We start from the raw sequence: 71,564 nt of genomic DNA, 5'->3' as shown, positions 1-71,564 counted from the left end.
TTGTCATCATGATTCAGCACAGTAGAAGGTAGGCACTCTTCAAATTCAGAGGAAACTATTTGGTGCGGGGTGCAGTGGAGAATAACTTACAGAACAGAGTTGTTTTATTGGTCGTAACTGGTTCATTGGCACAGGATGGCTTACTGGAAATTTACCTGGTTGTGTTCTGCTATTCTAATGCTGGGGTCACTTCATCCTCAGTGGAAGAGGAAAGCAGAAACCACAACACACCTAGGTATTAGCATCAATCTAATAATGTTGCATTCGCTGGCTTTCTGCTTTGTGTTCTTAGCCTGCATTGTTTTTTTGTTGTTATTCTTTTTGGTCAACAATGGGTTGTTTTAAATGTGCTTTATAGAAAAGTTTGACTTAGCATGCACACAGGTAGTGTAGCATCTGGCAGGGACCATGGACAAACCCAGGACCTCATGCTGCTCAAGCAATGACACTAACACTGTGCCAGCAGGGATGTCCTGTTTGGCAATGTTGCTAGCGGGCCTTCCAGATTGCTACAGTAGTCACTGACCTTGAAAATAACCACAACAAAAATGGATGCAAAAAGCATAGCAGACGTTTACAATGTAGTCAATCAAGTACAGTGTTATCTAACTACAACAAAACAACTTACATTCTTCACTAAAGTACATCCGCTCAGTACATGAAGCCTTGGGCCATGTCCACACTAATCCGGGTAAATTTGAAAACAGCATTTTCATGTCGTTTGCGTTTCCGTCCACACTAGCATTTCCAGGCCATTTTCTAAAAGTTTCCCATCCACACTGATACGCAAAAAAAAACGGTGAAATCTTGCCTATTGGGCATGTGCAAGCCTCTGACCCATGACCTTTATGTCGTTACCACCATGGTTACCACTGTTTACGGAGGTGTTGTCAGGGCTGCAGCAACAGAGTGCCTTAAGCGCCAACAAGATGTCCAAATCACGACAAAAGACGGACAAAAGCAAGCCAGACTTCTTTGTCTGGACAGACGACGAAGTTGAGCTGCTTTAGAAAGTAACGAACGACTACAAGACCGCCAAAGCCATGTAGAATATAGACTTTTTGACTACCTGAGTGAGAAATTTATCCACTTTGGAAAGTGTTTTCAGAAAGCTCAGTTTTCGGTGGTCGAAAACGCCATCTTAGTGTGGATGGAAGGCCAAAACAGAGAAATAAAGATGCGTTTTCAAATTTACCCGGATTAGTGTGGACAGGCCTTGTGGAATGGAGGTGTGAAATGAAACAGGCAAAGTCAGTGAAATTGTACAGCGAGTGCTTATGCAATTAGAACTCTGGCTGTCCAAGCATAGGCTCAACTAAAATAGCATCATGATTGCCACTTCCCCTATGCTTTTCACTTGGTCTATATTGACTTATCCTGCTCACATTGCATTTCTTTTTGTTCATCCTCTTGATCTTTATTTGTTTAGTTCAGGGTGAAATGTTTTTATACGCCGCTTGTTTTATCCTACCTGCACAATCTATTTTTCTGGCTTCTTTGTACAAGTGGAAACAACAGAAGATCTCTAACAGAAGATCTGTCTGTTGGTGAGACCCAATTGAGGAGTGCATTCTCAGTATTCTTGACAGGCTCAAATGAGAAAGAAAAGCTTGCCATGGGGTAAGAACACAAAGGAGGGATAATTCAGAGTTCTTAGGCATTGGCATGTGCAATCAGATATGTAGAGGTACAACTGTGTCTGTTCGTCTTGTTAGTTAGCATGAATGAGAGACAGTATGAGTAAGGCATCACCCATGGAAGGACAACATGGTTTCTGACCCCCTCTCCTACTCCACTGATGCTCTGCCTCTCACAGCTCCCCCCATCTCCATCTCCCTGGAACAACTAACTCAGGAGTGTCAAAGGTGCCTGAGGTGCTTGCCCCATTCACCAGGTTGTACAGCAATTCTCCTGTAGGGGAAATATGTGTCCTGCAATGTGGTCCTGCCCTGTGAGCATGTGTGCTGTCAATGGCGAGTGCCAATTGGAAGCAGAGATGGCGTGATTTGTAGGAACACCTCCAATGGACATATGTAGGGATACTCATTAGCATGCTGTTCCCCACAACTATAACGCTTCCTGGTGGTGTGTGACCTCCAGTTGGAAATGCCGCGACACAGGCCATGTTGCACATCTTGGACAGCCTCTTCACCCGTTGGGGCATGCTGCTCGCCTTTACCCCAAGACACTGAGCCACAGATAACCTCAGCTCAGTGTTCCTCCCTTCTCAGGAATGGAAATGAAGCGTATTCACACAGCCTACCATCAACCCCAGGCCAAAAATGGGGTGGAGAAGGTGAAGAACCAGACCTTAAAGGGCAGCACCAATGTACATTTCACCCATGGACGCACTTCTCAGATAGCGGTCAAACAGCGCTTAAACCAATCCCAATGCACTACATGGTCAGTCGTCCTAGAAGTACACAGACCTCTGGACTCAGGGACGAGGTTCAGCAGCAGCCCCAGCAGACATTAGTCTGACTAGAGCAGCAGTGTGTAGCCACCAAGAGCAGATTAAGCGCCACTTTGACAGGAAGCATACTGTCAAGAAGACCATTTTACGGGTGTCACAGTGGGTTCGTGCCCTTAGGCCGCAGGGGTGCAACAAAATGGTATCATTCTGATGTCAGCCTCTCCAGACAGCTTGTCAATTGGGGCCTGACACAATATGCTTAGTGACAGGTCCCACTGGCGCGCTATTTGACTCCGGAGGGTGCCTTCCCCTTTTGCACTAGCCTTACCGCCTCCAGCACCCATCATACCGAAGACCATCAGCGGCTCTGCGGGCCCGGAGTGCTGCTAGTTTGTACGGCACACCAAGCTCCAGAGCTGCCACAGCCTCGGGGTCCTGCTGCTGAGCCTCTGCCCGGTCCCCACCGTCCTCAGTTACCACCAGGTTCGCTTCCTCCTTCTCCTGAGCTTACAGCAGGGCAGTCCAGCCTGCAGGCCAGTGACGACATGGGCTCGGCCAGGTTATTTAGAAGACTAGACTAGACTCACATTTCATGGCTTTACCAGCTTGTGTTCCAGATGAGAAAGGTCCTAGTTCTTGGGTTTTTTGGAGGAGGGAGAATGCTTTGTACGGTGTCATGGAGAACAAACGTAGCCAGTTTTAACTACATTTAGTTACTTTGTGACAGCTTAGCTAATTTTCCTTCTTTCCAAGTATGAAAACATGTTCAGCCGGGTCTACAATCATTCACCCCCGTCATGCTCATGCTGAGCCCATTAACACTCTTTCACCCTCAGGTTAGTTTATCGCCCCAGCCAAACACTACGCTATGTCCTTGCCAGACATCCTGTGGCTAAAACATTTAGAGAATTTGTTTAGTGGGAGAACTTTATCCCAATAGCCCAATATAAACAGCTACCCACAATAGACTCTGATGCATTCACACACAGATGGCAATGTGGTAATTTAGTTACATAATTCCTGATTAAAAGAAGAGTGCCATAGATGGATGACCTGTTCAGATAAGTAACCCAATGTTTACAAAAGAAGCATCAATCGTAGACTGTGGCTTTAAATGTCAAAACTTTAGCTGTACACTTTTAAGGAGTTAACATGTTACTTAATATCACTTCCACTTGGTTTTCCTATTGTGGTCCTTCTGGAAACTTGGTTAGGTTTAAAGTGATGTTTTTCTCCATTTATGGCTATAGTCATGTTTTCAGCTGATGAATAGATGGGGGATGTATCTGAATCACACACTTCATTGATCCACTGACATGTCCACTTCGTGACTCATCAAGTACAAGTGAAAGAGATGTTGAATCTGTTATCATTGCACAATCTGTTTCATGCCTTAGAAAAATGTTATAGGATGCATCATCAAACCAAGTGCAATTATCTATATCGATTAAATTCTAAAAGAATTTACAAAATAGTAACAGGCAAAAGTTTAATGTATACTGATGATACTTCCATATTTTGTAATTCTATCTATCTATCTATCTATCTATCTATCTATCTATCTATCTATAGAATAAAAAAGTCTATCAGGACGTGAATGGCTCAGTTCAGTTAGTTCAGTTAATGGATGATGTAACTAAAACACTGAGAAGTATAGCAGGCTGCTAAATCATGATCTTTCTGCTCTCCTGAGCATCTGAATATTCTTTTTGTTGGAGAAAGCCTTGGCTAAACATACCATTCATGGAAAATTTAGTGGTGCCCAGTTGCTATCCAAAAATATTCAGCAAGTGGCTAATTTTGGAGGATTCAATGGTCTGGACAATTGTCAGCCATCTGTTTTGACCCCAAGCAGAGCTGTATATTCCCCCAAGTTCAGACCATACTGACTGACTGTTAGACCTTCTGGCCCCACACACACACACACACACACGCACACACACACACGCACACACACACAAAATGTTTTTTCCTCTTCCTGTCCTCTATCGTGCCACCATCAATTTATTATTTTTCAAGCTATTTTCAAACACGCTATTAAACATAATAAATGCATCTTGCATCTTTAATGACCAATTTGTTTCAAAATTCTCCTCCTACTTATTAATCTGAGTAAACATTGCTCAGTTTTCACAGATAAACAATGTTTAAACTGTTTTAATCAACTATGCTGATCCACTATTCACCATTATTGCATCTAGGTTAAAATCTAGTTAGATCATTTCTCTGACGTCCTCAGCTTTAAAAGGGAATATACAGAAGTCATGTTTATTATATGCAGTCTTGTTAATCTCCTAGAATCCAAAAATGAAAACATGAAAGTATAATATTTTAAGACTGCTCTCCAGCATAACTCTAAGGTTTTTATTGTACCATTGAGCACCTTGCTTCTTCTGCTGCTGACTGAATAGCTTTTAACATTTGCTGTTGAGAAGATGGTATCAGATCTAACACTAGACCTGTTTCCCTCGGTGATTTACCTTGCCTTGTCTGGACTTGTTAAGCCACTTTTCGTCAATTTCACAGCAGGGCCATTGGGATACATTATCATTTGACACCATTCTCCATCCCCCGAGATACTCTTCTCAATAATTTCTTCGGGTTTATGGGGTCTAATGGTTATTATTGTGAATTTTCTTGGCAAAAAACCTGTCGGCTGATCAAAACAGACCACGTATCTTTGATTTGAGATATCACCCACTGTTGCTTGCAAGAATCCTGCCTTAAACAGCCATGAAAACATTCCTGTGTATGTCTTTTCCACTCAGTGTATAGAAAAGCAACAAAAGAGGATCTCTAGCTTGTGAGCAAGTACAAATCAATAGTTAATTTACCAAATGAATGTGATAATTGTCATTGCTATAATTTAAATTGATGGCAGAATTCTTGCTGTCCTATTTGCTCAAGGTCTGTTTTGGAAAATGTTTTGTGGATGCATACCAGTAATGCTATTTTAATATGTTGAAAGGTCACAACGCTGTAACAACCAGCACAGAGCATTAAGCCGCTGATGAAACTGAATTAATGTGCCATCTAGATCATAATGATCATAACGATAGCTCCAAGACAGCAGTGCAGTTGTTGCACCGGGACCCAGAGCTCCAAAAGGCCCATTGGCCTTTCAAGGAATCTGTGGTGGGCCCTTTAATCCTGCAGATGGGCCTCCAACTGGTCAGAACAGCCACTGAGACAGGTATAATACACTTTATAAAACGGGTAGCTCAAATCAAGCAATCTGATTGGTTCATAGCCGTGGTATATTAACCATATACCATGACGTCTAATTCCTTTGCGCAATTCAGTATCACTCCGCGTCTGAGAAAAAAAACGTTAGCCTAACAAACTACGATAGTTAGCTAGCTAACAAACATAGTTATCTAGCTAACGAAATGGAAACATTTAAGGTTAACTTCGACCTCCGGGGTGGCCTAACTATGGAAGAGTGGATTGAGCAGTGCCTATCTCCAGAAAAAAAATCCACCTGCTAAACGACATGCAGAGCTACGTAAAGAGGATAGTTTCTGAATTGTGGTGATTCAGAAACTATCGGATGCGGGTCTTGACACGAGAGAGATTATGGCCGTAAGTGGCCACAAGTGCGAAACCTCTCTCCAGAGCTATTGGCAACCGAAACTCGGGGACCGGAGAAAGTGGAGCAACATCCTCGCCACGCCAAGCAACACACCTCCACCTAACAAAAAATGCAAGCCTGGTACAAGCAGTTTTCAAAGTCATCCTACTGACGCTGGACAGTTTTTCAGTGGTTGCACAATAAATGGCAACATACAAATTAATGTAAATAAATAGCCAAATAATGAAATCAATATAACACTAGCCTGTGATGAAAAAAGAAATATGCTAGCTGCTAGTGTGTACGTTGCATAGCGACCGCCTCGCACTATGTGCAGGCAGCCAGGAGGGCCTATTTTATTTTGAACATTATTATTTATTAATAAAAACTATTTAAATTGTAGTGTGTCTATTACTTTCATATTGCCATACTTGGTAACCGTTTTATAAAAGCAATAGCTCACTTCAGGCCGTGGTATATGGTTATTATATCACAGCTAAGGGGTTCCGCTTCGCGTCGGGCCGAACAACGCCCCTTAGCTGTGATATAATAACCATATACCACGGCCTGTCGTGAGCTATTGCTTAAATGAATCACCCACACTAACCACACAGATCTACAGGCTCTGTATCCTTTATTCTTCATATTGCTGTTGTCCTGTGACAACCATGTAACTCCAATTTTGCCGATTTTCATATTTTCACCTCAGTCGACGGATTACATGCTCCTCAGAGGGTTGAGAAAATTGTTGTCACTGCCAACCAATATAACTTGTTTGCTTGATATAGAGATCAGAGGACTGCTGTCTGTTTGTGGTGTGCCAGGTGGAGCAGCGGTAGTGACATTTTTGCAATTGTCTGCTCTGTGGTAGATATGCCTGCTCTTTTGTTCTCGATGAAGACGGTGGTCATGTACGTGTGTGTGGGGAAGGGCCCGACAAGGAAAACAATGTGCAGAAAAACTCTCTGAAACTCTCTGTTCACCCCACAGTGGCCTGTCTGTTGCTGCCTTTTCCATTGGCTGAACAACTCTTGCAAGACAAAAGTAGTTCTCATCTTGACCCACAAGACCAGCTCCGGATGACTATGATGAACCTGAGGCTCAGTCTACTTCAGGACTACCTCGCTGAAAGATTTAGTGTCTCCCAGAGTATCGCTGATAGTGTGTTGAACCACTGGATCGACCTCATGGAAGAACAAATGAGGGAATGCATTTCTTGGCTTTCCAGAAGGACTACACTAGATTTGGACACATTACAAGACAATAACACATACAGAACTGACACACTAGGTACACAACTGAAAGTAACCGGACTTCACATGTAGTGCAAGACAAAACATATTGTATGAATGTAAACTAAACATAAAGAAAATTATTCCAGTGTTGCAGCATTAACATAGTGACAACTAGGTAAATGAATGGCAAAAGATGGATAAATGATGGACTAGCTTATGTCAGTGTTCATGGGCTGGTTAGCAGTCAGTCTGTCAGTTCAGGCTGCTGTGTGTCTATGTACAGTATGTACGTATGTGTGTGTGTGTGTGTGTGTGTGTGTGCATTTGAGAGCATGCCTGGGGATGTGTGGTGGTATGGTTGTGGACAGCTGGATAAAGAGAGTGAAAAAACCTTTGTGCTGGTGGGCGGTGCAGCACTGATGCACGGGGACCGTTTTCCAGAGGGCAATATGTCAAACAGGTAGTTGTCTGGGTGGGCAGGGTCAGCAGCAATCTTCTTTTGCCCTTTTTGCTTTCCCTGGCTTTAATAGAGGCCAACATATACTCTCCGCCGCTCAAAGAATGCGCTACAGTTCCGCTTTGGAGGGGAAGGAGACGAAACCGTAACCGACTGTGTGACGGATGAGAGTGTTAAGCTCGAGATTGCCGTTAGCGCGCCAAGACGCCGGTCTGGCCGCCTCGCTGCATTAGATGAGTTCATCATTGTCTTTGATTAGGCCCTCTAAGGTGGTGTCATTTGCAGCTGGATCGTGCAGTCATTGGTGTGCAGGGAGTAGACAGGAGGGGAGTGTACGCCCTGAGACACCCAGACAGCAGGGGGCCATTATCACATACTGTCTCCTGCCTGTCAGAAAGTCTGTGATCCATTAAGAAATGATTTTGTGTGTGTGGGGGGTGGCAAGGGGAGGCTATGATGCATCAACATGCATCGTAGACTACAGAATCACCCCTGCAGAGGCCCAGGCACAGTCACTTCTGCACCCAAATGCCTTGTGGCTGGTAGCGTTGAATGACTGATGACAAATTTCTTACATTTGACTCTCCATTCCTTGAATAACTGCACCAAGGTAATGACAACCCGGCTGACAAAGAGTTCACAATCCCGCATCTGCCATACGAGGAGAAGGTCGAACTCACAATGCCAGTCTAGATGCCACCAGCACCGGGAGAGTTCACATGGAGTGTGTTATATGCAGACTGAAGTACTGCCAGTTAGCCTTGCGACAAACATTGGTTCTATTCTCAGAATGTGAAGTCTAAGAACTGTTACTCCATGGTTCTTCAAGTCAAATCATGTTACTGATTCACAATGTTTGTGAATATGAAGTAGTTCCCACCTGTTCTTCATTATCATCTTTGCCTTGATTCATGACATTGTAAAGATTAACATTCAAAACATTAAACAGACATATGTACTGATGTTGTTTCAAGTATGCTTTATTAGAGAAAGGATTTCAAGTGAAACACAATTTCTATTTCTTATGTAAGTAAAGAAAACAAAAAGCAGAATACAACAAACAGAATAAAACTTAATATGATTAAATACGATCCTCAAACATCCCCCACCTGCTCTATAAATAGTGCATGATAAGAAGACGATGTAGTGAAACACAAGGAGCGGATAATCGACCTCAAGGGAAGAGTCCGTTATGGATTATGTTTTAACTCTCTAGGTAACGGAGGAGGGACTACCAATTATTTTCAAACCATCTGTTACGGCCATGGCCGTACCCCCCAGAAGACTCCCTAGTGTTTCCTTGTGTTTCCCCTTCCCTGTGTTGCCCTGCCTGCCACGCTTCCCCTCATCCCACGTTCATGCCAAGCCCCGCTCCTCCCTTACAATAAAACCTTTTCCTTACCCACACCGCCCTGTCCGTGTCCTGCGTTTGGGTCCCGCCCGTGTTCGTAACACCATCATTAAAGAGAATCTGAACTGTTCAAGGTGGAGGGTGTTGGTCAATTCACTGAGCTATAATCTGACAGTAGGCGCTTCTTTCTTCTTCCAAAAGCACTTTTGTTGCTGTATCACTAATCAATGCTTTGGATACCTAAGGATATTTAAATCATCACACAGAAAAAACTGCTTTTATCATTTAAAGTATGATAGGGACACAGGTAAGATATAATTGATTTTAGACTATAGGAGACTTAACTTTTTCATCTTTCAACAATGAAAGGATGCATTAAGGGTGAAAATAGAACACAGCTAAAAACATGAAACGACAAACTAATACCGTCACAAGATTAAAAAGACATAAAAACATAAAAACAGTGCATAAGTGCAATCATTAAAACATTCCCTCTAAAGTTAATCAACACCTCCCTGCCCTCTCTGTTTGTGTTGTACAATATATGAATGAGTTCCATATCATCAGTCATCAATGAATATGAATATGAATGAGTTTTCTATCCTCAACCCCAAATCCCTGTTGTTGTGACTCCAAGTGTGCGTTTATTGTGATATGTGTGTGAAAAGTGTATGTGTGTGTGTGTGTGTGTGTGTGTGTATTTGATTGTTGTGTGGCATGAACTGTATATATATGTAGGAACGGTCATCTGTATGTGTGTGTGTGTGTGTGTGAGCCTTGTGGATGGGCATAAACAATTGCCAACTCTGACGACCCAGGTTCATTTCCCAACTCATACCAAGAAGAAGTTTTAATTTTGTGTGAGGTGAAGTTTTAATTTTTAGTTTTTCTTATTTAACCATGACGAAAGCCTTAACCCTAACCTTAACCAAAGTTGTTTACTTGCCTATAGACTAGAACCGTTATCAAACCTTTTCCCATGATACACAGGTGAAAATTGCATGTCCAATTCGCGGGAATTGTCACATAATCCAATTTATGGTGGAGCAACGCAATCTTCACATAATTATAACAATATCTGCAACATGCAATCTGCATTTCAGAGTTGGTGCTGATTTTGCAAGCTTTTACAAGACTGTGTTGGAGCATCCATGATACACACATAGAAAATTTTTAACTTTATTGATGGGTTACGAATATACAATAACCTTAAAGTTACAATTTTGGGTGAAAAATCTTTAATGGACAAATATCCCAAAACCATCACATTCTCTCAGACTGACTTATATTTGTTTGGTTTATTTGTTATTTGCAGAAACATACAACACAGCACAAATGTTTAACAACTAGGAGGTAAAATCCTACAAATCATATGGTCGTAATTATAGTAATCATAATGCAGTTTGAATCAATTGCAGCTACCCATTTAACAATGAGGTGAAGACTTCGACGTTTTCACCTGAGCGAAGTAAAACTCACTATCATAACGCAGGCATCTATTTAGAGGGAAGGACAGAGCCAGAGAGAGAATTAGGCAGCAGATATGTAAAATGTTTGCAGAATGACAAACACTTCAGGGAGCGCTTGCTTGCCGTGTGGCTGGGAGTTTGGCTGGGATTGATCTGCTTCGGGCTGAGTAATAGAGCAGGCTTCCCACAGGCAGCTTCAAGTGGCTCAGCCTCTCCCTTAATTTCTTATGTAAAAAAAATAAAAAATCGCAGTGGGTGGCTAGTGGCTCTGTGGTGTGTCCACTTAACAAGACTGCATATCATGTATCTACCTTGCTCTGCCAAAATTAAATTTGACTAAATACTTACAGATTCTCAGACAGCTCTGCCATCCTATGATTTTTCAGCAATTGTTTATAAATGTTTATAGCACATTTTTTCATTATTATTATGCCTATTATGTACATTATCAACCACTGTGATTGGACTATAGTGTAAGGTCTTTGGAGGAAATCTGGGGACACTTGTAAAAAATAAAAAGGGCTGAAGTCGAGCTAAGAACAGAAGACAATTTTCTTTGATTTTGCCTCTATCTCAATGAAAAACCAGATCCCTAACCCTAATCCTAACAGAATCACAAAAAAATTCTGGGATATCCATTCAGACTGGACAGGTAGGCTACTTACAAAAAGACAGCCCTTCATTGCTAGCTTAGCTAATAGAAATCTAGCTAAGGCATACAGACCCGTACACTCAAGTAACTTTTCCTCATAGCCAACCCCTCTCTAGGTGGCCTAGTACACTGATTTTTTTTTTTTTTTTTTTCATAGCAAAAAGCACTCCAACTCTGGCTCTGTAATTTATGATTGCACTTGCTTTTTTTCTGTGCTTCAAAACACTGTGCTTGTAAATTTGTGTTGGTCAGAAGCTCATCAAATGCATGTTGCGAGAGGAGCGGAGGCCTGCTCCAATCAACATCCTGTTTCAGTCACCCATATTAAATTCATCATGTCATTGCAATCTTTATGTTATTTGAATGAAATGGGCAGACAGTGAGACAAAAATTGCATGTTCTGACATCTACTCATCTGGTGGAAAATTGTCTGAAAACCAGACGCCTGGTAACTCTTGCACCAAGGTAGAAAGAACCAATGGGTGACCCTGGCACCACATAGCAAATCAGTCAGTGTAATGTGTGGTGGTGGTGGTATGTTTATTGGGTGTGCGAGCTAGCAGCATTAGCAAATTTCATAAACAAAAGCTGTGGGGCTGTGACATAAACAAGTCATCATGGGATCGCATCGTCTGCCTGGACTCATCAAATCCAGGTGTATGTCTGGCCTGCTGCTTTTGTTTGTTTTGAAATTAGTATGTTCAAGCTGCAATAAGCAATTTTCCGACCACTAGAGGGCGACAGAAAACGCAACACATTTGTAAATAAAGCCCAGCAAAGCTACTGCACCACTGAGGCCTTCCAAGGACAAACCTAGCGAAGGACTATAAAGGCTAATAGCTAAGCTAACCGTACCTACAGAGAAGTGTCATCGGTTACCAGTCTCACTTTTCCAGAACTTCCTCCTGCTGAAGGTTACATGTCCCACAATGACAAGTGAAGAGGCAGGTAGCAAGTTTACTAGTTTAACAAGTTTACTCGCTCGCTTCATCAATTACGAGAATTTTCTTTCAGGAATGGGAGGGGGTGAGCGCCGCTTTTAAACAGCGAGGGAGGACTCATGCTAGTTTTTAAAAAATGAAAAGCTACTGAATGGGCCTGGAGGAGCTTCGTTCCGGAGCGGAATTTGACAACAAGCTTTAGAAAAGAGGTGAAAACAGCAACAGAGCTGCTGCTGTGTGGATATTAGTTTATATCATTATGTCTCAGTGAAATCTCCACATAGCACACGTTAGTTTCAGGATTGGTTATAAGGTCTGATATCGCTTATTGCAGGTTTAATGTTGATAAGCTTTGCTGCAGGTGCAACCATACATCCAGACAGGAGCAGGTATGGAGCTTCAGGCTACTTGTGGATTCGTTGGGCTTGCTTAGCTGCCTCAGCACTCTACCCAAAGTCAGAGGCAGATAGGAGCCTTTTAACCCAGAGAAATGAATTGATCTCAAAATGCCCAGTGAGTATCATAAACTCACAATTCCTTTATTTCCAAGGATCCAAATACCTCGCACGGCAAGACTGTGCGCCATCCACAACATATTTTATTCTATTACCCTCTCTTTTATTACCTCTTGCATTGCCTACCATAATTGCAATGGCTCTTTGATGACTCACTGAATTTAATTTTATTTTCATTCCACGAAACCCCACTGGACTCCTAAAAACTCGGTGTTCTCATTTGAAAACATAAAACAACCCTGCTTGTCTGCGAGCGAAAAAAAACCACAAAAAAAAAAAACCTACTTGTCTGCAAGCCTCTGTGAGTGTTGCTTTTAAGAGATTACATTGAATAATGCCACTGTTGAAATGACAAAGGAGCTGCTTACGGCTTGAAGCACACATCATACATTAGGAGATCTTAGAGAGGCGCAGAATAGAACAGGGCAGAAGAGAGAGGAATAAAGAGGTGGGCAGGGCAGACGAGACATGAATGGAGCGGCCGGGGCGCGTTCATTTCATCCTTCGTCTTTGAGGTCACTGTGGAGTATGGGCTTTAAAGGGCAGAGGAGGAAAAACAGAACAGGACGTCTACAACACTATAGCCAAGAGGTCCAGAGGGAATACTAGACCCCCTTCTCTTAATTTCCCTCTCCTCTGACAGTCCTGACAGTCCAACAAGCAGCAATAATGAACAGCTCGGACGGTGCAGCATCAGCTCAGACACATGAGCTTTCATAACACATCGATCTCTGCTTCTTTACTCCCATTGCGATCTCCATCTAATCACAATATCACATTTTAGATTGGAGGGAAAATGTGTTCGGATATGTATTGAGAGGTGAAATCCACGGACCACTCAACTTGCTGAGGGTAAAGAGCCCATCGGAGAGCAGGTCAGCGAAGATGCACACAACCACATGCAGAAATACAACTCACTCACATGAATAAGTAAAATATCTGGGTATAGGGGATTTATTGTGTAGAGTAAAAGCAATTACTTGCTATAAATTGGACTGGGCCTTGCTATCGCCCTCTCATCTGTCCTCATATACGGATCAGGGCTCAGACACCCTGCACAAATCCCCTGATAGGTTCCAAACAACATTTCATTAATGTATAGCAGAAAAACAGAAGAAAACTCATATGCACTGTAAAACTACAATATACGGTCCTTGCCTCCCGTAATCCAGCCCACCTCTTCAATTGTTTCTCCATCTCTTTCTTCTCTTCCTCACTACTCCCATCTCTCCGCACCATCCGTCTCAGAGATTTCGAAACTCACTACCACAGCAAATTGCTCCGAATCAGTCGCGAGCAAAGCGGCGTCGCGATCCTCTCTTGTTTCATTTCTCCTCAAGTGCGATCCTGACACTTTTCAGACGCACTTATTTCGTCCCGTGTGTGACGCCGATTTTGAACGGGTGAACGGACACTTTACGGCGGAGGAAGACGAACGGTGGCATTTCTCCCAAAAAAAGACAGGGTCATTTCATAAAGATACAGGGACTGAATATATTGGACTATGCATGGGATTATGTCTTATACATTTCCTGAAGTAAGACCCTCTCCTACCATCAGACGCAGTGAAGCAGACCTCTTTATATCAGGGACAATAGCCTGAGGGTTTGATTCAGGTGGGAAAATCTGGTAGGGGGGAAATAAGAAGCACTTTCTCTTCATTTAATAGCTGCCATTAGTGATTCTGAGCGAGGCAGGTTCATGCCATCCCTGGTTTCTCTAGCGGAATTGATTAGTGAGCAACAGTAGAGTATTGTGATTGTAATGGGAAGCGACCGAGTGTGTTGTGGATAATTGTCTAGCAGAGCACCACGGAAAAACAGCTCAAATACATACCTTACTGAGGGAATTCATCCTGGGTAAATAGAGGAAGAGAGGAGAGGAGCGGAGAGGAGAGGAAAGGAGGAGTGGAGACGAAGGTAGGAGAGGAGACGAGACGAGATGAGACGAAAGGAGAGAAGAGATGAAAGGAGAGGAGTGGAGACGAAAGGAGGAGAGGAGAGGAGATGAGAGGATAGGAGACGAAAGGAGAGAGGAGACAAAAGGAAAGAAGAGAGGAAAGGAGAGGAGTGGAGACAAAGGTAGGAGACGAGAGGAGAGGAGAGGAGACGAGACGAAAGGAGAGAAGAGATGAAAGGAGAGGAGTGGAGACGAAAGGAGGAGAGGAGAGGAGATGAGAGGATAGGAGACGAAAGGAGAGAAGAGAGGAGACAAAAGGAGACAAAAGGAAAGAAGAGAGGAAAGGAGAGGAGTGGAGACAAAAGGAGGGGAGGAGAGGTGAGGAGAGGAGAGGAGACGAAAGGCGAGAAGAGAGGAAATGAGAAGAGTGGAGACGAAGGTAGAGAGGAGAGGAGACAAAAGGAAAGAAGAGAGGAAAGGAGAGGAGGAGAGACGAGACGAAATGAGAGAAGAGAGGAAAGGAGTGGAGACGAAGGTAGAGAGGAGAGGAGACAAAAGGAGACAAAAGGAAGAAGAGAGGAAAGGAGAGGAGTGGAGACAAAAGGAGGAGAGGTGAGGAGAGGAGAGGAGGAGCAGAGGAGAGGAGGAGAGGAGACGAGTGGAGGATAGGGGAGGAGGGGAGGAGAGGAGGAGGAGAGGAGAGGACGATCTCAAGCTACCACAACATGCAATAAATAGAAGATGACAGGCCACAGCCCGGGTCTTGCAGAGGTTACATTATCTTCTGCTTTAACAGAGTACAGACTTTGAGCACTGCCTCGCGACACACACTCACACAGTTAAACACATTCACACCCTGCAGCGCACCTACACACAGGTGTATCCACGAGAGAAAAAAACTACCGTTGCCAAGCTACCAAAAGACTGGAGCCCGCAAGAGCTCACTGACTGTCTGGGAAGGCACATCCACAGCTGCTTTTTGAGAAGGGCAAAAGTAAAGTAGACAGCTCACCTCTCAGTGCCAGCAAGAACCCAGCTTCACACCAATTAAGCTTCTGTTGGCTGCGAAATCGGCGAGTGATCTTGATCCTTCTTCTCACTTGTCGACAACCTCGGGTGTGAGCGAGTGTGATATATCAGGTAGAGAGGAGAACTAGGCGATCACATGGGCCTATTTTAGCATGATTTTCCCTAATAGACGACTGTACCCCACTTGCCTGGTCTCCAGCCCCCATGAATCACAGTCTTTAGCACTTCAAATGAAATTGAAAAAAGTGATTCATGGTTGCTGGACACCAGGCAAGTAGCCTTCCCCTTTTCATATCAAGGACCCCTAATTCAGTCCACATTCGAGCCACAGTAGGACCCCCATTTGATGAGATTTTGTCTCTCAGACCCAAATCTGAGAATATTTTTATTGTCAGATATGATTTTGTCCAGAATCCCATGACTATCTGTATTGTAGGTAGAGAGATAACAGTGAAGCTATGATCAAAACAGTCATTCTTCTACATTCTCTGATTGTGTTCACTTCTTGTAAATGAAATAATGCTGAAGTTTAACGATTCATCAATTTGCTGGGGACCACCTGAAACCCCCTCAAGGACCCCTGGTGGTCCCCGGACCCCACGTTGAGAACCACTGGTCTAGACAGACACTGGTGGGAAAGCCTGCTCTCTCTAATCTCTACCTGCAAAAACACCTGAAAGCGAAGGAACTGGTGGCTTTGAGTGAATGAGGGACTTTGAAAAGATGAATGGAAATCGCAGATTCTTGGATTAAGTTTGCTGTTTTGGGACTGTGCCACTGTGTCTCCTCTTTCTCCCTCTTTACCCTTTTTTTTTTTTTTTTAGAACGTCAATTAAGAAACGTGTTAATTGCCCTGCCTGTACCTAGAATCTGCTGGAGGTGTTTCAGTCAGCAGAGGACTCACACTCGGTTAAATAATAAAGGTTTGAAATAAATGCTCTTCTTCTCCAGAACAGATGAGGCTACACTGCGCAATTGCTCCCCTCCCAACCACAAAATCCCCTCCAAAGACCAGCCGCCCTCTGCCGCTCCACTCGTCGTTATATAGCCTAGCGCCGCTCTCCTGCGCACACATGCCTGTCCTCTCCTCTCCTCTCCTCTCCTCTCCTCCTCTCCTCTCCTCCTCTCCGGTCCGTACAGCAGGCAAACCCCACCGCAGACAGACAGCCGTCCTCCTCTCCCGCAGACACAACACCGACATCTCGAACAGGTGAGCGGACCTGATTATTTCCCTCAGCCCCTTTCCCCGAGTCGCGGTGTGTGTTTTTTCTTTGTGATGGTTTCAAGTCCGTCGGATTGTACAGCTGTTTCAGACGCGACGACTATAGGCGCCCAGATGTTACAGCGAATCCAATTTACCGAGGCAGAAATTCAATGGATGGATTCCAGGGAGGGAGATGCGGACTGGCTGATAAACTGGGAACTTCAACGCCACCCGGACGATTAAAACACATGAGGAATAGTGCGACCTGTCCCCAAAACCATGCATCTGAAAACTACAGGCTAAGTTAGATAGATAGATAGATAGATAGATAGATAGATAGATAGATAGATTGGTGGTTGGTTGGTTGGTTGGTTGGTTAATTGATTGATTGATTGATTGATTGGTTGATTGATTGATTGATTGATTGGTTGACTGATTGATTGATTGATTGATTGATTGATATTGTTCTCACAGAGGGAATGTGTTTCCCCAGCCTGTACAAAACCTCCACTAAAGAGTTAATAAAACCCTAATGCTGATTGTCACTAGCAGGTGATCACATTTCATCTCAACAATTGAACTTACATTATTTAAGTACAATTTCAGCCTCAGTGTGTGAGGTTGTGAGGAGTGATGGACCTGATGGTAAATGTAACGGTGGATTGATTGGTTAATTGGTCTTGACTCAGGCTGAGTCAAGTTCAGATGGGTCTATAGGCAAGGAAAGGTAATGAGGCGCAGACATCTGGTCAGTCAGTGTTGTGTATTGTTTCAGTCAAAAGTTCACAGATGAGGTCACAGATCAGTGGTCCACTGAACTGAACTTGAGGAATAGATGTTCCTTATAGATGAGGAACCTCATCTATAAAAACATAATTCTACCTGAATTGGATCTTGAAACAGAAACAAATCGGTTTTGTCGGTTTGTTAGTATTTTGTAGCCTGAGCAAATGAAAATTTAATTTGAAACATAAAGCCTGTTTGCAGTTTGGGGTGACTTTGCATGTGTGTGTGCGTGTGCGTGTGTGCGTGTGCGTGTGCGTGTGTGTGTGTGTTTTGGTCTTATCAGTACTGATAATGTGCTCTAATAATTTCTAATCATGCTATGTTCTGGTGGCAACTCCTGTGAATGGATCGATATCAGACAGCCTGTGTGGGTGTGTTTACACACCTGTGTGTATTTGTGTGTATTTGTGTGTGTGTGTGTGTGTGTGTGTGTGTGTGTGTGTGTGTGTGTTGTGTTCATATCCTCCATGTCTCCTATGAATGAAAGGAGTTGTTGTGACAAATATTTTCCAGCAAAAGAACTTTAATTGATCATTTTTTACTTGCCTCCCATTCTGAAAACAAACAAGCAACAAAAAACATTGAAACTGTCAGACCTATTTATGATTCACTTTAAGTGTTCAATAATTTTTGGGGTAAAAATGACAAGGACTTCTATTGTTTAGACCAAATAATTAGTCCCACCAGGTAACAATCCATTTTCATAACAATGTAAGCTAAATAAGTGATGGTTCCTATTGCAGCAGAGCAACCAGTGTAGTGAATCAAACACACTGCATTTACAGAGGAGTTTCTTGACCAACATTAAACCACATTATTGTTTATTGTTTATTGTTTATTGTGGATCCCCATTAGTCGACGCACAAGCGACAGACTAGTCTTCCTGGTCCCATTATTCAAGGTGAATATTAATTTATTTGTTATTATTCAAGGTGATGTGGAGATAGCGGTGTTACAGTTTAAGTGATTTGCCTTTAGATTATATGGAGGAAGAGATAAACATTTTTGAGGACACTTTGGCTTTGCGGATAGCTTCAGAATTCAAAGTGTTTGGCTAACCAATGGCTCTGAAGCTGCTATCTTGTTTCCCAGTTGCCAGTGCATTTCCCATTGTGATTACATTGCAGATTGTTTGACCTGCCTGACTAGTTGGATTGTTAGATGCTATGGCACAACACAGCTATTGCAGATAATCACATAAAGACGTTTTCACATGGGCAAGTGGCAGAAGTGAAATGAATATATATACAGATGCATTGTTTCTGCCATGCTCACATATACTTTGATTCTATAGCTAATTAAGTTTTGGTTGAACGTACATACCATTCAGTTCTCATACATGGAGCTACAAAAGTAAGCTATGTAAAGACTTAGCACAGTGATGTATAGTCCACGACAGCAGAGTGAGAGTGTTGAGTCAAGATGAGCTGGACTGGTCACTAGAAAATATCTTCAAAATCTTATGTAATTGGTGGTGGCAGGAATTATTGCTGACTCTAGTGATATAAATTCTGCCCCAATTTCCCCAATCCCTTGGCTCAAGTAACACTGATCAAGAGCAATCTGCTTCTATAATGCTTTGATGAGCTTAGAAAATACAGTGAAGTATTTTCTTCATTATGCAGTGGCCAGGTAAACAGTATTTAGGGTGGAACGTTATGGTAATGTGTTGCATTAACCAACATTGCACTATATACAGTAGCTAGAAATAATATTCATATATATTTTTCCATGCTACAAAAACATTTTATAATGCATTTATCTGGATTTTTCTATGTAATATATGCAAAAAAAAAGTGTATTCAATTAAGACAAAATTTCAGAAAATGACAACAAAAACAATAGAAATACATAATTTCATTAGGGCTACATTGGTTCAGAGGCAAAATGCATTCCCCATTTTATATGTGACTATGAGTTTATGTTTCATGTGGTTTCCTCCCTGCAACATAATCACTGCCTGCTCCTTTTCAGAGGTAAAAGGTAAAAGGTAAAAGCTGCAAAATTGCCTGCAATTATGGGCAGGCATGCCCTCTGTGCTGCTGCAGCCAACAGGGATTGAGAGTCTCCTGTCTCTCAAGTATCAGGCAGTATTCAAGGCTGTATGGTTGCAGCTCAAGTCTATTTACTTTGCAAGCCCCATTATTCATGCTGAGTGCTAATGGAATTGGAAGTCCCTTTGTTGCTGTAGGTTTTACCTCACACCACAAGGCAGCTGACGTGTAATTACAGTTTGAGCAGATCGTCCTGTGAATGTACCCATTCACCGTTTAACAGGACATCTAGTTCCAGCTGTTTACACTGGGGTTATGAATAGGTATGATGAAAATGATTGTGTGTAGTATTAAATGAACAGATGCCATTGAGTCCCCAATGGCATCCTGCTAACTAGTTATAAGGCTGTCAATGAATGATGATTGCAGTCAAGTGACAGAATGACATATTTCATTTGGATGAGAAAGTAAGATACACTGGGAACTTCGCTTAAACAAAAGCAGCCTCCAGGAATATTTGTACTGCCCTTTTTAAATGAAGGTGTGTCCAGCACATATGATGATGTGAAGATACAATCCATCATTTATTTCACTGTCTCAATTTGGAGCATTTTCACAGAGAATATGTAGATGGGACAACTCACTGATGCTTTGTTAACCCAGCATAAACCAAAATAGAGGTCTTCTTTACTCAAATGTTCTTCACAAACTTTACAAAAAATACAAATATGGACGTCTTTTACAGCTTAGAAATACAAAACTCAAAATGTAAAACGAATGTTCATCTTTCATGTACTGTCAGACCTCGTTTCGAAAGTGTAGACTGAAGTGAAAAACGTGAAAAGCATGTTTTGAATCCAAAATGTCAACATGTAGACACGGCCAGTGTCTACATGTTGACATGAGACTGCAATTACAGAAAATCCATCAGGGTCACACATTTGAAGGGAAAAAAACAGGACTGTTAACAATTTATGGGAAGCGGTACCAGGGGAAATCTAGAGATCTGGATACTTTTTTTGATTTCATCCAATACAAGCATCTACCTGTGGACAGGAGGCTGGCAGCATGAAGGAGCATGGCATTCTTAATTGACAGAGTTCCAGTAGTTTTCATGCTTTTGATCTATCTATCTATCTATCTATCTATCTATCTATCTATCTATCTATCTATCTATCTATCTATCTATCTATCAGTGCCACTGTGGTCAGCCAGGTAAAACTGTTCCTTCTCCTCACTCCATATTGTTCAACCCTCCCTACTTGTCACCACTTATTAATCTTAATGTACCTAAATCAAGACTTGAAATATATACACACATCTATTATTCATAATGGTCATTTCCAGTTGGTTTTCAATCATAAGTTAACTTGATCATAAGATAAATTAGGAATTTTGCAAAATATCTAGGCTACTTTCAGGAACATGCCATATTACATAAGGATATCTACTTTCTTTGCTTTGCTTTAATGTCTGCCGGTCAATGATGGAACAACATAAATAACATCGCAGTATTTTAGTGTCCAGCCTGTAGCATTTCGATCTAGACTGACAAGTGGAAGATCACGCATTTAATTAAGCCTAAAGGGAGGTCATGAAAAAATTGTCTCCGCTTGTGTGAGGGTCATCAATATTTTTTTTATCATAGGGTTTGAATTCCTCGTGATAAAACACTACCTTAGATGGAAATTAGGAATCTTTTGCAAAATCTGCTAACAGCAAAATGTGGATAATGAAGGGCTTAAGAATATCAACCAATGTAGACGAAAATCAGTTCTATTTTCATAAAAGCCTCAATTTATCTTGTCTTTCCCTTAAAACACCCTTTCCTCATGCTGTTATTCATACACTGACTAATATGAATTTCTACTTGCACCTGTCTCTAAATGGCTGTGTTGGAATGCAATTATATATTGTGCACTGGCCCATGGATAGTCAAGCATTAATACACAAGGAAAAAAAAAAAGTAATAACCTCCCTGCATGTACAGCATACAGAATTCTGTATGAAATAAAGCTGCCAAGAAAAGTTTAACTGATGGATAGATAGATAGATAGATAGATAGATAGATAGATAGATAGATAGATAGATAGATAGATAGATAGATAGATAGATAGATAGGCACAAAGAGAATAATTATATGTGCTCACTAATGCATTTCCCCTCCTCCTGAGTCCTGAACAGGGTCAATGCCACTGCTATTGATGTTTGCAGCATTTCTTTCACTTTGCAGTCTTCTCATTCCCACTCTGTTTATAAAGCGGAAAAGGACACACACACACACACACACACATGCGAATCCTAACGCCAAAAGTGCCGAAGTGACAAAGCATCAGACCCAGCCTCGCACAGTACTGGATGCTGTCTGTGGAATAGAGAAAATGCAGCCTGACAGCTTTTCTCTCTCACACACACACACACACACACACACACACACACACACACGCACACATACACTAAGGCCTATTACGCAGATAGCTCATCAATAAACATTTGAATTATGAATATGGAACAACTACAGTTATATCTCTGTGTGTGTGTGTGTGTGTGTTTATCTCTCTCTCTCTCTCTCTCTCTCTCTCTCTCTCTCTCTCTCTCCCTCTCCCTTCATCTCTCTCTCTCTTAATCTCTATCACTGTCACACACAGTGCCATTTTACCTGAGGTGGTGACTTAATACCCTGTAAATTAACTGTGGAGAGGAGGTCCGGAGACAATATGAGCGTCTTAGGGAGGGATTACTGTACATTCCCTCTCGTTCCCTCTCTTTATCTCTCTCCTCTCTCTAACGCCCCCCCATCTATCTTGCTTAGGCCTTCATATAGTTAGTGTTAGAATAGGATTATAGCAGGGAGCGGAGGGCACATGGCCTACCTCGGTCCTAGATGTGGGCTGCTGTCTGCTGGATGAATGGCTGAACGGATCCCGGGTCTTGGCCCCGCTGGCATTACAGTAACATACTCTGTCAATGATTTCCTATAGGGCTTATACCTTAAAGATGGATGTTCATGTGAAAGCTCAAGCCTATTACTTTACTGTGACGTCTCTCTGCGTGAGCTGATAACATAGATATGGCGCTGCATTTGATGGAAATATTAATCATAACACCCCCTCTCAAGACGTTGGCCCTCTGAGATGAACATGGCAAATCTTGATTGATGAAACTTTCCCCAGCCACTTAAATGAACACGGGGTCCGACGAAAACGCGGGCTCCCGAGGGTTTGGCAGAGTGGGACCTCCCGAAAAATCCTCTTCCAATAAAGTAAATGAAGAGCCATTTGCATGCTAAATGTGTTTATATGACTGTCAGCTGTTGGTTACTTCGCAGCTGCATGCAGCGACGTAAGAAGAAGCGCCCTTACAACCTTCTTTCATCCACAACAAAACACTAATTAAATTAAAGAGGATTAAGGCGGCATTATTTTTGCTTCATTTTCAGCCTCGTCAGACGTAATGATTCTAGAATGAGAGCATCAAAAGACATCGGATTGAGAGGCTTCAATATTTGAGATGAATGATGTCATTATTTTGTCATTTTTTCAGTGAAACTAGGAATCGGCTTGATAAGATTCCTCCTTTTTTTTTTTTGGCGGATTAACATCATAGATCCGTTTTAAGATCAGACCCGGGCTGCCGGAAGATTTTATTCAAATGAGACTGTGACTCGGGGAAACTTTGAAGTAGCATCAGAGGAGGTGGGGACTGTTGTAACCAGAGAGGATGAGGTTGTTGACGAGGATCTTGTTTGATCTCCAGCAGCCTGTCTTCTGCTGTGTGGGATTACGTAAGAGAGAGAGGGAGAGGGGGAGAGAGAGAGAGAGAGAGAGAGAGAGAGAGAGAGGAGAGTTATTGTTATTACTGTCCAGAAATATTCTATGTGATGAATCGATTTATTTAATATGCAGTTTATTTCATTTTATTTTAATTATTTGAATCTGTGCTTTGGCAACATGTGCACATGTACGCCATGCCAATAAAGCTCATTGAATTGAGAGAGAGAGAGAGAGAGAGAGAGGAGGGGAGAGAGGAAGAGAGGGAGACGGGGGAGAGAGAATGAGAGAGAGAGAGAGAGAGAGGGAGACGGGAGAGAGATAGGGAGACAGAGGGGGAGAGAGGGAGACAGAGGGGGAGAGAGAGAGATAGGGAGACAGAGGGGGGAGAGAAAGAGAGAGACGGGAGAGAGATAGGGAGACAGAGGGGGAGAGAGAGAGAGAGGGGAGGAGAGGGAGACAGAGGGGGAGAGAGAGAGATAGGGAGACAGAGGGAGAGAGAGAGAGAGACGGGAGAGAGATAGGGAGACAGAGGGGGAGAGAGAGAGGGGAGGTGAGAGAGAGGGAGACAGAGGGAGGAGAGAGAGAGATAGGGAGACAGAGGGGGGAGAGAAAGAGGGAGAGAGAGAGAGAGAGACTTAGGGGGAGAGAGAAAGAGGCAGAGAAAGAGGGAGAGCGAGAGAGAGTGTGTAGCAGCAGAAACTGTAAGATTCTACATTCCTCCATGCTTTTTTACATGGTGTAATAGCAGACATTGGTTTTGTCATTGTGGATTTGATTGATTGATTGATTGATTGATTGATTGATTGATTGATTGATCTGCCGAATTTAACATCAGGACTATGAAAGAACCTCACACCCCTGTGATACAGCGCTTCACCACGTTTCCACCTGTATTACTGTAAGCAGGAAGTCTACAGATCGTCATCCATGTGTAAAGATGCATCCTTCTCACAATCAGGCCTGAAATTTGAAATAATCTACTGTAACCCCATAAAGCTAATAACCTGTTAATAAGGCTCTACTGTATCAGCAAACACTAGACATGCTGATATGCAAATCTGGTTCAATTCTTCTTCAAAAGACCTTCAGGTGCAGATCTATAGCGTTGTGCAGGGCACAAACAATGTGCACTTGCCATGCTGTGGGCAGATAGGCAGCAGGGAATTCAAGGACTGTGAAAAAGCCATGCTTCACTGTGATTGCCATTTTCCAACCATATTATTTAATTTCACATTCGTCATGCAGTCGTTAAGTGTAGACATTGACACACATATATGTATATATATATCTACTGTATATATAAAAGTGTTACCGTGTCTCAAATTCAGGAACATCGCGGTCTGTCCAGTGCGACTGAAAGCGACAGACAGTCAAATTCAATCAGAGGAACAAGTGTGAATATGCCATCTGAATGAATGTGACAAGCGCGGATGCACACACACATAGATTTTGCTGTTCTCCATGCTGTTTCGACCTTGCATTCGTCCTTTCTTTCTATTTTTTGCCAGAGCGACTCTTTCATCCCTTCAGGCCTCATATTCACTGTGTCAAGTTATTCTCCCCGTCAAGCTGGAGAGACACTATAAGACTTCAAATCCTAACAGACAGTGGACCTGAAGGATCGTTTCACCCTCAGCGACTAGTCTTTTCAACATTTCCCGTCCTGCAATGAGGCAAAGATGGAGGACTCCTTAATAAGACCATGCTTTAGTTTAATCCACAATAGATTAAATAGCACTACTACCTGGGGCCAGTTGCATAAAGCTAGTTTAAGACTAGTCTAAGCCTTAGACTGGTCTTAGATTCTCAGGTTGGTCTAGGCCAATTAAGACTGTCTGTTACTTAAATAGTACGACTGTCTTATTTTGAGGTAGGAAAGTTCGCCACCTTCCCCCTGGCTAATCTTGAGTCAAGAACTTTGTTGTTATGGCAACGAGTCAGCCTGAGTGAGAAGTTTAAATACTGAAGCTGTTTCATACAAGATGGCAAATCTTTGGTTTTTGGAAAGAGCCTGAAGAAGAGAGAGACTCTTTAGAGACAGAAACATTAGAGATCTACAGCAATGAAGAAGTAGTAGGAACAGGTAAATATAAGTGTCTATAGGAAGTTTGACTTAAGGTCACATTTACGTGAACATTATCACATACTGTAGCCCTCGTCTTAGTCTCTATTCATTATGTAGGCTATAAATGTTCATATCAATGACACCATCTACTACTTGCAAAGCATCAAATGGTGTGTTGATGCCATTGAGACACTTTTGTAGGAAAAATGTCTCAATGGCAAAAACTTGAACAACTTAAATCATTAGTTAACGAGCTGATACCACTTTTACAGGCTGGACCCAGGCTGGATTTTAGACATACTGAATGATGAACTTACGGTAATGATTTTCTGAATTTGTATGGAATGATTGAATTTATTGAAGTTTAAACTGATTCTAGAAATCAAACTCATGATGCTCTTACCAAGTTTTTATCCTATTAAAACTATATTGCATTGAAAAGTCCTAGATATTTAGTTTTCTTTAAGATATTAAATTGATTCTGGACTCTTGATTTGTTCTGACTTGATTTGCTGTTCTACATTTAGACTTGAGACTTGACATTAATGACATGGACTTGATTTGGACTTGACTTGCTAATCTACATTTAGACCTGGGACTTGACTTGAGACTTGTGCCTCAAGACTTGAGACTGACTTGGGACTCGAGCAAAGTTGACTTGGTCACACCTCTGCTGTAAAGCGTTTGTAAAATTCAAGCTTACTATTCATGTTGTAGTTAGGGATTTTGAACAATATTTTTCTTTCAAAACTGTTTTAATTCTGTCTTTCTTACAGTAACACAGCCAAGACTAAGTCCTAAGATTAGTCCCTGCAACATAAAGTGACTTGATGTTGTAGGATGAACTCTCAATAAGAAAAACTGAATACAGTATGGAATATGTGTTTCATTTATGGATGGCATTTGAGTCCAGTTTCTCATCACATAATAGGAAAATACAGAGCGCTCTCAGTATCTTTTTTGCTGTGTAATTTTACTGTGGGAGACAACAGAGAAATTGGAGCAGAAAAAGTCACCGAAAAGTGGAACAGTCTTGATTATCACATTAAGCATCAGGAGAGTTATGATTTATTTTTTTCTGTGAAATCGCAGGAACTGAACTCCGCAAGGAAAACTTGTATTTGACACTGTGCCAAGTACTGAAGTGGACCACAGCATCTGATTAAAGATATAAAAGAAGAAAATATCAACCAGAAATTGAGGCAAGAGGAGATTTGGCCATGATTCATTGATGTTGGGTGCTACTTTGCCATGTAGATATATAAATGTCTATGCAGTGTAAACTTATTTTTTATGGTTGAGAGAAATAATGTATGTATGTAAGAGTTTCTTTCAATTTGTTGTGTATTATGTCCCATTGCTGGTGATTTTTTTTAGTGACATATTTATTTGTAATTGATCAGAGAGAGAAGCTTAATGACAGGAAACATTTTTTTTTATTATTGCAAAAGACGCCTTTTCAGTCCATATACTCTGATGTTCTGTTAGGACATTTACAGAGATCTTATGGCGATAAAAGAATACATAAATTGCTACATTTTTTGTCTGCAACTGTGACCACTTACATGGAGGAAAATTATTCAACTGTTATGCATATTTCATGCTATCCAAGTAGATATTATGTTTTGCTTACACACACTTGACCACTTAGGGATCACATTGACTTTACTGTTATGCATAGCCTACCTGTTGCTATTCAAGTAGATATCATGTTTTGAACACAAATCCTTACCATGCCATGTAACACATAAAGACAAATTCTCACAACGGACGTAACAAGCTCTAAACTCCATCCAAGGACCAAATTTGCATCACTCAAGCAATTTCCAGGAAGGCATTATGGTTTGAAACTCTGAGACACTTGATACATTTATCAATCCCAGAAGAGGAAGCAGCAGGTGGAGAGAGACTCTTTTTCATGCACCCTGCTGGCTAGGATCCTAACTACTGGCCCAACTCCAACAAAATGAAAACAAAATGTAAGATTAGACTATATTGAACATTTGTATTTAAGATGATCTAATAATGCAGCCTATGTCTTTAAATTACAGTCTCACATCTGCATTCAAGCTCTTCCAATTCTAGTAATGCGTATGGAGATTTACATTTTTATTAATTTGAATAATCCAATCTAATCTTTGACTAATCCTCCATCTCAAAGGTGTAACCAGATGGATCTTATTATTGCCCAAAAGACTCGTAGGTCAGATGGTAGCAGCCATGAGGACTTATAAGCCAAACAACAAAATTCAGCATCTTGTCTTTTAGTGCAGATCCATTGCACCATGTTGAAGCCAGACCACCATACACCCTGCATCCCATTAAGATGTATTAAATAGATGTGATATTAGGCTTGTTAACAAGAATGGCAGGATTGAAAACATTTTTTGAACATTGCTCAAAACTCCCAAATACAATCTAAAGACGAAGTCAAAAGATCAAGTTTTGTCAGTGTGGCAATTTGAAATGAAGAGGCTGAATACTTTTACATACTGCATTTATGTGTTGTTTTGAATTTGATGCTGTCAAATAAATTAACTCTGATAAAAGTGGATGCTGGAGTATTTTGCATAAAACCCAGACGGAGTTCCAAATGAATACATTTTGACAGCTTTGGAGCACAACAGAATGTGCGATTACTTTTTGGAGTTAATATGTTGGATTGATGCTGGAGGGTGCATGGGAGCGGTTAGAAAAGTCAACTACAGAATGAAAGTGATTTCCTTTCCATTCACGGGAACATTTAATTAATTAATTAATTAATTAATTATGTTTCTTGTGTGTTTGTCAACAGCTCCACAGTCAAAATACTATCTTCCAACCTGGCATTCATCAGTACGTCAGTATTGTGTAGTAGGCTGACTGAGAAAGAGTGATCCACTTTAATATTGTCAATTTGATTAACTAATTTCATCCTTAACCCCTTGGATGCCAATGCAAACAGGAACCTTTAAAATGTCTTCTAAATAGAAAGCCATTAAAAAATTCAGCTGTTAAAATCCCTTTAAAATGTCTGTAAAAATGATGTCTACTATCAATGCTTATGTCCATAGTTATTCAAATGAATTGCAAAATAGATGAAAAATATTTCCAACCTCATGATTTAGTTTTCTGTGGCAGGGCCAGTCTTTATTTACATTTAGATGAAGTATGTACTTCTTTAAGCTGGTATGAAGGTAGTGGTTTGAACTCATCATCCTTCTCTCAAATGCTACCAGAAAGTAATTTGAGCAGTTTATCAAAAAAGAAGGGTTCAGAAGACGTGCTGCACATGCAACAGCGTCTAACTGTTGGACTTGTGGAAGTGACTGAGATGAGTTACAGGCTGGATTCTGAAAAGGAGATGAGTAGTAGGACAGATGCTTGTCTTTCCAGCTGCAGGATTCTCTTAACTGTAATAATGCCTTAGGGAATGAGAGAGGTCAGCATAGCCATGCCTTCTCTGTCGTCACATAGCTCCTGCATAGCATGAGTCAGAACCAGGAGGTGACAGAAGAGGTTACCTCCGAAGGCTTCTTCATAGGCCGAGACCGAGAATCACGGTAATGAATGTCACCGGCTGTGTTTTCGGGCTGCATTTTAACACCTGTGAGACTGGTAAACGCCATGAGAAGCGGGAAAAAAATGGAGAAATGTTGTGTGTATGCCTGCGTTTGTGTGTGTGAGAGAAAGAGCGAGCTTTTGATAAGTGTTATAATAAGCGGGTGGATGGTGCAAGTGAGTCAGTGTGGATGTGCAATAACACCTGTGAGTCTGTCTCATTCTTTGGCAGCCGGGTCCCTCAGGGCCCGTAAAGACTGTCAGAGGAGGGAAAGATTCAGAGTGGGAGAGACAGAGAGCGAATGGGCGGCTGTCAACTGTTTGCATCCATGTGCATGGATGTACAGTATATGCTAATGTGAGAGTTTGACGCATGTTGTGATCCGGGGGATGCGTATTGTGCCAGTTGGATAAGACGGAGCGATATGCAGGAGAGGCCGGCTGTTAATAAGATGCATCTGAATGAAGCGGTCCACTTCAAGTCGAAAGTCACTTTGCCTCGGGGAGAAAGCACAGAGCGGACGAGTGTGAGGGAGAGAAGGGAAGAGAGAGAGAGAGGGAAAGAGATCCAAGAGTGGAAGGGGAGAGGGACAAAGTGTGTGTGCATATGTTAATCGCTTTTGTTAGCACTTGTCATATCTATTTGTGTGTGCTCTGACGTGTGAGAAACAGGGGAGTGTGCTGTGTGTGTGTGTGTGTGTGTATGTGTGTTTGTGGAGTGATGCAAGTGCCATGTACATGGGTCACATTTTGCAAAGTGTATTAGTGTATTAGTGTGTTAACTGTCAATACTGTATGTGCCTTGGAGAAATATCGCAATGTTTCGGGAATATCGTGATATTTCCCCGCCAAAATATCACGATATACGGTATTTTCGCAGAGAAATATCGCGATGTTTCGGGAATATCGTGATATACAGTATTTTCCCTGAGAAATATCGCAATGTTTCATTATGATATTTCTCTCCGGAAATATCGTATATCGTGATATTTTGGCGGGAAAGTATCGCAATATAAAATTTGGGATATCGCCCAAGCCTAGTTTTTAGTGTACTGGTTTTGCAGCCAGACCAGGGGCTTTAGGTTTTCCTGCCTTCAGCCTGGGACCACTTTTTATCTGCTTGATCCGTTTGCTGTCTATTCACCACACATGTGAATGCTCCATAGCACTGAAATAAATGGCCTCTTAGGGACGGTTTATTGAAACGACATTCTATTGAAAACCCTACACTCCTCCTGTGCTGTTTTTTTATAAGCAGGTGGACACAGGAAACACACACACACACACACACACACACACATACAGTTGATAGGCTATTTGTCTCTTTTGCTTAATCTCATCATAGGATCCACTAACGTTGATTCTGTCCCTGGTGAAGGGGGCTGTATAATCAGGCCATTAACCCAGGGGTGGTGTGTGTTTATGAGTGTGTGTGGCTCGTGGGGTGGGGCTGTGCAGGGTGGTGTGATTGGATACCTCTCCTCCCTCTCGCTCTCCGTCTCTCTGATTGCAGAGGAAGATGAGCAGAAATAGGAAATAAAACAACGCAGATGGAGAAAGGGAGGAAAAAGAAGTGAAGTAAATCGGGGGCATGGACAGATATATACACAAATGAAAGTCACAGAGAAAGAGAAGGAGAGTAAGGAGAGTGGGAGAGAGAAATATATCCCTATATATCCCTCTTCTATTTTTTTTTATAATTCCCCTACATAGCCTCACCTCTGTTTTTATCATCTTCTTCACCTCTGTTTCTCTGCTCCTCCAGTGAGAGTCCTTCACCTCCCTGTCTGTCTTTCATAACTCTCAGTCTTGTTATGTTTTGTCTCCTTCACAGGGAGCGGCTGATACTGAGCTGATCCACTGGAAGGCCAAATGTGGAGGAAATAGAGGAAAACCTTTATATTTGAACCGCTCTTCTCCTCAGTCACACTCCCACATCTCCCTCAACAACCTACCAACTCGACTCTGATCCAGCTGGAAACTTTGATCTTTGGGGGGAAGAGAAGTCTTGACCCCTGACCCACCATCACCCCTTCCCTTTCTTCATCTTCCCTCTCCTCTCCCTGCCATGTCCAATAACAGCAGCATCCTCGCTGGCTGGGAGGCCTCCGATTGGGCGGAGAGCACCAAGTGCCCGCCCTCGGTGGGCGGAGCCACTTTCTTGATCGTGGCGTACAGTACTGTCATAGCGATCGGGTTGCTAGGCAACGCCGGCCTGGTGTTCATCATCGCTCGGCAACAAGAGCTGCGCAATGTCACCAATATCCTGATCGCCAACCTGTCTTGCTCTGACATCCTCATGTGTGTGGTGTGTCTGCCTGTTACGGCTATATACACACTGATGGACCACTGGGTGCTGGGAGAAGCCCTGTGCAAGGTCAGTGGACTGGACACACACACACACACACACACACACACAAATATGAATGTTTAATGCTTTGAAGGTGTGTAAAGTGATGGCAAATCCAGCAGTTACGTATCTCTCCCTCTCTCTGTTTCTGCCAGGTGACTCCCTTTGTTCAATGCATGTCAGTGACGGTGTCTATCTTCTCCTTGGTGCTGATCGCTCTGGAGCGCCATCAGTTGATCCTCCACCCCACCGGCTGGTCCCCCGCCGCCGGCCACTCCTACCTGGCCGTGGGGTTGACTTGGCTGGTGGCCTGCTTCATCTCCCTGCCCTTCCTCTCCTTCAGCATCCTCACTAACGTCCCCTTCCAGAACATCAGCCTGCCTGCCAACCCCTTCAGGTGAGGGATAATCTCTGGGATACAGGTGTGTGTGTGTGTGTGTGTGTGGGTGTGTATGTGGGTGGGTGCATGCGCGCGTTTATGAATGCATCTGCAATTCATGCACATGCCTTTTAATCCTCTATCTATTTGGCTTGCCTCTCTGTCTATTTCTTCCTTTTTCTCTCCCTCTGGATGAATGCAGACCTGTGGCTATCCACATCCTGTAAATACAGACAATGTGCCATTCACATTGCCATTGTCAACTCACTGAGGTAGAGAGTTCAGGGTGAAAGCTTTTTCTCTAGGCTGCATCTTTTACATAGACACTGGTATGGAGCAAAAGTTTATATTGATATTTTATCAGACCGATTGGGAGAGCATCATAAAAAATGGTATCACTGCATGGTTTGGGAAATTGTCATTACAGCTTAGCTCACAAATGGCTTGCATTGCATAAACAGTACTGACGTTTATGGAGTTTTGGCAACACCCATCAATTCAAGCCATTTTTAATTAGATGGCTTTAATTAGACAGGCACAGAAAATAGTATCTGACCCCTCTTGTATTCTACATTCAGAGTATGAACTTCTTAACATCTATCTATCTATCTATCTATCTATCTATCTAAATCTGTTTCTGACACAATGCCTTCCTCCATGGACATACAAAACACTGATATATGCAAAAAATAATCACCCAAAAGCGTATGCACAACTTTCCTCAAGCCCCCAGCACTGGTGAGGCACGGGCTGGCCAGAGAGAGAGGAAAACACAGAAAATACATTCTTACAACCAACCAAGCAACGTTTTATGTACATGTGAGGAACTTTTCAAAGCACATTAGAAGTACTGGCAGTCTGGTAGAGACTTTAACAAAGTCAAGACTCAATGGCACCATCTCAAGTCACGTTGTTCTAGTTGGTGTGGGTGAAATTAAAGCACTTAGCTCAGAGATTTATCTTATTCTCTCTATTTACAGCCCACTCTCCTTTCCTCTCTCTCTCTCTCTCTCTCTCTCTCTCTCTCTCTCCCTCTCTCTCTCTCATCCTAGGGACCATTTGATCTGTATGGAGCTGTGGCCGTCAGAGAAGCATCGCCTCGCCTATACGACCTCCCTGCTGCTCTTCCAGTACTGCCTGCCTCTGCTGCTGGTGCTCCTCTGCTACCTCCGGATCTTCCTCCGCCTGAGACGACGCAGGTCACTCAGCCGCGCTTTGTCATTTTCTCAAATTATATTCTCACATATTCTACGTTGCTACTGCCACCCACTGTGTGACAGTATGTTATAAAAGCCATGATGCACAGGCGACATTTTGAGCCCGCATCACCATGCAAGCTGAAGGCAATATTGTCCAAATCTATTGTAAATCGTCTCATGAGATGCTGCCTTAGGGTTAGTGTGATATTTCCTGGCAGATTGTGACGGTGAGAGCGCTGCTGTGTTGTGCAGGGACATGGTGGAGCGCAGCAGGAAGACCCGGGGAGCCCAGAGGATCAACACCATGCTGGCGGCCATCGTGGCGGCCTTCGCTGTGTGCTGGCTGCCGCTCAACGTCTTCAACACGCTGTTCGACTGGCACCACCAGGCCCTGCCCGCCTGCCAGCACGACGCCGTCTTCTCCGCCTGCCACCTGACGGCGATGGCCTCCACCTGCATCAACCCCGTGGTGTACGGCTTCCTCAACAGCAACTTCCAGAGGGAGCTGAAGTCCACGCTGCAGCGCTGCCAGTGCGGCGCCGGGCCGCCGGAGAGCTACGAGAGCTTCCCCCTGTCCACCGTGGGCAGCGAGGGCATGACTAAAGCCACCTCCCTCAACAGGATGGGCTCTGTGTGCGTGCCCTCGCCCCGACCGGAGACCGGCACGGCGGTGCGCAGCTAAAAGACACGTCTAGGACTGAGGTAGTACCAAACACTTTGCTGAAAAGTGGCGAGATGAGAGGCGATTGGCTTTGCGAGTGGCTGACAGCTGGAAGAGTGTGTATAGCCATTAGCTGTAAAAGACACGCACGGCTAGAACTGTCTGAACTATCTATTAGAGCAGAGCAAAATAAGTCCAATATGACTTCGACTTAACTTCATTTCCATAAATTTGCTGCCAGAGTAGGAACAGCTCATTTCACTCTGGCTGACTGGCCAGGGACAGGAGGGGATGCAGAGGTTTCTAGGATGATGTAGCTCCTAGTCCGTAACGTGAAGAGCAAAATCCTGTACGTTAACACCGCTAATGGACACAGAGAGAACGACAGAAGAGCTAGTAGAAATGGGAGTAGAGACGTGGACTTGGGAAGACTTGGAAAGCCTACAGATATAGGTGTGTGTGTGAGCTCTGTTGCTATGGAGGGTCCTCGGAAACACCGTCGCTATGGAGCGGTGCTGGGTCCATGTCGCACTCATCTTACACATCAGCACTAGCGATGCTCTCACTCGTTAGCCAGGACTACCAGTTCACCTTCCACTGCCGCTGTTTCCCAGTATGTGGCCACTCTCCAGCAGGAGTGCCGGGACTGATCTGGCTTGGCTTCCCAAGCAAGGCTGACAGTCTGTAACTTATTGGCGAGCTGCATTCCCGCAGCTGTCCGAGACCCCGACGGAGGTCTCCCGAGGGCTTTAGCGGCAGATGGACGGCGGGCTGGACATAAGGCTGTCCCTGGCAGGATTTTGCAGGCGGAGGGCTGGGGGCAAGGTAATAAGGTCTATAACCGACCCATATACAGGGACCAGGTAGCATGGTCAAAGACATACTGGCGAAATAGAACATTCCCTCGAGATTACGTAAAAGACACACCTTTAAAACCTTAGACATCACCTCCTTAGAGCTTGAAAAATTAACTTGTGGAAGGGCCAGCACACTCTTCAGCCTGTAAGCCCAACACTGTCTCTGGTGTGGCATCATCAGTGTCAGTAGAACCTCTTGGAGCTCAACATCAAAGCTTTAGGGGACAATATGTGAAAGCGATGACATGGAAAGAAAAAAACATATATAAACATATATTGACGTATGATTGTGAGGTCGAAATGATTCTTTTTCACGCTGTTAATAAATAAAGGTTCGCTAGTTTTGTAAATGAGTAGCGCACACAGTTTATGATGTAAGCTTGATTTGCCATTTGCTTGTGTTGCTTGGAATTGCAAACTTTTTGGTTTCCGTATTAGTGGTGTGGTTCATTTCCCTCGCATATAAAATTACCATCAGCTAATTAGCTCTATGCGTGTGTGTGTATGCGTGTGTGTGTGTGTACATGTGTGTGTAGGAGCACGCTTATGTCACTGTGCATAATGAATATGCATGTGTTAGGGCAAGCATGTGTGTGTGTGTGTGTGTGTGTGTAACATCCTCTCTGATGGCCGTCGCAGCGGTGCATGCAGGAGAGAGACGATCGCAATCAGCTCACTGACTGGTCTCAGGCTGTGCTGCTGATTGAATCCGGCCTCTGGCTGGAAAATGGCTTCCTGCTCTGCCGTCCCACACATATCGAATTACCTGTCATCATGATGAACCCCGTTACACTGACTACTGCCTGTATGGCACGGTGAACACGATTTAAAATACAGTTATTAAGAGTTTTGTACACTGTGGCTCTCACCACAGACGACTGATTGTGAAACCTATTTCACACATTTCAGCAGATGAGGTTGTTTATTTATTAATGCTAAACTCGAAGCCGATTCATCATTATGTTTAATAATGTCTCTTTGGTTGAGGTTTTGTGTTCATGTAATAGCAGCATGATGAGAGAAGAGCCAGAAGGGATAGTGCCAAGTTTCTAGAAAGATAAAGGATAACATCAAATAATGACCATCAAACACAAAGACCAGACCAGAAAACACCAACAGATGTAGCTGCCAGGCGTTCATCCTTTGCACTTTTGTATAGAAAAGCTGGAAGGACAAAACACGTTGGATCAGAGCCTCTGAGCCCCCTGTCCGATTCCCCGCTAGTATGTCTAAATATGTGTTCCCCGTCCAGCAGTGACCCGGCCCGTCCTCCCAATCCTGATCCCTCCAAACCTCAATTATAGAGGCTTACTGTACCGGCAGATCCTGTTCCAAGGGATGCTGCAATGCACCGCTGGATCATTTTTGCTTCGGCCACGCGCACGGCTCCGTCATCAAAGTGTGTCCGCGTGAAAATCTGTTTGAACGCACTGTGTGAGATGCGCGTCTCAGCGTGAGCCGCGGCTCGAGTGTCGGGGATGCTGCCGAAATCCCTAAGGTTTGACACGGCAAACTCACAGAGATGAGATAAGATTTGCCGCCAGCTGTTTAAGTCCCTCACACCAGGGCCGGTGGGGGGGGGGGATTCAGCTCGCCTGGCAAACCACACCGACCCTGAACTGCGGAGGGATTGCATGGGTGACTCACTTTGCATACATTAGCATTAGTTTTGATTTATAAAAAGAAGAGAAGATAAACATAAGAGATGAGCGGTGGGAATGCATCGCTCTAGCGCCTAATAGTCAAACGCGAAGGCAAGATTTGGGGGTTTTGTTGCAGAACAGTATAATTAGACGGGGGCTGTACTTGAATACAAAGTGACGCTGCCTGTATGGAGGATGTATACATTTTTGTTTTCATCTTTTTCCGTCTCCCCTTGTGGCAGAATTGCAGACGGGAAGTGCAGTTTCGCCCCCCATTTGCGTTTCCTTGGTTACCTGTGATGTTACACGGAGTTGCTATCTGAAACTCATGGAGTCACACACACACACACACACACACACACACACACACACACACACACACACACAAGCATTTCATCAGACTGACATGTAATGGTGTTGGACTAATTGTGTGACAGCAGCCCTTTGAACACCTGCCACACAATGCTTTAAAATATATCTAATGTACTTGTGAGAAGCTAAAATGCATCGTTTTGACATTATGCCCATATTGTGAGAATACTCATAAGCTTAAACACTAATGTGTAATCTGTTTGCGCCTGCATTAAGCATCCATTAGTGTGTGTGTGTGTGTGTGTGTGCGAGCGTGTGCACACATTCCATTATGCGCATTTGTGCCGTAAGTGTGTGCGCATGTGTGACCGAGAGTGTGGGTGACCGAGTGAGCGAGTAATCTTCCTCTTGATTGTTTGTTCTCACACTCTTCACACACACTAACGCACACACACCCCGGGATTTACAGCGGCACGGCGCCTCATCTAATGACCCGACTGTTAACTCTGCGCTCAGTGCTATTACAAGGCTCTTACAGGCTCTCTGTAAATCGGCTGTATGACTTTCATCTTTTCTCATTTTAATATCTTTATGATGTGTACCGAGGTTCACATAAATCATATTCAATTGAATGTTCAATTCTTTTTGTCATGTTAAGGGGCTTTTCATCAGTATCGGTACAATCTGGAGCTCATTAAGAAGAATATTCTCGTTTTGGAGCCAGTGGCCCCGCTACCAAGCTGCAGAAAAATAGTATGGCTCGCCTTAGAAGATTCTGCTGTGTTTATACCTTAAGCTTCGTTTTTATGTTCTACAATGTAGCTTGAACTGCCGAAGACAAATGTAGCCCGTGTCCTAAGTTTTCCCTGTAGATACAATGACTTTGTTAATCTGATGCTCTGTAATGTGTTTGAATACAAGAGTTTAAATGCGGCTCTCTTGGTGTGTGGGTTTCTTTACTGATTCACAGGTGATGCATCACATGCTCTCCACACACACACACACACACACACACACACACACACACACACATACACCTGATCCTCTGGTCCTGTCCTTCCTTCACCTCTCTTCTTGTTTCTCCTCTCTCACTGCCCACCCAAATTTTAGCTCTGCCTACCCAATGGTTGGTTGTGTTCTGTGCGTTTTTCATATCAAGGACCTCTAATTTAGTCCACATTAGAGCCACGGACCCCCATTTGATGAGATTTTGTCTCTCGGACCCAAATCTGAGAATATTTTTATTGTCAGATATGATTTTGTCCAGAATTCCATAACTATCTGTATTGTAGGTAGAGAGATAACAGAGAAACTAGATCAAAACAGTCATTCTTCTACATTCTCTACTTGTGTTAACTTCTTGTAAATGAAATAATGCCGAAGTTTAACAATTCATCAATTTGCTGCGGACCCCCTGGAACCCCCTCAAGGACCCCTGGTGGTCCCTGGACCCCACGTTGAGAACCGCTGCTGTAGGGGCATCAACAATTTCAAATTGTCCTGATTTCTGATTGGTTGGTTGGACCGGGTAAAAACACCAGTTTGTTTCTGCAGTGCGGTTGTCACAGCCTGTTAACACCTGACCTGAGAAATGAGCTTGTAGCATTTGCAAAGCGCTTGCTGTTTAATTTCATCCTGAACGCTGGAGGTCCACTGGAGCTTTCACTGTCCTTCCACTGTGCTGCCATGTTGCATCCACTCATCCACAGTTCATGGACTGTGAGGCAGTTATAACGAAGTCATAAAAAAGTATGAAAAACAAGGTATACAGTTAGTTCATACTTCCATGTATAGTTCACATAGTAGTCTGACCTTAGTACTAATACTAATGTAGTATATTTGTTTTTATTCAACAATTATATTCTGATTGAAAACCTGATTGCTTCATTGATTCATTTTACAGATAGACAGCATTTCTGAATGTATGTGACCATTATGTTATATTTTCTTTTATATTCTGAATAAAATGGAAATATATTATATTATTGATATTTTATATTAACCAGCACCTGCCCCACTCTTCCCCCACATCCACCCTATATCTTGTTAATGAACTAGCTGTTTCGTATCGGCGAAGCAATACCTGGATTATTTCAGCTGTACGCTTAAAAATGTTATATTATATATGAATTAATAAGTGAAACCATTGAATACTGCTGAAATTGCTTTCAAAACATTTCCATGAAACAGATAAACAACAAAAACATTGTACAAATACACAGATATTGGTAGTTACTGCACTTCGCCTTTGCATAATCCATACAGTTGCATCAGGTGGTGCAAAGGCAAAGTGCAGTAACTGCATTCTAGGGGTCATAGGTCAAATTTATGGTCAGTGTTTATATATACAAAAATTAACTTTATAATAATACAATACTTGAGCACATTATCACTTGGCTACGCGTAATCTATTTACCTGGACTTTGGATAAACTTTAAAGTCATTTTTAGTACAGCAGTGGTTCTCAACGTGGGGTCCGGAGACCACCAGGGGTCCTTGAGGGGGTTCCTGGGGGTCCCCAGCAAATTTGATAAATTGTTAAACTTCAGTATTATTTCATTTACAAGAAGTTAAAACAATTAGAGAATGTAGAAGAATGACTGTTTTGATCATAGCTTCACTGTTATCTCTCTACCTACAATACAGATAGTCATGGAATTCTGGACAAAATCATATCTGACATTAAAAATATTCTCAGATTTGGGTCCGAGAGACAAAATCTCATCAAATGGGGGTCCTACTGTGGCTCTAATGTGGACTGAATTAGGGGTCCTTGATGTGAAAAAGGTTGAGAATCAGTGTAGTACAGCACACTGACACTCTCTTTTCCATAATTCCCATGAATTTCAAGGGCATACTCAAGGGAAAAGATTAGAGAGCATGGTTGATCTCCTGTCTCTGATACATGTCATTGTGCTCTACGCATGTGATCAACACAGACTGCTAAATAACTTCTCAATTTTTCAAGGACTGGGAGCGGAGAATGACACGATTGGAGGGATTCCATTCAATTTCCTCACCACTGCGCCACTCTCTCCCACCTGCTCACTTATTTTTTCTCAGATCTTCACTCCATCCCTCTTCCTCTGTAGTTCGTCGCCCCGAGCCATCATTTCTTCTGTGGTGCTCTCTGATATTTATCTGATAACTCCTCCATAATTCATGTGGTTATTTTCCTTAAAGAAAAAAAACAAGATGTGCCAACTTAATATTTTATAAGGAAGGGAACTTTTCTACTGTTCGCTCGCTGCGGATCTTCTTTCCCGAACTCTACGTTTCCTTTCTTCACCGCCAGGAACACTCTGTATCTCCTTTCCAAAAACCAAACAGATTTCAGGGTTATTTTGGGTATCGATGACTGATTTTGTGTTATGTTGTGTTCTTTCTCGGCGGTGACAAACTGTGGAAGCTGCTGTACATTCAGGCAGCCATGCAGCCTCAATTCTGATTCTACATCTGTTACAAATTACTGGTGGCAAGAAAGGTACTGCTCTAAAATACATGTCATTTGTATTTCCAAGGAGAAAAATAGATCTTTCAAAGCATATCTGCACATTCATGAACAGGTTTTTGGCCATTGTCACATAATCAATTTAAATACGTCAACTGAAAGTATATGCGTATATGAAGCTAGGTAAATTGGAGTGGGGTGTGCTGTTACACCTCATTGTCTAGGCTGCAGTTCTTCAGGAGCCTAAAGCCTTGATATCAGTGGGCATCCTGTGTAATCTCACATCTCGCCGGTTCATTGACCTATTGGCTATTTGTTGTCCTGTCCTGTCCTGTTGTAATTACAGCTGAGATGTCAGCCTGTCTGTGGTCCCATTAACTTCCATCTATAGACTGCTCCTGTGTTTTCTTTGGCCATCGACAACTTTGAATTCTACATTCTGACTCTTTAACAAGCTCACATGCTATCAAACACAAAGATTTGCATGTAGTACTCAATGAGGAGTGATTAACGTGTGATTAACGATGTACCGTGTAGTAAAATGTCAATAAAGTTTATGATCCTAACCTGCTGCTACATTAACATCAATAAGCATGATCTTGCCAAGAATTTTATCTGTTGCTCCTCTTTGCTTCAAAATGTTATTTTTTGATATGCAATAAGCTTTGAAGTCATTGCAGAACATTTCAAAGTGATTATTAGATGAGTTTCTCTCCAAAACTAAATGGTGTAGCGTTTAAGTACATATTTTGAATACACTTACATGTGTGTATTTATACACACACACACACACACACGTATGTGTTTGTGGGTACTGCAATCATTTAGTCAACGATAGGGATCTTAATATGGTTTAAGAAAAAGTAGGGGAGTTAGGTTGCATGAGGAATACAACAATTTTTATTGGTGTTGTCTTTTTGTTCGATCATGACATACAAACATTCAGTCTGGTGCAATTTCACTTTGTCTGAGCTGCTGCCCCCCCCAGCCAACACTCAGTTTAAGTTACAAACTCCCCAAAGTAAGACAGTTCTTTATGTTGCCGTCTCTTACGCTGTTGGATCGATCACAACGGTTGGATTTAGAGTGTAAAACAAACAGAGGAGTGTAAGACCAATTTATGTTCTTGCGTCACATTATCTGCCTTTATGCTGTTAAGACTGACATCTGGTGGTGGGCAAACATACTGCATGACTGCTACATGCTCACACTGGGGCACATGAACACAAAATCCCTGCTCCTGATCCCACCCTGCAGTGACACTTACAGAATACAGGATACAATATGCTCCAATTCTTCACAGTTCCCCTCCCCATCCCTTCAGGACCGTCACTGCTCAGTCTGACAGCGGGTATTAGAGACAGATGGCCTGCTTGAACACCAATCACACAACCAAAGGTTAAGCAAACAGAAAAAGCTGAGTGGAATGAGTCTCTCAGTCATAAAAGTCTAACAAGAGATATGAAACGAAGGACGAGACACCCAAGCAGCAGCCATTAACTTATTTATTATATTGAATTTTACGAAAAGTAAAAGCAAACACTTGAATAAAGAGTATTGTACATTTTTAGTCTGTTATCCTATCTTTTTTTTTTTCGTGGTGGTTGTTTTTGAAAAGCATTCCACTGTACACAAGGCTGATGAAGTTTACAACCTTTTTTTTTTCTTTTAAAAACACCCAAAAGCAGATGTGGACGCTCCGGCGCAGACGCACAGGAGTAAGGCGGACACAGGTTTGGACGCGACCCCTTCACTGCCATCGAGATGCAGGGAAATCATAAAGACCCAGACTTTTACTAGTACATAGAGGGGGGGGAGAACGGTACGAAACACTAATGGTCGGCCGTCTTGGATTTCCGTGGCCATCTCCGTGTTTCGCCATCCAGACTCCAGAGCCTGGCCTCTACACCCGGTCACTGCTGCTAACCAGAGCACAAACACCAGCCCAGGGAATAAAATAATTTAAAAAAAACAAATAATAATAATAATTCACCATGTCTTTGTGGCTGACTGTGGGTATCTTAACCTGTACACAACTAACTGACATGCAACTGAGTAAAGCAAACAGCTGATAACTGACAATCGGGGTAAAGTGGACAACCGTTTTATCATATGAATTGAAGGCTGCACTCGACAACCGCAAATATTGTAAGTAAGTATTGTAAATAAGTGTGCATCTCAACGATTGTAAACGTGGAACACCCCCCCGCGATGGATTTCAAGGGGAGATCCTGTGCCAATACCAAGGCATTTCCTATACTTCATTTTAATCCCGTCAACTGAGAGAAAACCACAGCGAACAAAATGGACATACTGTACATTTGCCACATCAACATAAAGATGGGATGTCGAGTACACGTTAAAACATTTCCTTGGTAATGATAAACATGATAATAGGAGGTGAAATCAGTTAAATCAATTTGACGATTTCGTTCACTGTATAACTTTGCGTCAAGATTGTAGTTGTACAGTTTAGGCCACACAAAATACAGTGGTTATCTTTAACCTTTAGCTAACCCACCAAAACTAGCACTATATATTGCTATAGCACTTAAAACCTTTGATCCATACAAGCTAATCCAACAACTGAGAAATGAAAAAGAAAGAAAAAGAAAGAAAAGAAAGTGACTATAAAATGGACATCACATGGCTACTTTAAAACTGCGATGACAGCTTTAAAGAAGAAAAATCAATCTCTTCGATTTGGAATGGAATTTTCTACAGTAGCAAAAAACATTCACTTTCATTGACAGTTGATGATATTCTACGCCGCACAGGGCTTCGTAGGCAAGAGAGCAATATGAATACTTCAAAGTGGACTAGATTATAGTATAGCGTGGCCTGTAGTAAGAGAAGTAGCAGAGAGTCCACGGTGCTGATGCTCTGAGATGCCCTGGCAGCACCTCTGTATGTGAATGTTGGGGAGGTTAGAGGGTGGCGGCAGGCCGTCGCCTTGCCCTACACCAGGGGAGAAGGGGGGGGGGGGGGGGAGGCAACAGCCAAACGAGAAAGGAGGTTGGGAAAACTGCCACACCCAAACGTGTGTGCTTATCTGGGTGGTAGGATAAAGGAGTAGGCCGACAGTAGATCAGAAGCGGGTGGTTTTAATAAGGGATAATGCAGAGGTACCCGGAGATGACTGGTGCAGGTAGCTAGGTAATATGGGAGTCTCCAACAGTATGACGGGGGAGATTTGAGGGCAGTTCTGGGGGCGATTGCGGTGCACCTGCCCCTATTAGAAGGTCTTCCTGTGGATGGCACGTGCTCGATCTTCCTCGTATTCCCTCTTGGACACCCACATCTTTTTAAAGGTGTCCAGCGATGCCAGGATAGAGCCGCTGCAGTCAAACAAGGGAGAGGAGGGGAGGGCAGAGGGATTCACCGAGTTAATACCATTGTTATCAAATGTCACATATCGCAGTATCAAAAAACAGCAGAGGAATTCTTACCCAATCCACGTGGAATAGAGCCTCTCTTGAGGAGCAGAGATCTGGACAGGAAACAACCACAGGTCAGAGACATATATCTTTACAGAGCATTCATAATAAGCAGTTGAATACCACTGACATTCATGATATAGACCAGGAGATAAGATATAACAATAGGGAGAATCTTTCAGTCCGGCCAAATTAACATCAACAACAAAACGAGCTAGGCCTACCTTGATCTTCACGTCTTTGGGTGCAAGCTTCTTGACTTCAGTTAGTAGTCTTTCCCCGAAACCTGTGAGAAACAAAACAGTTAAAGGATTCAGTGTGTGTGTGTTGGTGAGAGACCGAGATTAAACTGAGCATTGTTGAGGTCAGCAACCGTAAAACCCCCTTCACACACACATGACCCAGTAATATCACGGGAATATTATTGCGTGCAGATCCGGGTGCGTCCCGTTTAGGAGGCGATTCATATTTGTAAGAAAACGTTTTCAGCGGCACTTCACACCAACCTTTGATCAGCGTGGATCCCCCACACAGTACTATGGTGGAATAGAGTGTGCGTCGGAGGTCCATGTCGGACTTCTGGATAGCGTAGGCCAGGACCTCGTGGATGCCCGAACTCTCATCCCCTATCAAGTCGGGCCTGAACAGCAGCTCTGGAGCACGGAACCTGGCTGGACCGATCTGGCCGGAGGGTAAAGATTCAGGGTTTGGAGTTAGGACGGTGGATTGTGTCTCAGTTTGTTAAAAAGGAATGACAATATCAAACAGAACTTTTTGGTTCTGGTCCATGTTTATATAGAGCAACGCATCGAAGACAAGTCTCAGTGTTTGTCATACTCACATTTAATGTGCTTCCATCAGGGAGTACATACTGAGCCTTCTCTGTTTCTAAAGTCTCATCCTTTTGGGGATTGAGAGACAGGTAACAGGCCCTCTGCAGAGTTGGACACATAAACCCATTTGATTAGACATTTAGGTAAAGGTGACCCATTTCAAAATTTCACCCTCACAAATCAATACAAACCAATACAAACCCACCCCCTTGCTGTCACCCGTTTCATACCTCTTTGACAGTGCGGACAACCTCAAACTCTGCAGAGGTGTTGAAGTTGTAGCCTTCCTTGCGTAGCAGCAGGCGGAGGTATCGGGAAACGTCTCTGCCAGCGATGTCCACGCGCATAATGGAGTGGGGGATGGCGAAGCCCTCGTAGATGGGCACGACATGGGTTACGCCGTCGCCGGCATCCAACACAACACCGGTGGTGCGGCCTGTGGCGTACCTGCAGGAGGAGAGAGGACGGTCACATCACATGCCTGTACGCAACTATACATTCAATATTCACTTTATTATTAGGTACACCTAGCTACTGCCAGTTAAGACCCTTGTTTGCCTTCAGAACAGCCTCAATTCTTCAAGGTATGGATTCAACAAGGTGCTGGAAATGCTGATCTTGGTCCAAGAAGGCTCAGTCCACCAGTCCAGAGTCCGGACATTTGGATTCAGCAATTGTCATATTCCTGAAACCATCCTGAGACGATGGAGCATTACCGGGCTGGAAGTATTCATCTAAAAAGGTGAAGGCTGTGGATCCATGGATTCATGCTGTTTACACCAGATTCTGACCCGGCCATCAGCATGTCACAACAAAAATCAATATTCAGGCAACAGTTTTCCACTCTTCAGTTGCCCAATTTTGGTGATCATGTGTCTCCTGCAGCTTCATCTGATTGTTCTTAGCTGGCAGGAGTGGATCCTGGCATGGTCTTCTGCTGCTGCTGCCCATCCAATACAAGATTTGGTGAGTTGTGTGTTCTGAGATGCCCTGCTGTACTGAGCTGTTACTTGCTGTTTCCATTCTCCTCTGACCTCTCTCATCATCAACATGTGCTGACTGACTGAAAACATTTTTAAAACTTTTTTTTTTTTTGCCGAAAATGGTTTCTCCAAGTAGGCTAGTCTATTATGCAGTCAAGGCTGTGAGGCAGGTGGTCGGAATGCAACTATGGTGCCGTTAACTATAGGCTACACAACTCACTGTCGACACTAGCGCACTCTGTGTTGCCACACCTTTCCTCATCTCTCCTCAGGATCGTCTCACTCGAGTCCGCAGCCAGTGAAGCAACCAAGCGCATCAGAGGGTGACTCAGTAAAGTCGACCTTATCTTAAATGTATTTTGAGTCTGATTATTCCTAGCAGTAATGTCTGACTTGATAACATTGTTTCTGAAAGGGCGGGGTGGGGTGGGGGCGGGTGGACTCCCCTACAACTGCATCATACCACATTCAAAGTGGTTTAAATCCCATCTTGCCCATTCAAACATTTAGTCGAACAATAATTGAACCCCTAGACCCTGTTTGCATGCTTTACACTTTATGCTTCATGTACGCATGATTCACTGTCTGGAGAAATAAACTGTTTGCATCAACAGGGAAGTGTACCTAATAAAGTGGATACCGAGTGAATACTAGAAACTGTACGTCATACCCATTAATAGCCATTTTTCCATAAAAGTAACTAGTGCACAAACAGAGCATGGTGCACTTACAGGCTAAGAACAGCTTGCATGGAGATGAAGAGAGCGGGGACGTTAAAGGTCTCAAAGAACACCTCTGCAGCCTTCTCCCTGTTCTTGCTGGGGTTGAGAGGAGCCTCGGTCAGCAGTACAGGATGCTACAAAAGAGAGGAAAGATACAGAACATAATACTTGAATATCATATCTGCAAAACACCAGACCTTATGACTGTGTGGCGTAAAGGAATGGGAGGAGAGAAAAGAGAGGATCTCACCTCCTCAGAGAAAGTCTGCAGCTGCTCCTTAGAATAGACATACTGCCAGATCCTCTCCATGTCATTCCAGTCCTTCACTATCCCATGCTCCATAGGATACCGCACTGACAACAAGCCCCTGTGCTCCTGTTCAATAGACAGGGGGTGAGAGAGAAGAGAAATTAATACTTTGGAAATGAACACTGCCAACAGCTTAAATGGACAATGGCAAGTAAACCAGAAACCAAAAACCAATTTGTTCTTTGCAGCTAAAATGCAATATTCAAACTTGCATTACTGCAGTACTACTGTATATGCGTTTCCCTTATTTGGCCATTATTAAACACCCCATCAAACTATGATCCTACTTTGAATATTTTCTTGTTACATTCATTCCTTAACAGCTGTCAGTAACAGTAATTATACTGACTGTTAAGTAACTGACATACAATTACTGTTAAGTAATTATATGTCATCATGTTCCAACTAGAGTCAAGTTTGCACTTCAAACACTTTCAATGTGTGATATCTAGAAGTGGAAGCTGAGCAAACCTAGCAGTATTTTGAGGAAAAGCATTAGGCTTTTCTGTTTAATAATATAACCTAGTTTAAAACAAACTGTCATGCTATGCATGATCCAGTTCAGTCATGTCATAATGATTGAAATGACAGGACTTCTCTCATTCAATTTCCAAATGCCATACACCCTAGTCTATCAAACTGCATACATTAGGTGTTGTTGACCCTTCATAGTTCAACACAGACATCATTCATTTTGGGTTAGATATACATATAAATACATCAATGTAAGTAGGTTGTAGGTTGCTGAACTGCATATCTGCATTGTATTTGGCTGATGTCAATGTCAGCAATGTTTCTCTTATGTTAAGTTGATATAAGGCAACAGCCTAGTCCTACACTTAAAGCTAGCCAACATAGAAAAAAAAACTTCCACTTGCCATTCTATTAAAATGAAAAGGCAGGCAGGCCAAAAGGCCTACATGATTTATCAAAAACTCCTACAGAATAACCCCAAAACAACCAACAAACAGCAGATTTCCAAAGCAGACTTCATCCAAAACATGAACTAAAGGATTATTCCAGCCATTTTTGAACTGGACCCTATTTTCCCATCATTTTCCACCATACCAATCAATTCTGACCAAAATCACTATAGAAGCTACTTGCTCTCCAATTCACTCAAATAAATAAAAAATTATCACCCAGTTTTTCCATGACCTGACAACTTTTTTCGCAGTACTTTACGCAGCAGAGGCATGCAAAAAATTTTGTTCGACCCAACTGAGTGAAGAGCGAGTGTAAACAGAGGCGTGAGTCTTGACATTTGGAGCTGAAGCTGCAGTGCACAGACACAGGCAGCTGCAGCCGGTACAGAGTAAACAAGGAAGTGCTACAGCAGCAGCAAAGGTAGCATCAAAACTGTATGAGAAAATGCAAGACTTTAGATAATTTGCATTTACATCTATTTACCAACATGTTTCATTACATTACAACATAATCAGTGTGTTGAAAAGACATGCTTTGGGTGCTTTTGGGGCTGATTTTTAGTGTCCCTTAAGCAAGAAGTAGCTTCTATAGTGAAGCCGTTGACGAGATTTTGCTCAGAATCAATAGGCATGATGGAAAATGACGGGAAACTAGGATCCAGGTAAAAAAAAAAAGGCCGGGATTGTCCTTTAAGCACTTGTGTAGCCCAAATCTGAAAATACATAAATAGCTTTCCCTGCATATCTTCTGTCTTATCTAAAGAACTTGCATGACACCCAGCTCGCATATAAACACAGACTGATAAAAGTACTGGAAATGTTATTTATCTCATCAATGTTATATTTATATTTTGACCAATGCTAGGTATTACGCACATTTCATTTTTTGAGTTGACATTACTTGACTGACCAGACTGTTTAACTATGAACACTAACTAGTGAGTGTGTTATATATTGTCCACAGCTGATGTGCCCCCGTTTCTATGCTGGCCTTGCAAACTGAACAGTACAGTATAGAATCAAGTGTAAAACGTCTGTGGTGAATCCGTGTATCTGTACAATACTCTAGAGTATCAGCTTTAAAAAGTTCCGCAACCATTCTGTTGTGATGCATAAAGAAGAAATTACTAAATGGATTTGTAGCGCTAAAGAACTTATGTACTTTCAGCTTCATGCCATAATGAGGGAATCACACTCATGCACACACACACACACTGTTTCTTGGAGTTTGTGTTTGTCTCTTGGTTTTGTTATGCTTCTTATTTGTGTCTCTTGGGGGTTTTTTTCCGTTTACGAGACGCCTCAGCAACATGGATTTTGAGATTTAAGTGTTTCATGATATAGTGGAATCACATCTATCCCATATCTAACCCTTCATTGTGAATCCATGTGTATATAAATATACATTAGGGAGACTATACACCCTGAGCTTAACTAGCCTTAAAAAGATGCTGAGAAGACTTAGAGCACATTTCACGCATACAAAAAGGTAAGTAAATGGGTCAAAAGGATAATACTTTTAAGATAATGATATGCTAAAAATGCACTTTCAGCTTTTTCATATCTTCTGATTAATTGTTTAACATGTGGGAGCCTCAAAGACACCTTCCAAATGTCTTAGTCCTCCACAATGAGACTGGTAACAGAGAATCTTGCTTTGTGTTCATATAAGAACTTCAGAATATTTCTGAAGGGTACAAACAAAGGAGTTTATCATTTTTAGGCATCTTTCTGGTGATTTCACTGGCACAGCTTAAAACAACTCTACTGCATCCTAGATTATCGGAGGTGAGCTTTGAAGTTCTGAGTTGCGTTAGCAGTAGTGTTTTTGGAAAAAAAAAAAAAGTGTCTCTGGGCTCTGGAGCATGAAACATAAATTCAAAGCAATATCTGGATGTACTCTCGCTGTTTGATCCCGATGTTGGGTAGATAAAAATCCCTTCATATAAATATAGATGTGAATAAGAAAGAGAGCAGTGTGTGGTACCTCTGCTTTGGGTCCAATGAATAGGTCTCCCTCCAGGGCTCCTGCCATCACGCGCACATGCTTGGGACGGCCCACACTGTATCACAGATGCAAATACAGACCGTCAAACACAAGCAAATATGCATATTTAAGCAAAACACAACATGTCAAACAAATGATCCCTGTTATCTTTGTTCTGTGGGAAACGTGGCGAAAGGTCAAGGAACACTTACTAGTTGGGGAAGCAGTATTTGGGGATCTGGTCACCTGCAAAACCAGCCTTGATGACCCCCGAACCCTGAGGAGAGAAGGATAAGACAGTGGGGATAGTGGATTTGGGTAACGGTTGAACTACGTTTGTAATGCCTCACACTCTGAGTAGTGTGTATAACAAGGAGTGAGAGTGTGAGAGAGGGAAGGAGAGAGAGGGAGGTCACAAGACACAGCCCGAGGCCACCAGCAGTCACCAGCCCTACTTCTTAACATTAATACTCACTCCCTTGTCTCCTAGCAGAGTCACTGGGCCCTATGTCTGCTCTCTCTCGAAAATTACATTGTCTTGTAATGGTGCTAGCATTATGGCTGACATAAAATAAAAGCAGCCGGTATTAGCGGCAAAAAATAAATAAATGGTGTGCTGATTTCATTCATTTGATTGTAACGCTACCCGTGTGGCGCAACGCACAGGTGCCAAATGTAAAACTACATGCTACTGGGGGGAAAAATTAGTCTGTATCCTGCAGAGACAATGGCTCAGGATAACGCTTCCATCCTTGCAATCTTCCCAGCACGCAATGTTAGCTAGTTAGCATTGTGAGCAGACGAAAGCTTTCTAAATGGCAAGAACTAGCTTACAGCAGCTGGCTAACGGCTAACGTTAGTGGTCTGACAAACCTCCTAGCTACCCGGTCAATGGAAAGCTTTAGCTATTGCTTGCGGCTGGACAATTTAAGAAACGCAAGGTTAACATTAGTGCAGTGCTAACGGTGCTTTTGATACATACTGTAAAACATTTTTGGCCGTTGTTGCAGTTTTTAGTGAGGCTGGCCGATATCCTCCACATACATTGTTAGCCATAACACAATAACTAAGCTAACAGTTAGCCAACGTTACTAGCCAGCGGCCTCGGTTAGGGTGTGGATGAATGACATCATCATACTTACATTATCAATCACAACCGGCTGGTTAGCTAAAATGTCATAGGACTCCATGACGGACTTGCTACTTAAGATAGGTTTCTATCAATCGGTGTACGTATTCTCCCCCGTTTAGTGTTTTAATCATGTAAAAGATATCGCCCTGTCACTCCTCGGCCGTCTCGTCGCCGCTCCTTAGCGCTGTGGGCTGGACAGCCTGTACCACAACAACCTCATCACCGCGGCGTCGCTTTGACTGGCAGGAGAACCAACCAATCACGTTAACCCACAGGAGACTCAACCGACCTTAGTGTCTGACGGGAGGGACTGCCAATCTACGTGACTGGCAGGGAAACCGACCAGTCACGGTCACTGACAGAAGGAAACAACCAATCACAGTGTCCGGAATAGGAACCCATGTGCTTACTGTCAAATCCTGTGTATACCAACCACCAACATGTTATTTCTTGTATTTTACAACTGTCTCTGGTTTTTAGCGCTTCAGTGTCAGCAGTGTGAGCAAACGAATTCAGACAACAGAGCTGTGATAAAGATAAACTAATGTTATGTACCGTATTCAATATTACCTAAAAGAGGCTATTGAAGAATAATTACACACACACACACACACACACACACACACACACACACACACATACACACACATAAGCTGTCATAGGGGTTTTAAAAATTAAGGCAAGATGAGATGAAACTTTAATGATCGTCTTGGGGAAACTGTTGTTGCAGCAGCAAAAAAATAATAGCATACTGAATATGAGCTGTTCATGTGGTCTTCTCCAGCTGTTCTTGGAAATTACACAGAGAGGTACATTGAGAGAGACCTGGATTAGAGCTAGATAATTAAATTACACAAATGATCTCAGTAACCTCCCAGCTGGCTAAAGCTGCTGCTGTTGCTGATGCTGGAGTGGGAGGAGGTATTAGAGCCAGAGGGCAGGTGGCACAAGTGAATGCTTCAAGTGCTTCTTGGTAAACCTTGGTGCAATGAGCCAGCAACTGACAGTTCTCCTTAGCACTGACAGCACGCCATAGAGATTATGGAAGTAACTGTAACAGCAGATAGTTTACCATCCTTTTTTATACCACTGCTTCAAATGAGTAGAGGCTGAGTCCACTGACAGACTAGCCTTTCTCTATTCAGCTGTCTCACATCCTCATCATGGAGGGCTTCCTGATTTACAGACGTACTGAACCAATGTTACTTTATCTCCATTCCATATAAAGAATGCAAAAAGAGGAGGCACTCCATAGGACCCAGTCTGTTTGATATGAAACAGAAGAAGAATATACGTCATCACAATTGTTCAGGCCTTTTTGCCTCCCAATGTTGATGTCTGCAAACAAAATGATCTGATCATTTGCCAATACAAAAAATCTCATGTAACTTTCCTTTGTGCTATTTAGAGGGGTGACAGTGGTTATGCCACTGGGGTATAGTCACCCTTTTTTTATCAGTAGAGTTGCCATGGCAACCCTTCTGGTACATCCTGTTGCCAGATCCTGACCGGAATTTGCCAGAGAGTTTTCCACACCTTTTGCAGATACCTTTTGGGAATCTTGAATTGAAATCACTAATTACATACACACATTGCGGTGAAGAGCCTAATGCTGGCTTCACTGATTTTCGGAATTATTGGAATCATTAGTGTGTAAATGTAGAACACACCCAATATCAAAATGTTCTTAATTGAAATTAAATATTTTTATGAATCCTTGCTGAAACAATAAGCCACATTTTTTTTTTAAGAAAAGATTGTTAAAAACATCGAATTCATTATCAGTTGCTGTAATTTCTTTTTTTTATTTTCTGTACATAAATAGAGAATGCTGCTAACTGGGGCTGCCAACATGCAAAATTGCTCCCAGCTTAAAAACAAAACAAAAACAAAAAAAGACATTCATGTTATATGCAAATGACAGTAAATTTGAACTTCGTACTTGAAAATAATGTTAACGTCAGCATTCACAGGGTAAACAGTACTGGTGAATAGTGTTCATAACAGCTCCCTCTGTTAAATACTTGCGAACTCAAGGTTTGGCAAAGGACCCTGGTTTCTTTTGATTTGTTCATTTGGAGTGACACTTTGCGGTGAAGTGGTAACGGGTAGGGAACCAACTGGGACGGGACCCCCGAGTTCCTAAATAGTATTTTGAAGCGGGAACCTCTTGTGTCCCATCTTTCCCATAGGACTGTGAATGCAGCAGCAGAGCACCATCCTGAGCCTTCACCGCTGACCAATCACACAGCTTCTAATTGTAGCGTAGGCGGGTCTTGCCAGAAAAACGAGTGCTGTCCAACATAACACAACACGTAGGGGTCGACTGCTGAAGAATTTGCTATTTTTAAACGGTTAATAATATAATTCAGGTAGGTCACATTTTGGTATATTACAACAGAGCCGTTTACTCAACTGAGAGTCGACGAGGTCAGCTGTGTCGTTGGTTAGCGTAGTTGTTTCCTTTTCTTGAATCTCAAAATACTTGTTAGCTAGCCTCCGTTAGCTGTTAGCATGAGAGGTAAAAACTATCTGTCAGGTGACAAGTTAAGTTTGATATGAGCTTGTGCGGCTGTCAGACAAACTGAGATTATTAATTGGGAAATATTAAACAGTTGAGGTGGGTAACGATGTTATCTTGCTCTTTAGTTGGAAGTTATTGGGAAAGAAGGCTTGCCATAGGTTTCAGTTTCAATAGCAGGTATATGTGTGTGTGTGTGTGCGTGTGCGTGTGTGTTGGGGGGTGTTGGGGGGTGTTCATGTTTGTGGGCATGAATCAGTCTGTGAGTGTTTATAGGTCTTGGCTGCAGCCCGTTTGGCCCATGATAACAACCCAGGGAGCAGAGCCTATTCAGCACCATGGCCTGTGCAGAGGAGCTGCCTGAGAAGTAAGACCGTTTCCCCTCTGAGCTGGCAGTGCATTGATTGCACCACATTTCATGCTTCTATATAACTTGAATGACATGCTTAGTAATCACAGGGTGTGTTGTAAAGACAAGGAAGTATAAGTTTGTGTGTGTGTGTGTGTGTGTGTGTGTGTGTGTGTGTGTGTGTGTGTGTGTGTGTGTTGCCCAGACACTGTTGGGTGTGCTTTGCCACTGAGAGAGAGGACCGTGTTGCCGAGTGGGTGAGCCCCTGCAGGTGTAAAGGCTGTACTAAATGGATCCACCAGTCCTGTCTACAGCGGTGGCTCGACGAGAAGCAAAAGGGAAACAGTGGAGGAACAGTCAGTTGTCCACAGTGCGGCACTGAATACCGTATTGTCTTCCCCAAGATGGGTAAGTGAAACCCACAAGATGCAGACTAAAACCACTGAAGCTATTGCATTTGTCTCAAAAGAAACAAATAAATGATTTACTTATCTCTTAATATTGTGATGTACAGGCAGATTTGACACACTCATGACTGTCTGTGTATTTCTTGATATTGATATTTCCAGTCCAGTAGTTTCTTCAAAGTGCAGTACAGAGGACTAAGTGTTTAGTCACTTTCTACTTATTGTCCTTCCTCAGGTCCGGTGGTATATTTCCTTCAACAGGTAGACAGGGCGCTGTCCCGGGCCAGTCCATTTGCTGCAGTCGGGGTAGTGGTTGGGACTGTATACTGGTCAGCCGTCACATACGGAGCGGTGACTGTCATGCAGGTACAAGTGACAACACACTGCACAAAGAAACTAAAAATAGAGCATGTTACAATCTCTAGGACCGTAACATATTTATATTTTCGTATCATATCCAGGTTGTGGGTCATAAGAAGGGGCTGTATGTGATGGAGCGAGCCGATCCTCTGTTCCTGTTGATGGGTCTGCCCACCATCCCTGTGGTGTTGGTCCTGGGCAAGATGATCCGCTGGGAGGACTATATAGTGAGGCTGTGGCAGAGACACTCCTACAAACGACAGCTACCGGGGCTAGGTATACACACACACACTAAACATTGTCCCCTACATCACACACACACACACACACACACACACACACACACACACATATATACAATATACTATATTTCCACCCTGCCAAGAAAAATGCTGGGCGAAAACAATGGAATAGATTAACCTGAATAACCTTTCTATTAAGGTTCAACTGATATGAGTTTTTAAAAATTGTTACCGCTATTTTTAAATTCAAAGTGCTGATAGCTGATATTTTTTGATGATATTCATTATCTTTGGATTTGACCCTTTTCATGTCAAAAAAATTATTCTTGGCAGGTTGGAAAAGACCTAATAATAATAATATAATAATTCATAATAATCATCATCTTCATTGTCCATACTAATGAGGAGTACAGTAAAAATTTAATTCAGCTTAAGGAATTCCCATCGAGAACAAGTGTAGTATTGATTAATAATAATAAATATGTAATCAAACAAAATGCCTTCTATCCATCATATCAGAGGTGTACAACATTATGTGAAAAGGTCATTATATTGTCAAACTGATACATGAGTCTAACCCAGCTACCTGTTGCACCCCAGGTACAGTTCGCTCTCAGCCTCGTTTGCCCGCTGAGGGCCCCGGTGCGGGGGATCACCTCTCTGTGTCCCGGACTCTCTGCGGAGCCCTCATCTTCCCCTCCATTGCTAGTCTGGTGGGAAGACTGCTGTTTCGGCGGGTGTCATCTAGTCTACAGCGCACTATACTGGTGAATATGCTTTGTGCATTTCTGACTGTGGTGACATGCTGGCTGAGTCACTGAATTATAGCAGTATTCTCACTTAACAGGCTACATCCTGATTATCCATCCCAGCCTGACTGAGACGCAGTTGTTGTATTAAATGAATGATTTATGTGCACAGGGAAATCATAATCAGATGGAAGTTTTAATGGGGCTAGTTAGGAAACTAGTTAAATTTAACTGATTCTCTAAGGTCGGTTCATTACCTCCACCAAGGAGGTTATGTTTTCGGTGCCGTTTGTTTGTTTGTTGGCCCGATTTTCATAAAACTTTGTGGAAGGGTGTAGCATGGGCCAAGGAAGAACCCATTAAATTTTGGAGCGGATCCGGATCCGACTCACGAACAAGCAATAATAGCACGAACCTTGGCGGAGGTCTGCGCTCTCCAAGTGCCCTTCTAGTTTGGAATAAAAATAAATTAGTCGGATTAACACATTATTAGGCTGCTTACAACATTGTTTTATATTGCGTATGCTGTGTAATATTACTTACTCCTGTGTGTAGGTTAGGGCTGGGCGATATTGACAAAATCTAATTTTTTAAATCATTTTATTCAGCCAGAACAGGCTAATAAGTTCAGAAAATTGTATCACTTTACTGTAACGCAGCCTTTAAGACCAGGAAGAAGTAACATTTAAGTTATTTCACAATTTCACAGACGATATCTAGTCTTATATCACAATATCAATATTATACGATATATCGCCCAGCCCTAGCGCAGGTATGCTATTCAAATTTGTGCAACTGACCCCACTCTCCTCTTTCTCTACAGGGTGGCATCGCATTTGTGGTGATCAAGGGCGTTTTGAAGGTGTATTTCAAACAGCAGCAGTACTTCATTCAGGCTAACCGGCACATCCTCAACTATCCGGAAAGAGACAGGGAGAGAGAAAGAGATGGACAAATTGAGGGAGGAGAAGAGGACACAGAAGACAGTGGGAATGAATAATTACCCAAACTTGGAGAGAGGCCAGGCAGGGAAAAGAGTGGGGCATGAGGGGAACCAGAGGTGAGGGTGCAAAAGATTTCCCCCCCCCCCCATAAACACAGGATACAGAGCACATAGGCAGTATAATTTAACATTGAGCTATTAAACTAAGGTGAGTGCTTATGTAGACAATTGTCATTATTAGACAATGAGGAGAAAGTTGTGGGTAAGAGTGGGTATGTCAGTGATGAAAATGAGCTAGCTTCATCTGCCCTGGTTGGAAATCACTGATAGACAGTATGGGATTGGTTCATCATTTTCAACCCAAGGAAACTGTTTCTTCCACAATGAAAGAAACAGCCTTTTACGTTTACTTTGTAATTCTAAGTAGCCACACAGCTCTCTGGGTTGCCAGGTCTCTGACTAACCCTGAGCTTTGGTCCAGTCTGATTGGTCAGAAGAAGCCCAGCAGAGAGGAGAATGGGCCAGTTGCAGAGCAGAGAGGCAAATATAACAGGCTAAGAAAGAAGTGACTGACCAATCAGCTTCAGGCCATCAGGCAATCCTCGTCGCACCCTGCATACTCACTGTTAAGACTCACTGTTAAATTACTTAGCTTCTTCTTTTCATACGCCTCATCTAATGCAGTTTCCCATAACAGAGTGAGCTCTACATAGTAAACTGTCCGCTGAGTGTAGGACCACAATAGATCAGGTCTTAGACTGGTGCTGACTCTTTCTGGTGCCCTAACTTTTGCCCACTCAATAATAATTCCTTGGTCAGGCTTTAAATTCTTGGTCTGTTTTCTTTCAAGTAAAAAGCCAATTTGATGCATAGAGTTTTCTCTCATCGGTCCCTAACTGTTTTCCTCTGAACTGCTGCTGCCAGACATTTTAACACTTGGTTAGGGTCTAAGTGTATTGACCTTCCAGGGTTTTTCTTGGCTCAGAAAAGGGTTTTGGTGCCGCTTGTGCGGGCCAGAGAACTTTATCCGTCAACCCTCTATACCATGAGCTTGGACCCTTGTTTTTTGGGGCCACCGATTGACCCCAAATAGCTTTCAGTGCTGAAGTGGCTTGATCATACTTAGACTACAATAGGAATATAGTTAACAGGCGGTTGGAAAAATATACAAAAAATAAACATTCAATTAAATGCATTAAACAATATCTTAATTTTGACTGTATGCCATTGATTTGACAGTTTTTGCTGATTAACTGTATGATTATGCTAGCAAGTGAATTTTAAGTGGTGTGATTGGGGTTTTCCTCTATTTCAATTGTTTTATAATAATTAAGCAATATGAAATTTGGAGAGTAAAGCAGCATTGAAGTAGGTCTGTATATCTTAAATACATATACTGTATCTTAAATATTTGGTTGTTCATATTTGCGCCTCGTTCACAATTGAATCTCTCACATTGTACGTATGTTATCTCCAATGCAAAGTCGCCCCCAAGGTGGTTGTGTTGTCGTTCTTCAAAATTGTAACGCAAAAGTCAATTGTGAATGAGGCGTCGGTGTTGGAACACTGCATACAAATTACAGGCTAATAATTAAGGCCTCAGCCTAGAAGCTGTTGGCTCACCAGAACTGGGTCTGTTACCCACACACACACACACACACACACACACACACACATGCTCTGTACAGGTTTTTAGCTAACAGACCTGGCTTGCCTACCAGTTAGTTGATAACTATTATTTCCTCTTGGAGTAAGAACAATATTTGGCAAATAAGTCTGCGAGAGTGGGTACAACAGCGGTACTGAGCGCTGCCCTGCTGGTCGGAGTACTGTACAGCAACCATAAATAGAACTTGGGAAAGTCTCTTCGAAAAGATCTTTATGCAGGAAAAACACTGCCTTGGAAAAAACAAACAAACTTTGCATCCTGTTCTGGGATGATGACAGCATATCAGTTGTTCTACTATTCATCATAACAAAATGCTGCCTACATGTTATTTGTCTTCCATAGAGTTTAGACCTGATCTGCTGATTGATCACAGAAATGAATACTTACAGCAGTGAGTACAGGATGCTGGTTAAGCCTGTTTGGGCAGGGATATAGCCAGTAGTTTCTGAAATGCTGCCCCAGCTCCCCAAACTAACAAGAGACTTAAACTAGTCAAAGCAATTTTTGACATTTTTGACAGCGGTTTTATTGCACAGAGTGACTTTTTTTCACTTGTAGCATTTCTTCATGTGGCACACAGCTACTGCTAAGGTATTTGTTTGAAAATTGTGTCCTCTCTGCTTTTGCCACTTGAAAATGCTCTGACTTTAATTGCACAATTTCCATCCAATCAAGTGAGTGTGTGTATGTTGTGCAGAGCTCTTATTTTATTTTATGTATTGATGAATGAATGATTTGTTGAATAAAGCTCTTTGTCGAACACGTGTCCCATCTCTTATTACTCCTCACAATTGCAACTTTAGAGATTAATCAGTCAAAATAAGAAAGACCTCATTTGCAAAGTGCAGTAAATGTGCAGGAAAGTGTCTTGGTGGTGGAACTTTTTAACAGTACGGACTGACATACTTCAACAATACAATTCACCTCAGTGTAAAGAGAAAGCACAAGGTATGAAAGACTTGTTAAATTCAGAGGCTCTTACGTCTGTATTCTCTTCGGAGTATTTTCCCCCTTTCTTTCTATTTAACAACAGGCCAAAAACAGGAGGTGTAACTCCAACGTGATGTCCCGCCTATCCTGCTCGCCGATTGGCTATTGTCTTTCAGTCTAAATCGCTGATTGGCTAATTGCACGGTGACGCTCCGCTTGGGACATTTTGGAGTGGACTCGGGATTCAGGAAAAGGAAAGGGAGTAGCTTGTTGCCAAAGCATGTTGTTTAATCGGGAAAAAGTCAAACCACCATTCAGTTTATCATAATCTTGCCATGAGAAGAGTCACACTCTTTGTCAACGGAACGTCCTCAAACGGAAAGGTATGCTGTGAAAGAAAAAAACTGCGAAATAAGATGTGTGCATTCCTAGCTTATTCAGTCTTTCACCATAAACCTCCACTCATTTGGTTTTAGCCTCCTCACAATGTCTAGTTTGGCTAGTAGCTAAATGCTAGTTAGCTTGTTAAGCATATGGTGATGTAATGTTGTGAGCGGTGGACTGGTCTTTCTTATCATTACAGGTGGTGGCCGTCTATGGCTCTCTGGATGATTTACTGTCTGTGGCCAGTTCAAAACTGGGAATAAGAGCCTCTAGTGTTTACAATGGGAATGGCGGCCTCATAGACGACATAGCATTAATCAGGTGAGACCAAAACCAAATTATAGTACATCATTTTCTTCTTTGTTTCAGTTCAGTTTATTATGCTGTATTTGCAAGTATGTTTTATGCATGGACAATGTGTATCTCACTGGCCTGCAGGGACGATGATGTACTGTACATATCAGAGGGAGATTCCTTTGAGGGTAAGGAACTTTTTTAGCTCTTCTCAGATCAGGCAAAATTAGACTTCATATTCTGAATAAACCCAATGTCCAATCACGGTCCACAATCTTCCAGCTTCGTTGTTTTAGTCAGTTTCCTTCATTATGTGCCAGCCAGCTGCTGAAGAGTTAAACATAGTCTGTGTGTTTGCCTGTAGACCCTCAGGAAGACCTCACAGGTCCTGAAAAGTGTCAGATTCACACTGATTGGTTGACACTGAACGTCGGGGGACGCTGTTTCACCACCACAAGGTAAATATGGTTATCAATCCATGAATTAAACCAAGTGCTTTGGTTTCAATGTAAATGGTGTGTGTGTGTGTGTGTTTCTTCCCAGGAGCACGCTGGTCAGTAAGGAGCCAGAGAGCATGCTGGCCCACATGTTTAGAGACAAAGGTGATGTCACTCATTAGACCCATTATTTTGTAACACTGGTCATTCTCTCTTTGATGCCATTTTTTTCATCTTTGTGTGTGTAATTTAGATGTTTGGGGGAACAAGCAGGATTCACAGGGGGCATATCTGATAGACCGCAGCCCCGACTACTTTGAGCCCATTCTAAACTATCTGAGGCACGGACAGCTCATCATCAACGAAGGCATCAACCCACTGGGTATACCGAACACACACGCACTTCACAAACGTGTAAACCCACATGCAAGTCCTATAAGAATGCATGTGCCTTCTAATCTTCAGTCTTTCCCCTCTCTAGGTGTGCTGGAAGAGGCTCGTTTCTTTGGTATTGAAGAGTTGGCTGATCAGTTGGAGACCCTCATAAAGGTGTGTGTGTGTGTGTGTGTGGGGCACACGTGTTGCAAAATTAGGTGTTTATGCAATGCCAGTGTTTTCACCTCCACATCTCTTTTCAGTCATCTCAGCCCCCTGATGACCACTCTCCTCTGACCCGGAAGGAGTTCATTAGATTCCTGTTGGCCACAACTACAAAGTCAGAGCTGCGTTGCCAGGTACACAGACATAAACACACGTAAAACACCATCACAGCTAACCTGCATGCCTTCATATAGTTGCCGTTGTTACAAAAACATGAAGAAATCTAAATGTAATGCTTCTTTATGGTCTAACAGGGCCTGAATTTTAATGGTGCAGATCTGTCTCGTCTGGATCTACGCTACATCAACTTTAAGATGGCCAGCCTGAGAGCGGCCAACCTTACCCATGCCAATCTCAGTGGTGCCAACTTGGAGAGGGCAGACCTGTCCTTGGCTTGTCTTGACGTGAGTCGTGTTTGTGTTTGAATCACGGAGGCTGGGCACACGCAGGAGGATTATCGGGCCAATTAACGAGATGCCATTGATTGGATTTTGATGACATTTCAGGGAATTATGTCATTGCTCTGTACAGGCATTTTCAAAAGTGCACTGATTGGCCTAAAGGGGTGCTACAACGTTTGTTTACTTGTTTGTCCATGTGTTGCACGATATCTCAGACACTGCTGGGCGGATTCTGATGAAACATGATGCATCTCACCACTGTGTTTCAGCACCAGGAGACATACTGGTTGCTGATTGGCCCAGACGGAGACTGCATCATTCATGTTTACTGGTGCCTTGTTTCTGATGAAGCTTACTTTCCTCCAGCTCTACTGAAAAGTCACTTTGACACAGCTTTATCCAAATTCTCTTTTTGTGATTTTTTCATTGTTTTTTTCCAGTACATATAAATTAATACATATTGATTCACGTTGGATCGCGTTGGATTAGAAGTTCTGACTTTGACGTGACGTTTCAGGAGTCAGTCAGGTCTTCCAGTGTGTCTCCAGCCTTAAGTTGAAGTGTTCGTAACTTGCATCTTGTGTTTCCATATCAGTCACGTGTCCATTATCAAAGTGTGTGTGTGTGTGTGTGTGTGTGTGTGTGTCCCAGGGGGCCAATCTGCAGGGGGTGAAGATGCTGTGTACTAATGCTGAGGGGGCATCTCTGAGGGGATGTAATTTTGAGGACCCTGCTGGAATCAAGGCCAATCTGGAGGGTGAAGTACATCATCATACATTTTCTTTTCATAGACCCAACTTTAAAGAGATGAAAGTTATATTAGAATTTATCATGAATTTGTGTCTGTGTGTGTGTGTCTACCTTCTCAGGAGCCAACTTGAAGGGTGTGGACATGGAGGGAAGTCAGATGACGGGTATCAACCTGAGGGTCGCCACACTGAAGAACGCCAAACTGAAGAACTGCAATCTGAGGGGAGCTACACTGGCCGGGACAGACTTGGAGGTGAATACACACACACACACACACACAGACACACACAAATATGTTGTTTACAATAATTATGAGTCTCTGAGACGATACGCTTCATTTCTTTGGCAGAACTGTGACTTATCGGGATGTGACCTTCAGGAGGCTAACCTGAGGGGCTCCAATGTGAAGGGAGCCATCTTTGAGGAAATGCTGACTCCTCTGCACATGTCCCAGAGTGTGCGCTAAACCACTAACCCTCCGTACACACACACCGCCCTGAAACACTCCTTACACTCCCAGTTCTCCCCAAGCCTGTGGGCAATGAGCAATGAATGTCAAACTGTCAAAAAATGAATGGTTAAATATTCAACATAAATTGCTGCACACTATCCTCTTTTAAGCAACTTTTAACGTTAAAACAGAATGTAAACAGATTTTTTTTGGACCAGGAATTTATTGGAAAGTTTGGAAACAGTTTTTTTTTTATTGTTTTGAAACATGACGATTGTCAGTACTACTATGTGAACTACTATTTGAGTCCAGGTATATTGAAAAATTGTCAGTATAACTATTTTAAAAAAAAAGAAAGTTTTTTGCATTTATAAAATCTAAATTGCAGTCATTGTGGAATTCTGTGCATTTGAGTGAGCTCCATGTCTATCCTGGTACCTCCAACAGATAGATGCTTGTTAATGATAGTTTGTTGAAACGCACCATATTTGCCCTATTTGTTATATGATGACAAAGAAAACTAAAAGCAAACAAAATTGCTGCCCCATACTTCTAGTCCCATGCAATGTACAAACTATCAAAAGAGAGTACACAATTATAACAAGAATTGAAATAAATATATGCACAAGACAGACACATTTTGTCTGTGTCTGATATCACATTCTATTTTTTTTTTTATTTTTTTTATTTTGATGTCTGTGTAGTGTCTACACATGGTGTATAGTTTAAACTGAGGTAAGCACATTCTCCAGGGAAGTTTATATCTCAATTCCTTTTTGCAAGGTGGTGTATGCATAATTTCTATATGTGTATTATTTTTATTCAATTGGCCATTGGATGCATGTTACATGTTAATGTTATATGAATGTAAACCAGTCTTCAGAACCACCACTAAGGTGCTAAACTTGATGTCTAATTGAGTCTTTCCTGCTGTTGTTTTTATTTTATGGTCGTGATGTATAATGAACATTTTCTGTAAACATTTTCTCTTTCTGGTTCTTCCACATGCTACAAAGTTTACCAGTACATGTCAAAACAAATTGTCGGGTTCCAAAACAATGAAGTGGAGTTTCCTGTCTTGATTAGTGAATAGAGTTTAGCACATAGAGTTTGATTATGATTTCCTATTTCAGCTATATTCTGTTGTTCGGCTAATATAAAACCTGTCCTGAAGCTCTCAATGCTTCACTTAAAGTAATTATGCACGAGTGGAGTATGGATAGTGAAGTATGTTTTATATATTGATGTTTGGCATATTTCAAATCCAGGTTCACAAATTATCCAACTGCAAGAAAGTCAAAGAGTCAAATCAAAGAGCCAAAATAAGAAACATGTATCAAGATTGAAAATCTCCAGGAATTTATTGGAAGTAAATTCCAGTAAACTCTTGAGCTGTGTACACAAAGTCCAAGGCTCTCTAAATCAAGTAAAGGAGGGAAGAGACTAAAAGCTTGAAAATGAAAAAGTCTTTATTAACATGGCTTAGAGCCAACGTGTTTTGACCATAAGGTCTTCATCAGGGAAGAAATCATCCAGCCACTGACTGGTAGATTGCAAAACCCACATTTTCCACCCCAGGCCTGCTGGATGGGGTACCTGGTTGTTCCAGCAGAGGACAGTGGTGTATCGGTCTGTGACCAGTTCACTTGTTGGAACTAATTCACAACCAAAAGTCACTCATGGGCTTTATTGCCATCCCATCATGAACATGTTTAATCAGACAGGAGAACAAGTAATTAGAAAAGGTGATCACAGTAGTAGTCCCAACATCCTGACATTAACACTTCAAATTTTAAGTATAATTTATAATGTCAGCCATGACTGAATACAATTACACTGCCATGACTTGCAGATCTGAACACAAGTCTAGCAAACAATACCGCAAACCACTGCAGTGTGTGTCAGTTTCATGTTTTTTGTTGAGACAAAGGGAAAATGCACTGCTCAGTTCCAATCACAATATGTTATTTGTTGGGACAACAAGTGGTGAGATGCTGCCATAGTGAATGATGTGGTGTTAGTAATACAAACTTAGTATGGTGATGGATGGGCTGCAATGTTGGGAACAAACATCTCACATCTGTACTACTCCTGCTACTAAAACTCCAACTACTACTACTACTACTACTGCTACTGATTCTTTTTGAGAACAATTATAAAGGTAACAGCGATTCTGCCAACCCAGTCTCCTCAGGCAGGGAATGTTTAAGTCTGGATGCCAAAGACCTGGGTATCTTTGGTCTTAAGCCGAGACTTCTGAATGGCGAGGATGTCTCTGCTTTAGGTTCTCAGGCTGTGACCCAGCTCATAGGAAATGCTGCTACGAGCCAAATTTAGCAGAGCCTTAAAAGTAATCATTAGAATAAAAAAATAAAACTAACAGTCAACCAAGAAACTAAAATTGGGGTGTGTTTAGTCTTTGCCCATAAACTGTGAGCAAAATTTTGCGCAGGAGACAGAGGGAAACAAGAGAAGTCAATGTGAGATGATGTAGAAGTGGATATATACCTAAGTCTAATCTTTTCAGTGTTCCTAAATTGATAAAATGATCTTGGAGCCAGCTTTTTACTATGTTAACCATGAATCAAAGGTGGCTCCTAAACTGTTTGGATGAAGGCCTGATGACCCAAGACAAGATACAACTGAATGAGTCTAGAGATGTGTTCAGGGCCAATAACAAGGAACTCAGTTTTGTCTGAATTCAGATGAACAGAGGATGGAACAGTTCTGTCGCCAGTTTGCAAGGATTGTATAGTTAAACTGAGAGATAGAACGAAGTGTCATTGAGAAGAGCGCTCTGTTCCAAGCACCAGATCCAGATATGTTCCTTCTCCTTCGCCATGTCTGTTGTGCTTGTCTTGTATCGAGGACATTTATCTAACCACTGGAGCTGATTGTGGCGGTGGTGTTTACATGGGGAAATGAGGCTGTGGGTGGAAGGGCTTGATTGGTGGTTAGCGGTTCGGAGACAACACCAGTGGGCCACCGGTCCAATCATAGTGGGCAATACTCATGTTTGTTAGCCGCAGTTTAGAAAACACAAATACAGAGTTTGCCCTCTGAATCTGTATCCGCTCCCCTAAAGCATTTGTCAAATGCAATCTCTCAAGGACAAAGGAAAGGAAAGACGAGGAAAACTTTCTATCTATCTATCTTTCTGACACCTCTTTAAAGGGATTACCTAAGAATAAAACAGGGAAAACTGCCTATATATCTTTTTTTGGGGGGGTTTTGTTAAAAAAAGAATGATTTTGCCAGTCTAAGCTCCTCAAAGCCCAGGGGCCTCGGACAGCAAAGGACCCCATCACCTTTGGTCTTCAGCCTCGACCCTGGAAAGGCCAGGAGGGCCCGCTTCTCGCCAAATAAACAGATTGATTTGTCACCATGAGATCTCTGATGTCACTGCCACAGTGTCTGCATGTGTGCGTTACCAGAGAGTCGCCATGGCAATCAAGACCTCCAAACTCCAAAACAGCCTACCACTCCCCGTGACCTAATATTAGCAATTATGCGTATGTGGAAATTCAGTTAATCACCGTCTCATCTTAGATCGCTGTATAGGGTGAAACCGGTTCTCGGTCTGAACAGTTCAGACCGGATGGGCAGCGAGACAAGTAGGAGGAGAGAGAGGCTTCCCAAACCTTTAAATCACATCCCTATCTGGGAGCTGACACTAAATCCTTGCACATGTTTTTAAAGCATCAGGCTGTTCTGGCAGCGCTCATGGAAACCTGCGAAGGTATCCTGGAGAAGATCACTCACGCGGGGTCCTTGCATATGGCTTCATTTTATTGGTTGTTTTTTCATTTCCTAAAAGCTCAATTACAGAATGAAGTGGAACAAAATGTTATGTTCTCCTCCTACATGGGAAATACGGTCATATCCTGAGCTGGAGGTGGGAGACTTATTTATTTATTTATTTTAGCGAAGTATAATTATGAGTGATGGGCCTATATATGTTCTGTATCTGTCCAACTCTATAGAATACATAAGCTCAAATTGTCCTAAACACAAACAACACAAGGCTTATTCAACATAGCCTAAGCTGTCAAAATGTAACCTCTTAGTGCGTATACCCACTGCATCTCTGTAAGTTTGTTCCCCCGTTACACTTTTCCATTCCAGTGTTATTCTTACACTCCTTCCACTTCTCTTTCCATCTGGTCTCTCTCTGATTCCCTGTCAAATTCAAAGGTGCTTCACTGGCAGGAAATAGAAAAGTGCTTATTGCCCAAGCAAAGTCAACAAATTCAAATGCTATCAAATTAGTAAATCAGGCAATCGATTATCAACCAATCAGTTACATTCTTAAACAGTGCTGGTCATGCGTTTGTTTTCATTGGCACTGGTTTTCCTGTCTGAGACTATGGCATCCTAAGACATATTTAGTTTCAGTAGTGGCACACTTTTTTTCTCCTAGAATGTATTAGAGTTTTTCATTTGATGGCAGTAGTAGATTCCCCATCTCTCTGTTCTGTTATCCTGAAACCATCCCCCAATCCTTTCTCTCATCCAGTATCCCCTTCCTCCTGCTCATCATTCATCTGCATCTCTAGTGTTGTCGAGACAGCAGCCCACTCAGATATGAGTTCATCCGAATAGTACCAGCTGAAGGAAAAAGGTTGAGTCACTGTCAACATATCTTCCACTGACATCACTGTCACATGGCGACCAAGCCAGTCTTCCTTCAGACTGGGTTCACAACTCCACTACTACACTACTGTAGGAACATCTGTCTTCCATGCAGAAATTATCATCCTAATAACACATTTTTTTTTGTATTTCAAAGCACCCAATCACTATATAACTGAATACAGGGCATAATGAACCATTTGTTTCCTCACATTCCCCCTATTACATACATGTATTACAAAGTTTTTATTTGCTCTAGAGAAATTATTGAAGCCAGCCATCCTCACCTGCCTTTCTCTTCAATGCTGAGCCTATATCCTAGTGATCAGGAACCTATTTCTCTCCTCTTACAGTCACTAATTGAATTGAAATGAAAGTGGATAAGAAAAAAAAAAAATCAGCACAATGAATACAGAATGCATGCTCCTGGGTGAGCATGTTGCAAACTGAGCAGCAAATAGTTCTTAGATCTACGAGTCCCTGTCAACCTATAATCATTTATGTCATTTTACAAAAGGCAAGGAATAAGCAATGCACCAGTCAGAATATATGAGATAATCAAACTTGGCAATTAAGGAGTTTTCTACCACTGTGCAGCCTAGTGAAGGTCACAGTCAAAAACTGGGCTTATGAAATAATATCCTCTGAAACACTGAAGCATAGAGAAAAGTTTTGCTACATACACAAGTCGACAAGAGCAGCACATACCTGACTCATCATCTAATAGAGAACAAAGAATACATTAAATATTTTAATTACCAAATAAATACATATAGAAATGGAAATTGTACTATTTGTCAATAGACTAGATCAGTGATTCTCAACCTTTTTCATATCAAGGACCCTAATTTAGTCCACATTAGAGCCACGGTCTTAGACCCAAATCTGAGAATATTTTTATTGTCAGATATGATTTTGTCCAGAATTCCATGACTATCTGTATTGTAGGTAGAGAGATAACAGAGAAACTATGATCAAAACAGTCATTCTTCTACATTCTCTAATGGTGTTAACTTCTTGTAAATGAAATAATGCTGAAGTTTAACAATTGATCAGTTTGCTGGGGACCCCCTGGAGCCCCCCTCAAGGACCCCCAGTGGTCCCCGGACCCTATGTTGAGAACCACTGGACTAGATCGATTGAGGACTAGGTCAAATGTAACTAGGCCTGGTTATACAGTGGATATTATGGGATTCTGCAAGACATAACTGCTTACATTCCTTCACACGAGCCCCTCAGACAGGAGCTCCGCAGATTATATGAGAGTCATAACATGACGATTAACATTTGGTAAACACACAGCAGTGGATTATCCTGACATTTTACTGACACTTGACCCAAATTCCAACTCTGTAGCCTGCATCACATCCAGTGATGTAGTGCTAAATAAAAAGGAGAGTAAATATGACCTCCAGTTGGTGATCATCATAAGGCAAACAACCACCAATACTAACACAAATTATACTTTCTTACACTTTCATTTTTCTTTATTTTTGCTATTTTCCACATTTTAGAATAACAGTAAAGACATCAAAACTATTAAATAACACAAATGGAATTATGCAGTGACCAAAAAAGTGTTAAAAAAATCAAAACTATCTTATATTTTAGATTCTTTAAAGTAGCCGCCCTTTGCCTCGATGGAAAGGCAAAGGCTTTGGAAAGAAATTCACACATAGGATCAACTTCACTGTTTATATTTGTCTAAGAAACACATTTCAAGCATTTAAGCAGAAGCCTTTAGATCAAAATGGCTTTAAGAGAATGAAAAACACAGTGCATTCAATCAGGTGTGTCCAAACAGAGGGTGAATAGATCTGTTGTGACATGATAATAAATCCAGTCAACCACTCTATATTGGTGCAGCACATTATAAATCACAAGGTCAGCAACCATGGTCCATGGAGTCCCAAGAGTCTCACTGAGGGTTTTTCAACCAAACACTACTGCAGCTCCTTTCACCGATCAATTCCCCTTTCCTGGTTGAAAGTGATAATCAGTGGAATGAGCTGCTGTAGTGTTTGGTTGGAATAAAAACCTGCAGACTCTCGGCCCTGATCACAAGATGAGGAAATTATAAGCAAACTGTGAGAGATCAAAGAATAGTAGAACTGCAGGAGGAACATGATGTGTGAATAACAACTGGAACGGCACTTTTATTTTGTACATTTGCTTCGCCTGAGCTCTCTGTGTGGGTGTTTTCACATCTTTATTCTTTATGTGGGTGTGTGTGCCCTGTGTGTGTGTGTGTGTGTGTGTGTGTGTGTGTGTGTGTGTGTGAGGGATGTGGCTTCTGCGCTGAATGAGGAACATTCTCTTCTGGCCAAATAAAGCTGCCCATGTAAACTCCACATTCCGTAGCTTGCGGTGTGTCTGTCTCAAACTCTCTCTTTCTTTCTTTCACGGAGGGACGAGCCTGCATGTGTGTGTGTGTGTTTGCATGTGTATGTGTGTGTGTGTGTGTGTGTGTGTGTGTGTGAGAGAGAGAAAGAGACTTTAGTTGTTTCTGCTTACTGTAGGAAAACTGTTAGGAAACCTGCATGATCTCTTCCCCACCTGTATTAAATATATATAAGAGACTATAAGAAACCTGAATCCTAAATAATCAGTATTAGTGAGTTTAAAGCAGTTATTGGCGCTATGGAAGATTGTTTTGATTGTCACTATTGAAGATTGTTGTTATTGTTAAGAGATGTCTTATAATTGCATATTAGCTCCTACTCTGAAATATGTTCATTGTTGTCCTGCCTGCATAAATATGTCCATGTAAATAAATAAGCTGCTCCTGTCTTGCCTGTGTCCCCCATGGAAAAGAGATAATTGATGTCAAACGGACTTCCCAAGTTAAATAAAGACTGAGAACAAATCATAAACAGCTGTATTATGAATGAGTACCAGTCACCACTGGGGAGAGAAATACTCCTAACAGCTGTGCAGAAGAAAATAGCTGAATTCCTGCTCCCCAGTAGACCTGAACGTGAAGCAGAAGAAGTGTTCAGAAGTGTCAGAGCAAGTGAGGCAGCGGGGTAGAAGCATTTGGGACGGAGGCATTTAGGTGGAGTATTCAGGAGGGGGATAGCTGCCCCGCCCCGCCACCACCAAAGCCTCCAACCAACACCACAACAATCTGCTTGTGGCAGCGACCTCTTTGACCCCAAGCGAGATGAGCTCATCCTCGATTCAGCTCCCAGAAAGAACACACACACATACACACACACACACACACACACACACACACAACTGAATCACAGGTGTATGCGCTAAGACCACACACAGAGCATCCTCAGGCAGAGGGAATAAAATGTTTTCCACTCCATTACAGGCAATTCTATAAATACATACAGTTATCACACACACACACACACACACACACACAGACACACACGCTCACAGCATTACCATGCATTATCTTATTGCCCAACCCTGAACCGGGACTCTGTCATTAGCGTCAGGCTCAGCGGGGCTGCAAATCTCGCCGAAATTACACACTTTCTCTGCTTCAGCCTCGGAGAGCCTTCGGGATGTTCCTCTGCTTACCAGGGATCAGAGCAGCAGAGAGACAGAGAGAGAGAGAGAGAGAGAGAGGAGGAGAGAGTGTGTGGCCATCGGGTGAACCCATATCTGGTCGGACTATGGTTTAGGTTTGGGTCTGATTTGCATAAAGCTTTTTGGGATGCGCTGGACCGGCCTGAGCTGGACCTGGGAAAAGCAATGCTGAGCTGAAACTAGGGGGGGCAACACATTACAGTATGTCCAAGAGTGAGAGAGAGAAAGAGAGAGATAAATGGAACAAGGGATTGAACAAGGTTGCAGGAGGAGTGTGATGAGAATAGCACCTGTGTTTGCTGCAGAGCACCGTGGGACTAAGCTAAGGAAAAGGTCTTGAGGTTGGGTTTGGTAACGAGGAATGCGCCTTTTTATTGGCCTGGTCGTTCTGGTCCGTCCAGAGTCTGGGGTTTGGCTCTGGCTCCAGGTTTGGGTGGGTCCAGACTGGTCTGGGTGTGTGGTTTAACAGGGTCAGTAGTTAGCGCTGGGCTGGGTCTGGGGCTGCTGTGGCTTTGGCTCACCGGCTCACGGAGCCATCTGGTGAATGCGCTTATAGGGAATGTCCATGAATATAACTCTTCTCTGCTGTGGTTCCACTGGACTGACTGAAGTGAGCTTGCTACAGCCCATTCATGCAAATATACAGTATGTGTGTGTGTGTGTGTGTGTGTGTGTGTGTGTGTGTGTGTGTGTGTGTGTGTGTGTGTGTGTGTGTGTGTGTGTGTGTGTGTGTGAGAGAGAGAGACCTGGGTCAGATAGTATTTGCAAGTAATCCACAGATACATTTATTAAAATAACGTAATACTTTCCTGTGTCTAAACTTTCTGGCAGTCATTGCACTGTCCTAAGTGGCAAACTCCACCCATCTGGTCATGTGGCATGAAAGTGCATGTATGTGCATGTGGGTGGTGGAAGGTGAGTGTCAGTGGATCTTTGCTTATATGAATGGCGGACACGTGAACGTCGATGGTATACTGTATCCTGCTGAACGCTAAAGGCAATCAGCTCTGTTTATTGTCACTAGAGCCAATTCACAAGCAGTCATTACAGTCAAGCTGTGTGCTGTAATACATGTATCCATCAACCCAGACGCTGGTGTTTTGGCCCATGATTGAGCAAACACTGGCAACTAAGTTTGTCCTTGTGCAAAAGCTATTGGGAAATAGTAGTGGAGAGCTGGGACAGGAACTATAGCAATGTATTCAGTTTTTTTAGGCTGGGTTAGGGTTATATATATGTATGTTTTAAAGTGAGTAGTATCAAACTGATGATTCAAGGTATATACGATTATAGACTTTTTAAGGGGGAAAGCATAAATCAATGCTTTTATGAAAATATAATGAGTTGAGTTTTGTTATATTGGTAGATGTTTGCCTTATGATGATCACCGGCTGAAGATCATAGTTTACCTACCATACATCACTGATTGTATGAAATAGTATTACAGTATATAACATTGTATGTTAGTTCTAATTCACTGACTGCAGTGATGTGGAGTGTTCATTAATGCGAATACACTGTTTAGAGCCTCCAGCCCATGCCATTACTTGGCTTCTTCCCTCCTCTGCCTTGCATCTCCGATTCTACTAACAGCCTCAATGTGGTGTCAGCAGCAACCAGCTCCAGATGTGCGGCTCTTGACCCTCCCTCATTCTTTGTTCTCAAATACGCGCGCGCACACACACACACACACACACACACACACACACACACACACACACACACACACACGCATACTGAATGTTAGGTGTTATGTGTTCGGGGCGCCAGAGTGCCTGCCTGCATTGCATTCTCCTTCTACACCCAGTCCCCACACACACAGA

The 71,564-nt window shown here is 42.5% G+C and overlaps 4 protein-coding genes across 6 annotated transcripts; 3 read left to right on the top strand and 1 right to left on the bottom strand.

Annotated features, from left to right (window-relative positions):
* The first annotated feature begins 30,962 nt into the window (after window positions 1-30,962).
* On the top strand, window positions 30,963-33,504 carry npy8ar (neuropeptide Y receptor Y8a). Its single transcript, XM_071900738.2, has 4 exons — window positions 30,963-31,271; window positions 31,400-31,641; window positions 32,676-32,822; window positions 33,075-33,504. Exons 1-4 carry the CDS (start codon window positions 30,963-30,965, stop codon window positions 33,502-33,504), a joined length of 1,128 nt encoding a protein of 375 aa, XP_071756839.2.
* A 7,131-nt stretch (window positions 33,505-40,635) lies between these two features.
* Window positions 40,636-50,250, bottom strand: actr1b (actin related protein 1B). Its single transcript, XM_071900741.2, has 11 exons — window positions 50,087-50,250; window positions 49,157-49,221; window positions 48,945-49,020; window positions 45,972-46,097; window positions 45,731-45,855; window positions 44,247-44,463; window positions 44,025-44,117; window positions 43,690-43,864; window positions 43,408-43,469; window positions 43,196-43,236; window positions 40,636-43,084 (listed from the first exon to the last, which is right to left on the bottom strand). The coding sequence occupies exons 1-11, from the start codon at window positions 50,132-50,134 to the stop codon at window positions 42,982-42,984; spliced, it is 1,131 nt and encodes a 376-aa protein (XP_071756842.1). The 5' UTR covers window positions 50,135-50,250; the 3' UTR covers window positions 40,636-42,981.
* Window positions 50,251-52,357: 2,107 nt separating this feature from the next.
* On the top strand, window positions 52,358-58,068 carry marchf5l (membrane-associated ring finger (C3HC4) 5, like). Of its 2 annotated transcripts, none has more exons than XM_071900752.2 (7): window positions 52,358-52,448; window positions 52,857-52,964; window positions 53,152-53,354; window positions 53,589-53,719; window positions 53,815-53,989; window positions 54,556-54,722; window positions 55,528-58,068. In XM_071900752.2, exons 2-7 carry the CDS (start codon window positions 52,936-52,938, stop codon window positions 55,702-55,704), a joined length of 882 nt encoding a protein of 293 aa, XP_071756853.1. In that variant the 5' UTR covers window positions 52,358-52,448; window positions 52,857-52,935; the 3' UTR covers window positions 55,705-58,068. The 2 variants fall into 2 exon arrangements, with proteins under 2 accessions (XP_071756853.1, XP_078143346.1); XM_078287220.1 differs by having other exon boundaries at window positions 52,379-52,448; window positions 52,874-52,964.
* Window positions 58,069-58,494: 426 nt separating this feature from the next.
* kctd9b (potassium channel tetramerization domain containing 9b) lies at window positions 58,495-62,543 on the top strand. Of its 2 annotated transcripts, none has more exons than XR_013506908.1 (12): window positions 58,495-58,629; window positions 58,830-58,951; window positions 59,069-59,112; window positions 59,289-59,382; window positions 59,468-59,526; window positions 59,615-59,743; window positions 59,843-59,910; window positions 60,000-60,095; window positions 60,216-60,365; window positions 61,014-61,124; window positions 61,232-61,365; window positions 61,462-61,597. XR_013506908.1 is itself a non-coding variant. In XM_071900749.2 (12 exons), the coding sequence occupies exons 1-12, from the start codon at window positions 58,582-58,584 to the stop codon at window positions 61,576-61,578; spliced, it is 1,167 nt and encodes a 388-aa protein (XP_071756850.1). In that variant the 5' UTR covers window positions 58,495-58,581; the 3' UTR covers window positions 61,579-62,543. The 2 variants fall into 2 exon arrangements, 1 of the variants encoding a protein (XP_071756850.1); XM_071900749.2 differs by having other exon boundaries at window positions 61,014-61,119; window positions 61,462-62,543.
* Window positions 62,544-71,564: the final 9,021 nt, after the last annotated feature.

This window comes from Centroberyx gerrardi, chromosome 2 (assembly GCF_048128805.1).
Source record: "Centroberyx gerrardi isolate f3 chromosome 2, fCenGer3.hap1.cur.20231027, whole genome shotgun sequence".
Lineage (NCBI taxonomy): Eukaryota > Metazoa > Chordata > Actinopteri > Beryciformes > Berycidae > Centroberyx > Centroberyx gerrardi.
Note: the sequence above shows the minus strand (reverse complement) of the source record. Positions and strands in the feature narration are given on the sequence as shown.

Coding starts and splice junctions, on each gene's coding strand:
- actr1b (XM_071900741.2), bottom strand. CDS start 50,134: ATGGAGTCCTATGACATTTTAGCTAACCAGCCGGTTGTGATTGATAAT. Junction 44,464..45,730: donor ATGCAAGCTGTTCTTAGCCT/GTAAGTGCACCA, acceptor CTCCTCCTGCAG/GTACGCCACAGGCCGCACCA. Junction 43,237..43,407: donor CCAAAGACGTGAAGATCAAG/GTAGGCCTAGCT, acceptor TTTCCTGTCCAG/ATCTCTGCTCCTCAAGAGAG.
- marchf5l (XM_071900752.2), top strand. CDS start 52,936: ATGGCCTGTGCAGAGGAGCTGCCTGAGAA. Junction 52,965..53,151: donor GCAGAGGAGCTGCCTGAGAA/GTAAGACCGTTT, acceptor TGTGTTGCCCAG/ACACTGTTGGGTGTGCTTTG. Junction 54,723..55,527: donor GTCTACAGCGCACTATACTG/GTGAATATGCTT, acceptor CTTTCTCTACAG/GGTGGCATCGCATTTGTGGT.
- kctd9b (XM_071900749.2), top strand. CDS start 58,582: ATGAGAAGAGTCACACTCTTTGTCAACGGAACGTCCTCAAACGGAAAG. Junction 60,366..61,013: donor TGTCCTTGGCTTGTCTTGAC/GTGAGTCGTGTT, acceptor TGTGTGTCCCAG/GGGGCCAATCTGCAGGGGGT. Junction 61,366..61,461: donor TGGCCGGGACAGACTTGGAG/GTGAATACACAC, acceptor TTTCTTTGGCAG/AACTGTGACTTATCGGGATG.
- npy8ar (XM_071900738.2), top strand. CDS start 30,963: ATGTCCAATAACAGCAGCATCCTCGCTGGCTGGGAGGCCTCCGATTGG. Junction 31,642..32,675: donor CTGCCTGCCAACCCCTTCAG/GTGAGGGATAAT, acceptor CTCTCATCCTAG/GGACCATTTGATCTGTATGG. Junction 32,823..33,074: donor CTCCGCCTGAGACGACGCAG/GTCACTCAGCCG, acceptor TGTGTTGTGCAG/GGACATGGTGGAGCGCAGCA.